The sequence below is a fragment of the Papaver somniferum genome, chromosome 7 (assembly GCF_003573695.1).
Source record: "Papaver somniferum cultivar HN1 chromosome 7, ASM357369v1, whole genome shotgun sequence".
NCBI classification, from domain to species: Eukaryota; Viridiplantae; Streptophyta; class Magnoliopsida; order Ranunculales; family Papaveraceae; genus Papaver; species Papaver somniferum.
This window is the reverse complement of record NC_039364.1, coordinates 221,140,426-221,212,514: the sequence shown is the minus strand read 5'-3', so window position 1 is coordinate 221,212,514 and position 72,089 is coordinate 221,140,426. Positions and strand designations below refer to the sequence as shown.

The 72,089-nt window shown below is 37.1% G+C and overlaps 4 protein-coding genes across 5 annotated transcripts; 3 read left to right on the top strand and 1 right to left on the bottom strand.

Moving 5' to 3' along the window:
• Window positions 1–51,355: 51,355 nt before the first annotated feature.
• LOC113299636 (protein N-lysine methyltransferase METTL21A-like) lies at window positions 51,356–53,565 on the top strand. Of its 2 annotated transcripts, XM_026548698.1 has the most exons (5): window positions 51,356–51,889; window positions 52,302–52,334; window positions 52,414–52,598; window positions 52,967–53,080; window positions 53,223–53,565. In XM_026548698.1, the coding sequence occupies exons 1-5, from the start codon at window positions 51,507–51,509 to the stop codon at window positions 53,351–53,353; spliced, it is 846 nt and encodes a 281-aa protein (XP_026404483.1). In that variant the 5' UTR covers window positions 51,356–51,506; the 3' UTR covers window positions 53,354–53,565. The 2 variants fall into 2 exon arrangements, with proteins under 2 accessions (XP_026404483.1, XP_026404484.1); XM_026548699.1 differs by lacking the exon at window positions 52,302–52,334 and having other exon boundaries at window positions 51,362–51,889.
• A 735-nt stretch (window positions 53,566–54,300) lies between these two features.
• Window positions 54,301–56,823, top strand: LOC113299635 (GPN-loop GTPase 3-like). Its single transcript, XM_026548697.1, has 9 exons — window positions 54,301–54,638; window positions 54,752–54,860; window positions 54,967–55,048; window positions 55,196–55,281; window positions 55,637–55,740; window positions 55,843–55,973; window positions 56,082–56,175; window positions 56,285–56,340; window positions 56,430–56,823. Exons 1-9 carry the CDS (start codon window positions 54,594–54,596, stop codon window positions 56,524–56,526), a joined length of 804 nt encoding a protein of 267 aa, XP_026404482.1. The 5' UTR covers window positions 54,301–54,593; the 3' UTR covers window positions 56,527–56,823.
• Window positions 56,824–57,289: 466 nt separating this feature from the next.
• LOC113299633 (alcohol dehydrogenase-like 6) lies at window positions 57,290–62,114 on the top strand. Its single transcript, XM_026548695.1, has 11 exons — window positions 57,290–57,406; window positions 57,568–57,704; window positions 58,465–58,511; window positions 58,923–59,245; window positions 59,411–59,493; window positions 60,148–60,223; window positions 60,314–60,375; window positions 60,613–60,708; window positions 60,835–60,996; window positions 61,288–61,415; window positions 61,875–62,114. Exons 1-10 carry the CDS (start codon window positions 57,385–57,387, stop codon window positions 61,405–61,407), a joined length of 1,128 nt encoding a protein of 375 aa, XP_026404480.1. The 5' UTR covers window positions 57,290–57,384; the 3' UTR covers window positions 61,408–61,415; window positions 61,875–62,114.
• Window positions 62,115–62,157: 43 nt separating this feature from the next.
• On the bottom strand, window positions 62,158–64,965 carry LOC113299634 (DNA repair RAD52-like protein 1, mitochondrial). Its single transcript, XM_026548696.1, has 4 exons — window positions 64,576–64,965; window positions 63,486–63,523; window positions 63,282–63,376; window positions 62,158–62,706 (listed from the first exon to the last, which is right to left on the bottom strand). The coding sequence occupies exons 1-4, from the start codon at window positions 64,878–64,880 to the stop codon at window positions 62,563–62,565; spliced, it is 582 nt and encodes a 193-aa protein (XP_026404481.1). The 5' UTR covers window positions 64,881–64,965; the 3' UTR covers window positions 62,158–62,562.
• Window positions 64,966–72,089: the final 7,124 nt, after the last annotated feature.

Genomic DNA, 72,089 nt, shown 5'->3' with positions numbered 1-72,089 from the left:
TAGGATTCGGCCAAATTCATTTCTTAAATGGTTCAGAAATTAATTCTAGGCAATTATAATTCAAAACAAAATGAATATTAACTCTATTCTTTGCCAAAGTAGATATTATAAAATATTATTTGTATTTCTTAAGCTTATCTTTGGTTTGAATATATTCATATACATTCTCAACAACCAAAGATAATTACGAAGGATGCCCTTGGCTCGTACATATCTAAGTACGAGCATCTGGGGGAAAAAGCGGAGCTTATCTTTGGATTGAGTATATTCGTATGGAAATCAAGGGATATCAACAGGATGTAAGGATATGCAACCTAACGGAGGTAAGGCTGAATGAAGAAAGAGCCGCCGAACAACAACATGAAAGGAAAAGAAGAACGAAGAATACCAACGAAGTGAAGAACAAAGACTTCAAGGTTCCCGGATCCCCCTCGCCTAAGGATACAAGCACTAACAACGCTCCGGAGGGTGATAGCTCCACCAAATGACAACTACAGAAACGGAAGGTTATGAAATATTGTCCTTAGATTATACGTATCTAAGTGTGAGCAATTAAGGACAAAGATGAAGCATAAGAACGAAGGTTCAAAATAAAACTCGCATGGAAGGACAAAGCTTCGTTTGTCTAAAATTCTTAATCTTATCGCTTTGCGAATTTCTGGGGGAAAAGGAAGGTATGTAGTATCAACATCATCAACGAAGGTCAATTCCCCCAAACCGGATCTACAAACGAAGGTGGAGGTCATAATTATTGGAGACAAATACATCAACAATGGTTGTATTTTACAACCTAAATATGAATCTGAAGGTATGCATAGGAGCGAATCCCCTTAAAGGCAGACTCACAACTGTCAGGCATACATGTGACCGAAGCCTGTTAAAGGCAGACTCACCATTGCAAAGAATGGGTTATTCAATCCAAAGCTGCGAAGGTACAAATAACGTGTGCTTAGGTGTATGCATACTCAACGAGGATACAACTCATACTCAGCTATGATGGGTCACACGATGACGCATAAGCATGACGCAACCTGTCAACCACCACTATTGCGATACTCCTAGTCTAGAAATGTGCGAAGCCTATACGTTTGTATACACACAAGTGCACAACTCAAATGCAACGAAAAACGAAGTCTGTATACATATGTATAAACAAAATCTCCAACCTGAGGAACATACGAAGTGCTGAACACTAATGCAAGCGGCAGTTCGTTGCAAGAAAAAAATTCTTCAATACTAATAAGAAGCAACAATTCAATCCTAGATGGTACCCTTCGAATACACAAGGTGCCAAAGGAATTTGTGTTTTTATGCAGGAACGAAGCCTACATGAGAAACTCATTGCAACCATAAAGAATCCTACAAGGGGCATCTCACTACAAGCAAAGTACCATGTGGCACCCAGGATGAACATATAGATGACAAAGACGAGGAGGAAACCTAAAATTACACGGACGAATGCTCCATAAATGCGAATACTTTTCATTTCAAAAGCAAAAGGGGGCAAACATACGTCACTCATGGCGCCTCTACAACATCAATTAAAAACAATAAATACATGGTGAAGGTAATACAATTGTAAGGTATGCTTATATACATAGCAATCAATATAAATCCTGGATTTGGAATATAGCTTTTAATGTGTGTGAAATGAAACAAACATACAAAAAAAAGGGTTAAAACTAACACACACTGTCAGAATTGACGACAAAAACGAAGGGTTAGAAATGACACCCACCGTCAAGAGGGACGATGACGCAAGGCAAGGCAAGGCATAACTGCGCATATGTCAATCTCGGATCCTCGGGGCGATGGCTCCTTTTATGAGGCATAAGAAAAAATAAGATATCTCCTATAGAGATACCCCGTCGAACTAAAGCAGTCTTACAGGAAAATTATTTCTCACGTAGGGACCCTTTCCACCACGGTAAATTCTGCCCAAAGGATACTCTGGTAGGACGTTGAATGTTCCACCACGGTTAATCATACCTTATCACCGAGCGATGGCTTGATTGAGCAACAAACTAGACATACTATGTCATAAATATTGTGCAACAAAGAAAGCAAAATGTTATAACACACATTACAAAAAGGTTAAAAATACCAAATGGCGTATGTACGTATTTTATTTACGCAGGTACAACAATACGCGAAAAGCTTAACCAACGACAAAGGTTCCAAAAGGTATACTTCCATTGCAAAGGAGCGAAGCTATAACAATGAAGGTGCACCAGGAGACAACTCCATACCATGCAAGTAAAGAGACTTCTTAGAGTCACCTTAGCCGAAAGAAAAACTAAAAGGTAAATAATATACGCCCAAGCAATAAGCTCAAACTCGGCTAAAACTTAGTTGCATGCTATGAGGTGCCGACTGGTTCAAAATGATAGCAAAGATACCTAAGCAGCGAGCTCCGCTTTTAAAAGGGGTGAAAACTACTATCCCAGTCTCGCTTTCATTAATGAAGACGTGGACTTCGTAAATAAATACATACATGCATACATACATACATACACATATGCATACATATATACACACACATATACATACATACTTGCATACATACAAAAATACATATATTTTTGTGATAGTATTAGCACCAAAGCCTTGTTCGATACTTCGAAGGTACCTCAGTAAACTACTTCAGTACTTCGAGGGTACCTCAGTAAACTACTTTGATACTTCTCTACATCGAAAAAATACTTCAATACTTCAAAGGTACCTCAGTAATATACTTCGATACTTCTATATTTCGAAGGTACCTCAGTAATATACTTCGATACTTCTATACTTCGAGGGTACCTCAGCAAATTACTTCGATACATCTATACTTTCAGGGTACCTCAGCAATTTACTTCATACCTCAATGGTACCTCGGCGAATTTACTTCAAGGATACCCCAGCAAGCTGCTTCGAAGGTATCTCAGCAAACTTATTTGATACTTTGATGAAAATCTTCAGCGAAATAAATCAAGATTTTTTCTTAAGGGTCATTCTTCGAATAACCCTCAAGAAAAGGGGAAAACTGTGAGTACCAAAAATCTGTTGTGCCACGTGGCACAACATTAAAGATGGAGTAACTTATTATGTTACAACAACGCACACTACATCTCTCCTTAGGATGCTAAGTTATGAAGTTATCTCTATCAACGTGTGGCGCAATGTTAAAGGTTGGAGTATCATAATACGCTACAACGGAGTACATCAAATCACTACCAAGATTGCTTAATTACTAAGCAATAGGTTGTAGTATAGGCACATGGGTGTGTCTGTCTGTCAGAGGTAGCTGAGCAGTCTGCACAACTTTTAGTACGAAGGCGCAGTCGTCAACCACGTGGGCTCAGAGTATGTGGCATCCTCTAACTGGCGAAGGTACAACTTGTACGGAGGATTCACAATTCACGATGGCACGTGGAGGACGCTAAGGTGGCATCCTATGATTGGTGAAGGTACGCGGCCAATGAAGGTATAACTTGTACGGAGGGTTCAGAGTTCACGATGGCACATGGAGGATGCTAAGGTGGCATTGTCTGATTGGAGATGGTGGGCGGCCAACGAAGGTACTAGATTGACCAAGGACCATCAGATCTCGATGGAACATAAGACATCAAAGATATCCATGATGCATGTGGAGATATAAATACCCATCCTCATCTCAAGAGAATGGGAGGATTTGGGTTGGTTAGGAATTTGGGAAAATGCTCTCTCTCTACTCTTTACTTATAAAGCTGCATACTTTATTTAATGGAGTTCTTCCACCCAAATATAACAAGATCAATAATAAACTTATCATCTTTACCCGTGGAAGTAGGTTAATATTAACTGATGTTTTTTCAAAAGTTGTTGTAGATTGTGGTAAAAGGGGTTCTTTTCGAACTTGTGAAGGTAACTCTTTTTTTTTAGATTTAATAAAAATAAAGCAAATTAATTTTCAAAGAGTGATGTCAAGATTTAAAATGGACTAAGGCTCCGGATTCACTATTACTTCAAGTTGATTGGTTACAAAAATATTTCATAATTATTATCTAGCTCTTTTTCCATTAAATCACTTATTAATCTATAAGGTGTCCAAATATTAAATTGTAATCCTTAAGCATGATTTATCAAAGAATTAATTCTAAGCATAAAACATCAAACTGATTCACAACTAATTAAGAAAACCATTTTTATCTCTTTTTTTTGTTGATCCAAGTGAATTAAATAAAATAAATAATTAAGAAATTATAAAAAGAATTTACCAATCAAACATGAGTGAATAGCTCCTCCGTCGCCTTAGTCACCAGGTATTTTAGCCGCTCATCATGTTGGAAAACCTCTCAAAATATTTCATTGATGCTCAAAAGTGTTTTTTACAATGAAGAAAAAGACAAGAAAATGATATAAAACAGAATTCTGCGACCCACAGAAGGCGTCCAGAATGAACGACAAAGCTGAAGTGCTGTTGTCGTTGGGAAACTACGACCCACAGAAGACAGTCGATGTCACTGTTGATAAACGACTGTCCCTGTTGGTATTATGTTCTTCGTGTTCTTCCTTGCACCAGCAGCAAGATTCTCTTCTCTGCGTGATTTTCTTTTGATTCTCTCGACTCCTAAACTTTCCCCAAGACTCTCCAAACCTTCCCAATGACCGATACTTGTATTTATAGTGTTTTGGAGCAAGAAATTCCGACCATTTATTGCGTATATTTTCTCTTTAATTCGATTATTCTTTGCTGCCCAAAAATGAGAATATTTACCATTTATAGAATTTCCACACGTTAACTCGCTCCCAAAACGCTCCAAATTAGTTTCTTCATGCTTCAGAAGCTTTCCCGCACCTCCACATCACTCCATGCACAGCACAAACACACTTGAGCTCGTGTTCAGTGTGTGTTGCTCTGTTTTGAGTTTGGTGAATCGAAACGAGAATTTCAGCCTAAATTGATCGATTCTGACACCCATACTGTGTTCCTTAAGCTATATCACATCTTCCTACAAAGTTTGAGCCATTGAATCGCACCACAACACCTTCATTTTGTCGATTGAAATTCTGCCAGTTGATGAACCAATTTTCCCGCCAATTTTATTTTTTCAAATCGTGAAGAAGGTGTCCCCTTAGCAAACAGTAGTGTCCCCTTAGTAATTAGGTTACCCCTTATCCAAAAGCGAGAGTCCGAATAACACTTGTCCTTTGGGTGCCAAAATCAACTTTTCGAGCCGAATTTTCCAAAAATGTTTATTTCCTAAAAATACATAAAAACACAATATTAGTACAAAAATAGAGTTCCAACAATACGGACATTGAGGACAAATTAGACACAAAAATGTGTCTATCATTAACCGAACCACATAATCTCTTGTGTGATTTATTAACTTAGTTGCACTTACATTATCTTCTCACTTAATTATTTACTTACTGAGTTTCTTTGTTCTCAGAGTTATTTCTGTTCTCAGAGTTATCTATGTTCTCTGGGTTATCTCTGTTCATCTGAGATATCTCTTTATTTAGCTCATTTGCTTACTCGTTTCTGTTTTACAGGGATATCATTGTTTTCTTAGCATCTGCTCTATCGAAGTATCTTTACTTACTTAGTATATGATCTTCTGAGCAGATCTCATTACGAACGTACCTTTTAATGTATCAGTTCAACTGAGGTATCCATACTACTTAGTATTGGATTCTCTGAGTTGTTCATATTACATAGACTATGGGAAAATTAGTAGTCACACCAGCTCAGGCCCTTCTGTCTGGATAATCGTGAGTTCCTTGGACACTTCTGCAGTGTCACCAATAACAGTACCATTATCAAGGTACCAAGCCTGTAGGGATAGTGTGCACTATTCATTTATCTTTGTTATAAGATGATGAAGCACCAAAGAAAACAATAATGGCGCCAAAGGGTCCCCCTGTTGTACTCCTGTAGACGAATAAATATAATAGTCTCCCACATACAATCTTGCAGGTTGTCCATATAAGTATTCAACCCACGATGATACTGATGGACAAAGCTTACGCACCTCAAGAAGCATGGATATCCGTACGACTAAATTAAAAGCATCGGTGAAGTCCACAGTCAATATGGTAAGGTTAGCATTTGTATGATGTTTACTGACATACATGTTCACAGCGTGTAGGATTGCCTCAGCGCCTCCCGAGACACCCACCCCAAACTGAAAGTCATGTAAGTAAGTTGTTATGTCTTTTCCAACCCCCTTCATTGCTACCTTATACACAAGACGATGCCAAATCGTCCCAACAATAATAGGATGGATGTTTTTGTACAGTTTAAGGAGAGGTGTTAAGGGTGATAATGCAATGAAATTCGCAAGGTTAAGTGGGCATATACCACTCAACCACAAATTGACCACCCTTGTTATTGTCGTGACTAAGTCAGTAGCAATAGTGGAACCTTCACCACAAAACGCATCCAGCAAATGTTGAGCCCGAAGGCCATCCTTTCTACACGAGTTTCCTTTGGGAAACGACTTAATACAACTTAAAACATTCCCTTCTTCAGCTAGAAAAGGTGTCTCATGCAACGGAATGGTTGGTTTACGCGGAGGAGGCATGGTTGGATGTTTATCTTCAAGCGCTTTGTGAGGGTAAATTACCCGATGACCACGTGTCAACATCTCAAGGGATGAACTCATGATAAAACGATGAGATAGAAGTATTGAATCACATTCTAAAAGGTGATTTCGTCTGAATCGAGATGCCTGCCACCAACGCTACATACATGACGCGTGTGAGGAGTCACTACAAGAAACTTAATATATTGCAACACCTAATGGTTATGGCATAAACCCCTATTAGTATCGCGATAACCTATGTATCAAGAAGTCTATTGCTGCACCCAATATTTATTGCTGCAGCAAGAGATTATACTTTTTTTTGCCACACTCTTTTCATATTGTTTCTACAGTTGTGTGGCAAAAGTTTCATTTTGCAGCAGTAAATTATAGCTTTTAGTTGCAGCTGAAAAGTATTGCGACTAGAAATTTTCTTTTGAAACACCTATATTAAAGATGTGGCAATATACGGTGTAGCAATAGCTAGATTTTCTTGTAGTGAGTGGTCTAATCCTCTCAGACGGTCAAGTCTAAAAAGGAGAAACACATTTAATGAAGGATCAGAAGAGGCGTGGGAGAGGTCACATCACATCAGAAGAGTCGGATGGTATAACACGATGCCCTCCATGGAGGAATAGTGTGACAAGACACGGAGCGATACAACTCGGAAGGAGAACCGAGCGAGACATCACGAGAAAGAGTATAAGGATCGTACGAATCCATAAGAAGATATGTGATAGCCTCAACAGCTTGCCGAGGTCAAGCCACATGTTCACAAGTATAGATTATCTGTAAATACCAGTCCATGTAGAAGGAGATGGACAAGTTATGTAATGCTAGATGGTCTTTCTACATAGAATTCCTAAGAGAGATCAAGAGAGAGTAAAAAATTTAAGTGATATTTGTAACTCTTTCAAGGGTAAGACCTTAATCAATAAAGAAAGTATCTTCTTTCCCGTGGACGTAGGTCTTCATGGCCGAACCACGTTATATGCTTGTGTCAATCTTTACTTTGCATGTTCTTTACATCTTGTTTATCTTGAATCTTGAATGTTAGTAGTTGTATAGCCTTTAGATCTACTTGGGTGTAGCCATCAGAAAAGATGCAGCTACATTTTTGCGCTAGAAACAGGGAGGTATGAAAATATAATCTACCTCCCCAGTAACAGCTCTATAGTTTTTTCATAATATCTCTAAGAGAAGTGGATTTCACACCACTGTGTAGAAATCTGTCAAGATTCAGGAGTAGATCTCGGACTCAACACGATCCACACAATCAGTGAAGTTCTGAAGAGCCTCAGAATCATCATATCCACATCTTTTTCACTGATTTTCTTTAAGATTTTTGTTCTGTTAAGATTTATTGTACCTTCGTCAAGATGCTCAGGAGAGTTGAAGATCGGAGTGAAAATGAAGCTTTAAACACTTCAGCACTCAAGTGATCTCCTCCATGAAAGATCTGGGAAGAAGTCTAAGTCTGTAAGCTTCATAAGAGAAAGATATCATCCTATGAAAGTTGAAAAGACAAGTTATTCATGATGTTCTTCATCTACTAAGAAACTCAAGATAATCCATAATCTTATTCTTAGAAATCTAACTCTAAGTCAATGGGAAAGGATAATGAGTACATAATCACTCTTCAAACTCAAAAGTTTAAAGTTGATGCGAAATATTTCCTAAAATGGGAAAACGTGCTCAATCGTCATAATTTGATTTTTTTTTTCCCAGTAAAGGTATGACGTGTATAAGGAGGTATTTTTCTAGAAAAACAGGCAAACAAAACACCTTTTTCCATCACTAAAACTTTATGCAAGTAGGGAATTTTTTAACATCTTCACATATCTCCAAAATTTACTGAAAAGTCTTCATGTACTAAACTGTCCAGTCTGAACAATGGATTAGTAATTGCACATGACCTGCAAATTTAGAGTCCCATCTTTTCATAAGAAAAAAACAAATTAAGCATTATTGCATATATCGGAGGTAAGGCGATGGTGAAGATACGATCTGCTCGTGCGAGCTAAGGTGAAACTGGTGGAGCCCAACAAGAAGGATTAGACGAAATGGAGCTAGGTGAGACTATACACAACGGTGTACTCCCAGGAGAGGGACAACCCGATAATCAATATCGGAAGGGGTTAACAGATAACTCCAGCTCTGACGAAAATGGAAACCCCTTTGAAGGACAGGGCGATGTCCTTCTAACTCAACCAGGAGGGTTGAATGGTTTTCCAAGGCAAACAATAAACAATGGGGTGAAGAATGATGATCCTTTTAACCTCGGTGACACCACGACGACTATCGCAGCCATCCTGAAAGCACAAAAAGCGCAGGATGATAGAATGGAAAAGTTAGAAAGATGTAACGGGAGGCTAGAACGGAAAAAAACGTAAGATAAAACGCAAAACGAAGAAAAATAGCTACTCGCTACCATAGTGGAGATCCCCGAAGAGGAGAATCCTTTCGAGAACCTGCAACACGACGAGCGAGCTGAGTCAATATCCTTGACACCTCGAATGAGAAAATAGCGGATCGCTTTCCCAAGGGAAGTAAAGGAGTTCTAAACCAGGAGGATAGTCCGTCCAAAGGATCGTTCGATGTCGATCCCAAACATAGGCGAGAAAAGAATAAAGAAGACGAAGCTAAAACAAACTACGCGGTCGAGAAATTCGCAGACACAAACCCTAAGCGAGGGGAGACTTCAAAGTCAACACGTTTTAAGAAAGTTTCGTATGCCTAACAATCGGACGAGGACTCAGGGCGATCAAGATATCATCGTCCATAAATTTCTTTCTCGCCCGAAAGAGCGCAAGGAATAAAGAAGAAGGCTGAAACAAGGCACATTGATGATCAATTGCAAGTCCGACTCTGCCAACTCGAAGGATATGCAGAGAGGCTACAGGAAGACAAGAAGGCAAAAAGTTGGCGGAAGTGATGCAAGAGGCTGGACAGTCTCCCTTATCGGAGAGTGTGTCGGCCTAACCATTTCCAAGGAAATATTCACTCTCATCGTTCGCAACTCCATTCACTAAGATCGGTGATGCAATCTGTTAGATCATTGCTCGGTCACACTCGCATGCGTTTCTATATCAAGCATGTTTGTCAATGTTAGTGATCAAAACTATAAGTCTTGATTTCTAGCCTATTATAGCCAAGGTCTCGGACTAGCATAGAAAGTGTAGTTGAGCTCAAGAACTCCATGGCAATCATCATGTAATACGAAGGACTACTCGAGGAATTGGTGGAACTTCATCGACTAAAAGGTATGTGGAGACTTAAGCTTATCTATCACTCAAAAGTCTATTTACTCTATCTCCTATTCTTGAGACAAAAGTCGTTTAACTATATAGACTTTGATTATACACATTTGCTATTTCGAGCCGAGTTTATCTCGCCTATCTATTTATCGAAATATGTGTTGGTAAGCTTTCGTTTTATCCAAATTCATCTTTACCTAGTGACGAAGGTCATGTTATGTTTCAATCACTTTGAAAATTGCTCTGACGAAAAATGGTTTGTGAATAATGACTATATAACGTCCTCTGAGAATGTTTCAATGATTGAAATGAGAGTTTAGATTATATAACCATTAGTGGATATAAGCATTATTGTGGAAACACATAAATGTATAAGTCCTTATTCCTTGAACCGAAGTTTGCGAACTTTGTTGATCAAGAGAACCGGAATAGTGGAGTGAGCTAAGTCCGCGAACTCAGTCCGCGAACTGGCGGAAGTTCTCGACCCGAGAAAATCTGTTAGCGTTTGTGAACTCCTTCCGGGAACTTAAATCCGCGAACCCAGTCCGCGAACTTGAGTTGGTTATATCTAAAAATGGTTGTTCTTGAACTCATGTTTATATAAACTAAGGAATGCTTTTGCAAACCGTGTCTATAAAGTTCATGAACCGATTCGAGTGAATCAAACCGTTTTTGCTTCGATTGTGTCTTGTGTAGTTACATAAGATCTAAGCAATTGAACAACTCCCTAACTAGTTCATTTGAGTCATTTGAACTATTTATGGTGAAGAAGAATATGGTTTATATGAAATTGCTCATATGGCTAACCATTTGGTTAACTATTGTTGAAACAACAAATGTTCATGTTTGGGTACGGTTACATAAACCCAAAATAGTACATTTCATTTGTGTGTAACAAGCTAAGTTTTCGATCTAACGGTTGATAAATATTAGCTTGAATCTAATAAGGTTTTCATCTAACGGTGAATATTGAATGCTTTGTTACCAAGCTAACATTGATTGCAAACCCTGATTTGAAAGACTATATTAGGGAGAACTCTAACAACTGGGAAACCTGATCCCCGCACCTTACGTGTGATACTAGTTGCATAAGCTAGATTCGATTCTCCTTTAACCTTTGGTTTTCTTCTCTAAACCAGGTTAACGACTTAAACACTCGCATATTTCTATTTGCTTAAGTATATATCAAATCAAGAGATTGAGATATAAACTCTTTGATATACTTTTTATCTAGATTGAGTCTAACTGTCTAGTTGATTCTCTAGAAAGTATATTGGAGCTTTCCATACAGATTGCTAAGCAAAATATTGGGTGTGGTTGTTGTACCCCAGCTTTTCAATTGGTATTAGAGCAAGAAAACACGTTTTAGACCTTACAAGTCTGTGTTTGTAGCGATCTGACTCTATGGACAGAAAAGTCTCTAGAAACGCTTCACCAGGATTAAAAACCAATCGTAAAAGAAGTTCTAATAAACTGGTTATTCTCCAGAAAAAGTTGGATGAACAAATCCGGATCCACTCTGATCTCATAGCAGAAATTGCAATGCTTAAGGATTTGAAATCTGTCAAAATGCCTTTAATGAATCTGAATAACTCCAGTTGTTCCTCTCTGAAGAACAGTCATAAGTCAGGTAATAAACAACGTTCGCATGTTGTCAAAACTGATATGACTCAGAACTTTTCTGACGAACTTAAAGGTGTTGGACCATGTTTGTTTTGTGATTCCTCTAATCACTGTAAACATACTTGTATGTCTTTCCAAAAGAGCCTGAAAGTTTCAAGTAATCTTCACATGAAAACTAAACAGGTTAGTGCTTCTCTAAAAGGACGTACAAAACTATTAGGAAACCCTAAACAGGAAAGTACTAATAGTATGGGAGCTTTTGCTTTGAAATCAACATCACCCTTTCAATGGTTTGTTGACAGTCGATGTAGCAGACATATGACAGGTGATCTCACATGGTTTGTTTCTTATGACGACTATGAAGGAGGACCAGTAACTTTCGGAGATGGGAGTTGTTGCTACATAATAAAGAAAGGGACGATCAAACTACCCGGCATACCTGAAATCCATGATGTAGTATATGTAAAAGGTATGACTGCAAATATTCTTTCTATTAGTCAAATTTGTGACAAAGGCCATCGAGTTGTCTTCAATGCAAATGGATATGACATTGTAGACAAAACTGGGAAAGTAATTTTTCAAGGAACTTGTGGTAAAAACAACTGTTATCTTCTTGATGCTCAGTTTAGCAATTGTTGCAATTTGACTAAGGTGGAATCTACATATCTTTGGCATGAGCGTTTTGGTCACATTAACTATCGTCTTCTAACTAAAATCATTAACAAAGAACTTGTTAGAGGCGTCCCCAAAATCAATGCAAAGATTGAAGATGTATGTAGTGCCTGTCAAAAGGGTAAACAAACGAAAGTTCACCATAAATCATCTTGAGATATTCTCACTAAAGCTCCACTTGATTTAATTCATATGGATCTCTTCGGACCAATTCAACAACCCACGGTTGCTGGTAAGAAGTAAGCTTTATTTATGGTGGATGATTACACCAGATTCACTTGGGTTGCATTTCTGTCTCATAAGAATGAAACCCTTGATGAATTCAAGATTATTGTTAAAAGAATCCAAAACGAACACGGTCGCAAACTAAAGAAAATTAGGACCGATCGTGGAACTGAATTCAAGGACACTAAGGTGTTTGAATTTTGTGACGAACTGGGGATTATTCAACAATACTCACCACCCATTACTCCTCAAGATAATGGAGTTGCAGAAAGAAAGAATAGGAACATTCAGGAAATAGCCAGGGTAATGCTCCATAACAAAAACTTACCTCTAAGATTTCAGGGAGAAGTTGTCTTTGTTGCATGTTATTTGATCAACCGTGTTTCCTTACGGTCTAAAACCCTAAACACTCCTTATGAGTTGTTGTATGATAGAAAACCCAACCTACACTATCTAAGAGTGTTCGGAAGTAAGTGTTACATTCTAAAAGATCTATAACATAGAGGGAAATTCGATATCAAAAGTGATGAAGGTATCTTTCTTGGCTATGCGTCTGATAGCCGTGGTTTTCGAGTATTTAATCTCAGAACCCAGGTCATGATGGAATCTGCTAACGTTATCATTGATGATATTAGTGATTTTCATCATGATAATCCTTATGCTGAATTGCTTCCAACCGAGACAATTGAGAAAGTCAAAGAAATACCAGAATCAGTTGAAGTTATCCCAATTTTTTTTGATCCTGATATTTTTAGTGACGAGGAGAAGAGCACTGATCAGGCTACTCCTGACGAACAAGAACGTGTCCCTTCACGACACCTCTGGGTTAAAAGGAACCATGATCCCAACAGTATTATTAAGGGAAGAGATTCTACAGCTAAAATTAGAGGGCAACTTCAAAACATGTGCAATTTTGGTTGTTATCTGTCACAAGTAGAACCAAGAAATATTGATGAAGCTCTGAACAATCCCTTTTGGGTAAATGCAATGCATGAAGAGTTAAATCAATTTCAAAGACAAGACGTATGGGAACTCGTACCTTGTCCCTCCAATGTTAATATTGTTGGAACGAAACGGATATTCAAGAACAAGTCTGATGAATTTGGCACAATTATCAGAAGGGATAATTGGAGTTTAGTACTCAGGTTTTGCCCAACACTAGGCTTTGGTCTAACATTTGTCCAACGTTAGTGCTTGGTACCTGGACTGGATGTTGACCCAAATTGACCAGTTAAGTATAGACTTCTGTTTAGTAATTATTAAAAATAATAATAATAATAATTACTTAACACCGTTTACATGTCCGTTAGTCCAATGTTCTTCCCTAAATGGAAGAACCCTAGCTAGTTTCAGAAATTACCAATCTGATCTCAATTCAATCAATTTATCAAAACAATAAAATTGTGGAATTTGTCAAATTTCTGCCTTACTTCTCTCGTATCAACAATAGATCGATCCCCTTATCAAATGGGAGCATCATCATCAACTGACCTTGATTTCTCTCACTTTCTCCAAATCGAATCTCGGATAAATTTTGAAAATCACCGGCACCTACCACTCTTTCTTTGATTGATTTATTGCTCAAGTACTCTACCTCAACTCCAACAGATCGTATACCACCTGTATTTAGCTATTTGATTCAATCCCTAATTCAATCTTCAAATCAATACTTGAAAGATAACCTGCTCCTAACCTGTCATTCTAGAAGAAAAAAATCACCCTAATTACAGCAAATCACCTTCTCTTATTCTTCATCACAATCAAAATCACAAACCCATTTCTTCAAATCAAAAATCAAACACACCTATATTAAGATCTAATCAAAAGATGTTAAAAAAAAAACTTCTTGTTTAATTGGTAAACACTCTGACCCTCATCCCTTAATCACATTAATCACTACCAAACCAGGAGAATGAAAACATATAAATCTTTGAATTTACGGATTAAAATGAAAAGAAGAAGTAGCAAGAGCATTGTATGATATTTCAGAAGAAAACAGAGAAAACGAGAGAAGTTGGAGAAGCTTAATTGTTGCTCGTGAAACAACGAGGAAAGCTTTGGATTTTAGTAAAGTTAGGGACATGTCCGTCATTGTTAGCGAATTTATATATATTCTAGTAATTAACAATTCACTTAACATAAAATAATACACATCACCACATAGACGGGTCAACGTGAGGTCCAGGTACCAAGCCCTAACGTTGGACAAATGTTAGACCAAAGCCTAATGTTGGTCATAACCTGAGCAGTAAACTCTAATTATCCCTTATCAGAAATAAAGCCAGACTTGTCGCTCAAGGATACTCACAAATTGAAGGTATCGACTTTGACGAAACCTTTGCTCTTGTGGCACGCCTTGAGTCCATTAGAATTTTATTGGCTCATGCTTGTTTTCTCAAGGTTAAGCTTTTCCAAATGGATATAAAATCCGCATTCCTAAACAGAATTCTAAAGGAGGAAGTCTATATTTCTCAACCTAAAGGATTTGAAAACCTTGATTTCCCAGATCATGTTCTTAAGCTCAAAAAGGCATTATATGGATTAAAACAAGCACCTAGAGTCTGTTTTAAAAAAATACCACTTCTCTTATTAGAAAAGGTTTTTCAAGAGGTGGAGCTGATAAAACTTTGTTTACCAAATGGAGTGGGAAAGATGTTGTCATTAATCAAGTTTATGTAGATGATATCATCTATGGTTCAACTTCTGAGAAGCTTGCAAAGGATTTTCAAGTTTCACTTGCTAAATAATTTGAAATGAGCAATGTTGGTGAATTGAAGTTCTTTTTAGGATTACAAATTCAACAACATAAGGATGGAATCTACTTATCTCAAGAAAAATATGCAAAGGATCTTGTTACAAGATTCGGTCTAGATAAGTCAAGTCTGAAACTGACACATATGCCCACTACTGGTAAACATCACAGAGATGAGAAAGGAGTAAAAGTATATCAAAAATTCTATCGATCTATTATTGGTAGCCTTTTATATCTTACAGCTACTAGACCTGATATTTCTTTTAGTGTTGGTTGTTGTGCTAGATTTCAGGCTAATCCAAAGGAATCTCATCTTGCTTCTGCAAAAAGGATCATACGATATGTCAATCACACTGTCGGGTATGGTCTATCTTACACTTTTGATACTAACACTGATCTTTATGCTTATTCAGATGCTGATTGGGCAGGATGTGTAGAAGACAGAAAAAGTACATCAAGGGTTTCTACTATGTGGGACTGAATCTTGTGGCTTGGCATATGAAAAAACGGGGGTCTAACAACACCACCCAATATTTCGCTTAGCACTCTGTATGGACTGACTTTGAAATACTTTGCTAGAGAATCAACTAGACAGTCAGACTCAATCTAGGTAAAAGTATCTCAAGGAGTTAATATCTCTCTCTTGTTTTTGATATTACTCAAGCTAATAGAAATCAGCGAGTCCTAATCAAACACAAGGAATACTTGGACGATACCAAAGACCAATGTCCAAGGATCAATCAATATCAATCAACAACCAAAGGTAGGATTTCCAATTGATGATCACGCACAACCTGTATTATTTTATTTATATAAAATATAATGCAGAAAAGAAATAACACAGACACCAGAAATTTTGTTAACGAGGAAACCGCAAATACAGAAAAACCACGGGACCTAGTCCAGATTGAATATACACTGTATTAAGCCGCTACAGACACTAGCCTACTCCAATCCAACTTCGGACTTGACTATAGTTGAACCCCAATTAGTCTCCCACTGATCCAAGGTATAGTTTTACTCCTACGCCTTTGATCCCAGCAGGATACTGCACACTTGATTCCCTTAGCTGATCTCACCCACAACCAAGAGTTGATGCAATCCAAAATCACAGATTTGATAATAAACAGATCTGTCTCACACAGAAAAGTCTACCAAAGGATAAATCCATCTCCCACAGATAAATCCTAGGTTTTGTTCCGTCTTAAGATATAAAATCAAGGTGAACAGGAACCAATTGATAATCCGGTCTTATATTCCCGAAGAACAGCCTAGATTAATCAATCACCTCTTTACAATCCTTCCTGACTACACAGGCGGTTTGTCGAGGAATCACAAACAGTGAGATGAAGATGTTTGTAACTTCTTTATCTTGCCTATCGGAGAACTCTCACGATCTCAATCCAATCAATCGATTGTACTCGTACGGTAGAAGATACAAGATCAGATCACACAACTACGATAAAAGTAGTATCGGTCTGGCTTCACAATCCCAATGAAGTCGTTAAGTCGTTAACCTGGTTTTAGAGAAGAAAACCAAAGGTTAAAGGAGAATCGACTCTAGCGAGCGCACTAGTATCACACGGACGTGTGGAGATTAGTTTTGCTCAAATCTAGATGTCTCCTTTATATAGCCTTCAAATCAGGGTTTTGCCTTAGTTACAAAGCAATCCTTATTCACCGTTAGATGAAAACGTGATTTAGATTCAAGCTAATATTTCTCAACCGTTAGATCGAAAACTTAGCTTGTCACACACACTTGGGTAAACGTTTACTGGGTTTGCGAAAACCATTCACAAACGTGTACGTGTATGTTGGTTCAACATAGTAACCCAAAAGGTTAACCATATGAGAATTTCATATTAACCTTGTTCTTCTTCACCATAACTAGTTCAATTGACTCAAATGAACTAGTTAAAGAGTTGTTCAATTGCTATGAGATCTTATGTAAATACACAAGACACAATTGAAACTAAGATGATTCGACTCGGTTGAATCGGCTCATGAACTTTATAGCCATGGTTTGCATAAAACATTCCTTAGTAATTTAAGTTTCATGTTCAGAACGCATCTTTAGATCATAACCTCTTAAGTTCACAAACAAGTTCGCGGACTTAAGTTAATCGGTTGAGTTTTCCAAACTCAGCAGAAATTCTCGGAAAGAGAACTTCTGCAGGTTCGCGGACTTAGCACACAAACGAGTTTTGGAAAATCCAGCATAAACTCTCGGTCGAGAACTTCCGACAGTTCGCGTACTTGGCAAGCCAATTCCACAATCCTTCCTATTTCTCTTGATCAACAAAGTTGGAAAACTTCGGTTCAAGGAATACATGGTTATGTAATCTAAACTCTCATTTCAATCATTGAGACATTCTCAGAGGACGCTATGTATCCGTTATTCACAGACCGATTCACGTCAGAGCAATTCTCAAAGTGATTGAAACTTTTCATGACTTTCGTCACTAGGTGAAGATAAACTTGATCAAAGCGAAACTCTTTACCAACACACGATTTCGAGAAAAATATAAGCAATGAATGCTTAGCTCGAAATGTAAAATGTGTATGATCTAGTCTATATAGCATACGACTTTTGTCTCATAAGAAGTAGGAGATAGAATAGATAGACTTTTGAGTGATAGATAAGTTCAAGTCTCCACATACCTTTTTGTTGATGAATTTCCATGGTTCCTTGTATAGATCTTCGTCGTTGTATGATGAATCGCCATGAAGTCCTTGAGCTCAACTACACTTTTCTATCCTAGTCCGAGACTTAGCTATGTAGGCTAGAAATCAAGACTCATAGTTTTGATCACTAACATTGACAAACATGCTTGAGATAGCAACGCATGCGAGGTCGACCGAGAAATGCTCTAACAATCTCCCCCTTTGTCAATTTTACTGACACAACTATTAATACATATGGAATACAAAAAAGATAAACTTTAGTGGCTCCTATTCCATAGTCTAATCTTCAACGTCCCCTGAAATCTTCGTCCTTCCAAGTTCTCCAATGTTCCCAAAGGTTGTAAGTTTAGCATCACCGTTGTTGAAGATCCGTATCTATAACAATGAGAGAAATCGAGATTCTCGATCATCATTATACAGTGTCATAGTATTATTATGTAACATCAAAGTCCAATTGTATCACGACTTTAACAATAATACTACGGTGATATGTATCACTCCCCCTTAGTCAATACTCCATCTCGATCATGGAAACCACTCTCCCTTATACAATGATCCGAAAACCATATGTATATGTAGTGTGAACTACATTATTTCTCCCCCTTTTTGTCAATAAAATTGGCAAAGGTACAAGAAAGGGATCATAATGAAATTTCCACAAGAGACATTTCATAGACTAAAAGAAAAATACATACCAACTTAATTTAGATGCAATCATAAATCCGAAGCTAAATGCATTCATCAAGGAGTTTTAAGATACAAGATAACCCCTATAAAATTCCACAACCGCACACCCCGCAAGATATTACCATTAAGCACAATTTCAAAAGAACTCTCCCCCATTTGATGTCATTCCCGAAAGAACAACAAGAGCGACCTTAATTTCGAAAGAAAAGAAGGATTTTTAAATTGGACACCAAAAACCATGGGAATGTTTTTCTATATCCAAAACTCAACCAAATTAATCACAAGTAAACCCATGATTAATTCAATTGGAATATGCAACTAAATCAAACCACAAAAGTGATCAATTTAATTGAAAGTGCTCAACATAAGTAAACTTACGGAGCTACGACTAAGGTAATCATACGGAGATGACTAACTTAATCGTCACATACTCAACATAAGGATAACCTTACGGAATATACGACTACATTAACCAATAGAACATGATTAGTATAGCCGTTCATATACTCAAAAGAAGAATTTGTGGAATATATGAAAACTCAACTAGATTAATTACAAGAGAACCTATAATTAATCTAATTGGAATACAAACAACCAAACTAATCACCGAAGTAATCAATTTAATTATTTTGGGCTCAACATAAGAGAATTTATGGAACCCCGACTAACTTCATCATAGAATATGACAACCTTAACCGTACATGTACTCGACATAAGAAAGAAAACTTATGGAGTACAAATTAAATAACCAAACTGGTTGATTAATTTAGTTCCTAATGCTCGACATATAGCATATTATGGAACAACCAACAAGCCAATAAGAAAAATCGACTTAGTTGTATCGTGCTCAACATAAGACACACAATGGAGCCTTCAAGGTAAAACATAGCAAGATTGGATCAATGAAGATCACTACCGTGGATAACATACAAGAATCTATTCTATTTTCCATCATAACGACATAATAGATTTTATCCTTGTCAAACAAAAGATTTTATCCTATTTTCCATCAAATACATGACTGCATAGGCATAACTTTTGTATTTGTCAAAAGTCTGTTCGTCCTTTCACCAATACGAATACTAATTCATGAACGAATTTACTTTTGACCGCATATGGGACCTTCAAGTTCATGGACGCAAACAATACATATCCCATAAACAAATTGCAATATCACAAAATCATAAAGATCAATACTGCAATAACATCATCCTCCAAATATTTTTAGAATTTAAAACCAATAAACCTAAAAAATAACATAAGAAGATGAAAGCAAAAATAGCTATGTGTAGTCACAATCATCGCTATTCAAAGTACTAGTTATTCTTCCAACTAATCCAAAAAGAAAACATACTAAGCATCTAAGATAGATGACAAGCTTAAACGGATTCCGGTGTATCCTCAACAGCGAACAGGAACACGGGAGGTTCAGGATCCTCACGAGATAAGAAATCAATGAGCTTGTGATCTACAGCCTTCTCAGCAACAACGGAGAGATGATTCTCTTTTCGAAGATCCTTGATTTGAGATTTTATGAGACCAAGGTCAGACACAACCTTTTCCAACTCAGTTTTCACCTTATCGAGACCTTTAAGAGTATCAACAAGCTGTAGTTTTGCTTCCCCAAAGTACTTAAGAAAGTCATGAAAAACTTCAGCAGAGATCATATCATCCTTTTCATCATCTTCATGAGTATATGCAAAGAAGCATGAGGCATTGGGATGATCTTCATCTACAAGAGTTCTCTTCTTCTTGGAATCAATCTCAACACCTTTGTCAAGGAATCCTTTTCCAAAACCACCATAGAAAGAAGAGAAGGAAGACATTATCAAAAATCCAAAACTACCCGGAGTACACGTACGTGAATTGTAACCCTAAGAGGTTGGATATTTATCCTTGGGGACAACAATTTAGGGTTTCAAATAAACTGTTGACTCGGGCCAGAACGAAATCCGTTCGAGTACAACGAATACCCAAGAAATAAAGTCCTTCAAACACTTTGAAAACGGGACCTAAAAACAAGTTTTAAGACAGTATGCAACATCTTCTTTTGAGTTAACCAATACTTGATCTTAGCGGATCTGTCAACACAAGTTTAGCTATGGACGATAAGAAAACAACTTAACTTAACAGATGAAAGCAACAAGTATACATGTTTTTAACACAACTTACTCAGCAGGATTTTATATGAGTAAGCTCTCGAACCTTGTGATTAATTAGTACAAGTACGAGCCACAGGCTCATTACGAGGTTTATGTCTTTGGTTAAGTTTGTCTTTCCTCTTAGTCTTAGAGAGGGATCCTGTTTGACATGAGAAATTATCATAAAATTTACTGTCATAAAAATAAGAGACATAGTTAGAGTTCTCACCAGAAGTGTCTTGACATGAGGAAGAAGATAATCTGTTGAAAAGCTCTTTGTACCTTACAATTATTTCTTTAATATCTTTTCTTATCTTATCAATCTTCCTATCTTCTGGAATGGCTTTCTCAACATGAACAATGTTGCATTTAGAGACAAGGCATTGAACTTCCTTTGGAAGATATTTATTAAGACGTCTATTCTGCCATTGAACATTGGAGGAAATCACTGTACTGACTTTCCTGATTGCATACACAGGATAGGTAGGAAAACCAATTGGTTCAATCATACGAATGTCAGTCACACCTTTGAGAATCAAATATAGGGTGTGTTGAAGTTGAACTAAGGAGTCTTTATTCAACTTGGAGTTTCTCTTTTGTCTAACAGAACACTTGGTCTCACAAACAATACATACCTTTTGATCATAAGAATGATTGGAGGATGTGGTCTTAATGTCATCGTCATAGGAGTTTTTTCTTTTACAGGATGTCCGAAATTCATGATTGGAGGAAACATTAGGAACATCTGTATTGACTTCTGAGTATAAAGCATCAGAAGTTCTTGGTATATTAGACTGCTTTGAAAATCCTTGAATGGAGAGTTTATTCAAGCGGCGTTCAATATCCAAGGCATCCTTTTCGAGGCTGGCCTCAAGAGTCAATCATGAAGACTGATCTTCAGCGTTGTCATGGACTTTGCAATCTTTAACAATACCAAGAAGAACATTGACATGGTGTTTCATTCTAACAGCTTGAATTCTAACAAGATTTAGAATCAATTTACTCTCTTCAGCTGTATCCCATTCATTAGAGGAGAAGGTCTCTTTCGAAGGGTGATCATGAACACTCATGCCATTGTTTGTCTGTCTCGTCGAACCACAAGGTTTCTCTATATTCGAGATTGAACTATTTTCTTCAATAGATTTAGACGAGAGAGAATCTTTATTACTGGTGACGCGTTTATCAGAGATAATACTCTTGTCCATAGAGTCAGATCGCTACAAACACGGACTTGTTAGGTCTTAAACGTGTTTGCCTGCTCTGATACCAATTGAAAAAGCGGGGGTCTAACAACACCACCCAATATTTCGCTTAGCAATCTGTATGGACTAACTCCGAAATACTTTGATATAGAATCAACTAGACAGTCAGACTCAATCTAGGTAAAAGTATCTCAAGGAGTTAATATCTCTCTCTTGTTTTTGATATTACTCAAGCTAACAGAAATCAGCGAGTCCTAATCAAACACAAGGAATACTTGAACGGTACCAAAGACCAATGTCCGAGGATCAATCAATATCAATCAACAACCAAAGGTTGGATTACCAATTGATGATCACGAACGCACAACCTGTATTATTTCAATTATATAAAATATAATGCGGAAAAGAAATAACACAGACACCAGAAATTTTGTTAACGAGGAAACCGCAAATGCAGAAAAACCCCGGGACCTAGTCCAGATTGAATACACATTGTATTAAGCCGCTATAGACACTAGCCTACTCCAAGCTAACTTCGGACTGGAATATAGTTGAACCCCAATTAGTCTCCCACCGATCCAAGGTACAGTTGTACTCCTACGCCTCTGATCCCAGCAGGATACTGCGCACTTGATTCCCTTAGCTGATCTCACCCACAACCAAGAGTTGTTGCAACCCAAAATCACAGACTTGATAATAAACAGATCTGTCTCACACAGAAAAGTCTACCAAAGGATAAATATGTCTCCCACAGATAAACCCTAGGCTTTGTTCCGTCTTAAGATATAAAATCAAGGTGAACAGGAACCAATTGATAATCCGATCTTATATTCCCGAAGAACATCCTAGATTAATCAATCACCTCTCTACAATCCTTCCTGACTACACAGGCGGCTTGTCGAGGAATCACAAACAGTGAGACGAAGATGTTTGTGACTTCTTTATCTTGCCTATCGGAGAACTCTCACGATCTCAAGCCAATCAATCGATTGTACTCGTATGATAGAAGATGCAAGATCAGATCACACAACTACGATAATAGTAGTATCGGTCTGGCTTCACAATCCCAATGAAGTCTTTAAGTCGTTAACCTTGTTTTAGAGAAGAAAACCAAAGGTTAAAGGAGAATCGACTCTAGCGAGCACACTAGTATCACACGTACGTGTGGGGATTAGTTTTGCTCAAAGCTAGATGTCTCCTTTATATAGCCTTCAAATCAGGGGTTTTCCTTAGTTACAAAGCAATCCTTATTCACCGTTAGATGAAAACCTGATTTAGATTCAAGCTAATATTTCTCAACCGTTATATAGAAAACTTAGCTTGTCACACACACTTGGGTAATGTTTACTGTGTTTGCAAAAACCATGCCCAAACGTGTACGTGTATGTTGGTTCAACATAGTAACCCAAAAGGTTAACCATATGAGCATTATATATTAACCTTGTTCTTCTTCACCATAACTAGTTCAATTGACTCAAATGAACTAGTTAAAGAGTTGTTCAATTGCTATGAGATCTTCATTATTGGTTTTTCGTGGTTGTAGTAGTGAGGTTCAAACTCTCGGACTTGTGAAGGATGATTTTTTTTAGACTTAATAAAAAAAGATAAATATATACAATAAAAATATTAACAATGGTGAGAGGTACTGGGACTAATGATTCGGCCAATTTTCATAACATAGGGCTCAATGATTTATTCTCAACAATAATCGCTCAAAACATAAATTATATGGACTCTTATTTTGCCAAAGTAGATTCTCAAAACATTGATTGTAAATGTTAAGCATGGAACATCAAATCACCTAAGCTAAGCATGACCCATCTAATCAAATAACAACCAATTTAATTAAATCATATTTCAATTAATTTTTAATGCAAAAGTCTTAAAAAGAATTAACAAAATTACCCATGTATGAAGCTCGGCCTCCTCCGTCGTCCCAGTGATGGGTTATAACTCCGCATATTGGAAACACGCTCAAAGGAATTTTCATTGCTCAAAATAGGTGTACAAATGATGAAATGGGGATAGACCCTCAAGAGACAGTCGTTGTTACTGTAGTATGAACGACTGTCTCTGGTTGTCTAATGTTCTTCGTGTTCTTGAGTTGCAGCAGCAGAAATGGTGGCTCTGCAACTCGATTTTTCTTCATTCTGTAGCCTCCAAAGCTTCCCCAAACTCTCGACCCCCTTTCTTTACCAACCCAAGATGCTATTTGTACACAACAGGAGGAAGAAATCATTCACAATAACTCGAGAATCATCCTCTTTTCTATAGAAAATATTTTCAATATTTTCTTCTCCTGCCAGTTCACGAGAATCATTTTTACGCTGGAAAGTGCTTCAAATATCTCCCCATCAATAATGTATAATCCACAATCAATATCTTGCCTTTACTGCATATATATTTCCCGGAATACAACCAAAAAAATCCCTGTATCTCTTCCTCTGTTTTATGAAAATATTATTTCCTGTTTTGAATCAAACAGCGTGTACAGCCCATTTTGATTCATTCCAACATGCATGTTAACTCTGTTAATATCAATCAAATCTTTCCAAAATATTCCAGCCATTGAATCGATCTCCAGCACGCCCAAAAATCAATTGGTAAATCTGCCAAAGAGAAAAGATATTTTCCCGCCAAAAATCTAAATTCAAATGAAGAAGATGACTTCCCCCTAACCAAACTGGGGGTGCGAATAGCAGTTGCTGTCATGGGGTGTAAATAGTAAAGAAGGTGCCCCTTAGTAAATGAGGTGCTCCTTAACCAATGATGAGAGTCTGAATAACAAATGACCTTCAAGGATGCCCCTGGCAACTTTTCGAGCTGATTTTTCCAAAAATGTTTATTTCCAAAATATACCTAAAAAACACACAAAACACCAAAATTAGTACAAAATCGAGTGCCAACAATATATAGTATTGAGATCAAATTAGACACAAAAATGTGTCTATCAAATACCCCCAAACTTATTATTTGCTAGTCCTCGAGCAAATTTATTCTTGAAAGGAAAATCATTTGAACCCCTAGGTAGCCCTAGTGGCGGAGTGTTGTCTCCAGAGGATTTACCAGAGGTGTACCCACAAAACCTTTACTCCAGACCCTAGCTATCTACGCAGAACCTTGGAAAGCACTAAAGAACCTCCTTGGTTGGCATACAATTATTGACTCTAAGAGGAAGAACCCTGATGCGAAATTCAAATTGTTGTACACGAGTTTGCACTCAAGCATACTAAAATTCATATAAGTGACAGAGCTCTACTAATATAGTTTCATGATGGACATCATACTCGGAGTCAGACTAATCACATGAAAAGATTAAGAAGATGGAAAAAGAAAAATGTAGATGGTTGAAAAGCGAACGGTGTTTCCCATATCTGTCTGAAGGCCTCTGCCAAGATGAACCTAACCTAAATGACTGAGATACCGGTCTGACTAATATTAACACACTGGCATATACAAGGGAACCAGTGGTTAATAATCCTAACTCTAGGTCAACACAACTGGCATATACAAGGGTACCAGTGGTCGACTTTATTAAACACACATTTATTTAAGAACTAACAACATGATTGGACCTTGTGGACCGAAGCGCATGTTTCTTGTCAGCAGATTACATGGTGATTCCCGTGGATCCTGCATTCCACGCTTGTTTAGGCGACGGAGACAGGGAGAACACACACATATTGCTATCCAAGTGTTAGTATTTATTCCGATTGGTCTACTGGTCTGGTCTAATTCTTTTCTTTCTTTTTTTTTTTTGGAAAGGTAACTCAGTCACTCTATTTCACCCTAGCAAAGGTAACAACTTGAATCGTGTGCCCCACCAAATCACTTGAAATAAAAGAAAACTAAAAATAGAAAGTGAAAAGGACTCGACGAGATATGGCGAAACTATCATGTTAATTCTAATACCTGAGCTCTGTGCTTTTATGAATAGACTCTATAGATGTTTCCATCTAGTCAGATTGGTTCCTAAACTCCTAAAACAAAAATGTTTCCATCCACTTAGATTGGTTAGTGTTATCCTTAATAGGCGTAAATTTCTAGGCTCTGGAGTTTATTTATTGCAACTAAAAAGTTTCTCCCATACCCCCAAACTTAAATCTAACATTGTCCTCAATGTTCTAAAGATGAAATTAAAAGCATTAACAAGGAGAAACGGTTACTATTTGAAGCAAAAGAGTTAAGGAAGGATATTACCGTGTTGCATGAGATTGGGTTACCTCCCAAGAAGTGGTAAGTTTAAAGTCTTCAGCCAGACTTAGAAAAGGATTGGTCAACTCTAACCATAAAGTAACAGTCGAAATAACTGTGGGTCTTCAAAACCAAAAAGAGCTGACAATAGGAAACTGCAGTGAACCAAGAAAATGGACAAGAAAAGCATGCCCTTACCTAGTTTCCTGAAAACTATCGCTAATTGCGGTTCAGGTTCAGGTTCTATGAAAGGGTCTAAATAGAATATTTTCATTGGCTGCGTTTCTTCATAGATGGGATCCGAATCACTAGGTCTTAGAGTCTGTAAAAACTCAAATACGAACTTAGAATCACGAAGTAATAACCTAAATAATTGTGGATCCTCTAAGTCAATCAGATATGACTTACATAGTTGACCACAGTGAAAGAGGTGGTCTTCCTTAAGAAAATGTGTCGACCCTAATATCCTAAAGTGATTAGGTTTAGTCTCAAAACTTAATAACCGACACATCTTAAAATCAAAAGTTCCCACAATTGGTTGAAAATTTTTTGGTGGGAAAACAAAGTCAATCTTGGTATCATATCATGGGTTAACCACATCAACCAGAGGATGGGTTTCTAACAACTAAGCTTCTTTCTGTACATCATTAGGTTCGGAAAAACGTGTATGAAGATAATCTTGTAAGATGGTTGAGGCACAAATTTCAAGTCCTACAGGAGGGTACTTAAGAGTTAAAGCACACGGAGAATGATAATCACCCCCAAACTTAGAGTTTTCTATGTCTCTAGAAAGACTAGTAACAACTTCCCTAATTTCTAGGTCATCAGATTCCTGGAAATGGTCAATAGATTCTTCTAAGTTGGGTTCATCCTCACTCATTTCTACGAGTTTATCATCTTCTAAGACTAGTGTTTCTAAATCGCTAGATTCTAAAACAGTATTCTCAGGGTAGACTCTTTCCTCTAAACCATCATCGGTTTCGTAATCATCGTCTAAAACGGGGGTATTTCTAGTCAAATCCTCGTCCTTTTGAATAGGTAAATAATTATTAAAATTATTTGGATTTGAACTAGAAATATCATTATAATCATCATCACCATCCTCCTCCTCATCATCATCACAATATAATTTTTGATATTCACGAATTCTCAAGCTTTGTTCCCAACTACATGGTCTATGTTTATAATATTTCTCATAGATCGTTAGAGGTGATTCCTCAATAAAAGTTGGAGTATCCATATATCGCTGCCCACGCATATATTCACCAAGAGTCATTTCCGAAGACGTCTCTTGATAACGAGAATTTCTAGACATATATTCTCGTAACGTCATCTCAGGTGGCGTCTCCTGAAAAGGATTCATCACCGAGGAAACACAAACTACATAGGAATTCTACACAATCACAAACAAGGATGACTCGACCAAATCAAACCTATAAATTCTAGCAAACAAAAAGCATGATGGCTCCACTTAGATTGTTTCTAGACCAGCTTCTATCTTTCGAAAGGGAATTCGTCGCAATTTGAGCAAACCCCTCTGGAATCAATCCGAGTCAAAGTAAGTTGAATAGAGACGAGGGAAGCTTAGTAGAGCTTTGATACCCAAGGCCTCACCGCATTAGAAGGCGGCGCAGTCACGCATTCAACTCACAAAAACCATCATGAACTTTGAAGTGTGCTTAAAGAGCAACCAATATTTTTCGAACGAGTTTCCTGTTAAGCTCATTACCCTATAGGTCTCGTTCTAGTCAAAATTTTAGGCTTAGGATCGCGTTTGGTTTCGTTTTCCTAAGGCGGGCAAGAAGAGAACGGTGATGAAATCCGAACCCTTATCTTGTATTGGCCAGACCTTGCCCTTTACTAGGAATTTAAAACAGCCGTATTCAAGTCCTCAGCATATATTCACCTTAAGGAAAAAAGTAAACCCGCTTGCAAGAGATTCGCGGGTGTTTAGAAGTTTACCTCCCGTACCAGACGGGCGAAGAACCGCTGTAGTCGACTCGGGCCACTGACTCCGGTGTCAGTGCGCGAACCCGAGGGGCCGAGACGATATAGTAATCGTCGTCCTTCCCTGCAAACAGTTTGTATTTAATTTTTTTTTTAATTTATAACCCTTTCGTAGGGTTTTCAAAATAATGTCCAATGTTCAATGTCCGAAAAAAAATAATGTCCAAAAATAAAAGATTACAAAAATAAAAAATTTAATTACAGTTTCTAAAAAAAAAAATTAATAAAAAAAAATATCTAAAAAATAATAATAAAAAAAAATTTAATTACAGTTTCTCAAAACATTGATCGTAAATGTTAAGCATGGAACATCAAATCACCTAAGCTAAGCATGACTCATCTAATCAAATAACAACCAATTTAATTTAATCATATTTCAATTAATTTTTAATGCAAAAGTCTTAAAAAGAATTAACAAAATTACCCATGTATGAAGCTCGGCCTCCTCCGTCGTCCCAGTGATGGGTTCTAACTCCGCATATTGGAAACACGCTCAAAGGAATTTTTCGTTGCTCAAAAGAGGTGTACAAATGATGAAATGGAGATAGACCCTCAAGTGACAGTCGTTGTTACTGTAGTATGAACGACTGTCTCTGGTTGTCTAATGTTCTTCGTGTTCTTGAGTTGCAGCAGCAGAAATGGTGGCTCTGCAACTCGATTTTTCTTCACTTTGTAGCCTCCAAAGCTTCCCCAAACTCTCGACCCCCCTTCTTTACCAACCCAAGATGTTATTTATACACAACAGGAGGAAGAAATCATTCACAATAACTCAGAATCATCCTCTTTACTATAGAAAAAATTTCAATATTTTCTTCTCCTGCCAGTTCACGAGAATCATTTTTATGCTGGAAAGTGCTTCAAAATATCTCCCCATCAATAATGTATAATCCACAATCAATATCTTGCCTTTACTGTATATATATTTCCTGGAATACAACCAAAAAAATCCTTGTATCTCTTCCTCTGTTTTATGAAAATATTATTTCCTGTTTTGAATCAAACAGCGTGTACATCCTATTTTGATTCATTCCAACATGCATGTTAACTCTGTTAATATCAATCAAATCTTTCCAAAAGATTCCAGCCATTGAATCGATCTCCAGCACGCCCAAAAATCAATTGGTAAATCTGCCAAAGAGAAAAGATATTTTCCCGCCAAAAATCTAAATTCAAATGAAGAAGATGACTGCCCCCTAACCAAACTGGGGGTGCGAATAGCAGTTGCTATTCTGGGGTGTAAATAGTAAAGAAGGTGCCCCTTAGTAAATGAGGTGCCCCTTAACCAATGATGAGAGTCTGAATAACAAATGACCTTCAAGGGTGCCCCTGGCAACTTTTCGAGCTGATTTTTCCAAAAATGTTTATTTCCAAAATATACCTAAAAAACACACAAAACACCAAAATTAGTACAAAATCGAGTGCCAACAATGTATAGTATTGAGATCAAATTAGACACAAAAATGTGTCTATCAGATCTTATGTAACTACACAAGACACAATTGAAACAAAGATGATTCGATTCGATTGAATCGGCTCATGAACTTTATAGCTACAGTTTGCATAAAGCATTCCTTAGTAATTTAAGTTTCATGTTCAGAGCGCATCTTTAGATCATAACCTCTTAAGTTCACAAACAAGTTCGCGGACTTAAGTGAATCGGTTGAGTTTTCCAAACTCAGCAGAAATTCTCAGAAAGAAAACTTCCGCCAGTTCGCGGATTGAGTTCGCGGACTTAGCACACAAACGAGTTTTGGAAAATCCAGCAGAAATTCTCGGCCGAGAACTTCCAACAGTTCGCGGACTTGGCAAGCCAATTCCACAATCCTCACGATTTCTATTGATCAACAAAGTTCGAAAACTTCGGTTCAAGGAATACATGGTTATGTAATCTAAACTCTCATTTCAATCATTGAGACATTCTTAGAGGACGCTATGTAGCCGTTATTCACAGACCGATTCACGTCAGAGCAATTCTCAAAGTGATTGAAACTTTTCATGACTTTCGTCACTAGGTGAAGATAAACTTGATCAAAGCGAAACGCTTTACCAACACACGATTTCGAGAAAAAGATAAGCAATGAATGCTCAGCTCGAAATGTCAAATGTGTATGATCTAGTCTATATAGCATACGACTTTTGTCTCATAATAAGTAGGAGATATAATAGATAGACTTTTGAGTGATAGATAAGTTCAAGTCTCCACATACCTTTTTGTTGATGAAGTTCCACGGTTCCTTGTATAGATCTTCATCGTTGTATGATGAATCGCCATGAAGTCCTTGAGCTCAACTACACTTTTCTATCCTAGTCCAAGACTTAGCTATGTAGGCTAGAAATCAATACTCATAGTTTTGATCACTAACATTGACAAACATGCTTGAGATAGAAACGCATGCGAGGTCGACCGAGCAATGCTCTAACAATCTCCCCCTTTGTCAATTTTACTGACACAACTATTAATACATATGGAATACAAAAAAGATAAACTTTAGTGGCTCCTGTTCCATAGTCCAATATTCAACGTCCCCTGAAATCTTCGTCCTTCCAAGTACTCCAATGATCCCAAAGGTTGTAAGTTTAGCATCACCGTTGTTGAAGATCCGTAGCTATAACAATGAGAGAAATCGAGATTCTCGATCATCATTATACAGTGTCATAGTATTATTATGTAACATCAAAGTCCAATTGTATCACGACTTTAACAATAATAATACGGTGATATGTATCACTCCCCCTTAGTCAATACTCCATCTCGATCATAAGAACCACTCTCCCTTATACAATGATCCGAAAACCATATGTATATGTAGTGTGAACTACATTATTTCTCCCCCTTTTTGTCAATAAAATTGGCAAAGGTACAAGAACGGGATCATAATGAAATTTCCACAAGAGACATTTCATAGACTAAAAGAAAAATACATACCAACTTAATTTAGATGCAATCATAAATCCGAAGCTAAATGCATTCATCAAGGAGTTTTAATATACAAGATAACCCCTATAAAATTCCACAACCGCACACCCCGCAAGATATTACCATTAAGCACAATTTCAAAAGAACTCTCCCCCATTTGATGTCATTCCCGAAAGAACAACAAGAGCGACCTTAATTTCGAAAGAAAAGAAGGATTTTTAAATTGGACACCAAAAACCATGGGAATGTTTTTCTATATCCAAAACTCAACCAAATTAATCACAAGTAAACCCATGATTAATTCAATTGGAATATGCAACTAAATCAAACCAAAAAAGTGATCAATTTAATTGAAAGTGCTCAACATAAGTAAACTTACGGAGCTACGACTAAGGTAATCATACGGAGATGACTAACTTAATCGTCACATACTCAACATAAGGATAACCTTACGGAATATACGACTACATTAACCAATAGAACATGATTAGTATAGCCGTTCATATACTCAACAGAAGAATTTGTGGAATATATGAAAACTCAACTAGATTAATTACAAGAGAACCTATAATTAATCTAATTGGAATACAAACAACCAAACTAATCACCGAAGTAATCAATTTAATTATTTTGGGCTCAACATAAGAGAATTTATGGAACCCCGACTAACTTCATCATAGAATATGACAACCTTAACCGTACATGTACTCGACATAAGAAAGAAAACTTATGGAGTACAAATTAAATAACCAAACTGGTTGATTAATTTAGTTCCTAATGCTCGACATATAGCATATTATGGAACAACCAACAAGCCAATAAGAAAAATTGACTTAGTTGTATCGTGCTCAACATAAGACACACAATGGAGCCTTCAAGGTAAAACATAGCAAGATGGATCAATGAAGATCACTACCGTGGATAACATACAAGGATCTATTCTATTTTCCATCATAACGACATAATAGATTTTATCCTTGTCAAACAAAAGATTTTATCCTATTTTCCATCAAATACATGACTGCATAGGCATAAATTTTGTATTTGTCAAAAGTTTGTTCGTCCTTTCATCAATACGAATACTAATTCATGAATGAATTTACTTTTGACCACATATGGGACCTTCAAGTTCATGGACACAAACAATACATATCCCATAAACAAATTGCAATATCACAAAATCATAAAGATCAATACTGCAATAACATCATCCTCCAAATATTTTTAGAATTTAAAACCAATAAACCAAGAAAATAACATAAGAAGATGAAAGCAAAAATAGCTATGTGTAGTCACAATCATCGTTATTCAAAGCACTAGTTATTCTTCCAACTAATCCAAAAAGAAGACATACTAGGCATATAAGATAGATGACAAGCTTAAACGGATTCCGGTGTATCCTCAACAGCGAACAGGAACACGTGAGGTTCAGGATCCTCACGAGACAAGAAATCAATGAGCTTGTGATCTACAACCTTCTCAGCAACAACGGAGAGATGATTCTCTTTTCGAAGATCCTTGATTTGAGATTTTATGAGACCAAGGTCAGACACAACCTTTTCCAACTCAGTTTTCACCTTATCAAGACCTTTAGGAGTATCAATAAGTTGTAGTTTTGCTTCCCCAAAGTACTTAAGAAAGTCATGAACAACTTCAACAGAGATCATATCATCCTTTTCAGCATCTTCATGAGTATATGCAAAGAAGCATGAGGCACTGTGATGATCTTCATATACAAGAGTTCTCTTCTTCTTGGAATCAACCTCAACACCTTTGTCAAGGAATCCTTTTCCAAAACCACCATAGAAATAAGAGGAGGAAGACATTCTCAAAAATCCGAAACTACCGGGAGTACACGTGCGTGACTTGTAACCCTAAGAGGTTGGATATTTATCCTTGGGGACATCAATTTAGGGTTTCAAATAAACTGTTGACTCGGGCCAGAACGAAATCCGTTCGAGTACAACGAATACCCAAGAAATAAAGTCCTTCAAACACTTTGAAAACAGGACCTAAAAACAAGTTTTAAAACAGTATGCAACATCTTCTTTTGAGTTAACCATTACTTGATCTTAGCGGATCTGTCAACACAAGTTTAGCTATGGACGATAAGAAAACAACTTAACTTAACAGATGAAAGCAACAAGTATACATGTATTTAACACAAATTACTCAGCATGATTTTATATGAGTAAGCTCTCGAACCTTGTGATTAATTAGTACAAGTACGAGCCACAGGCTCATTACGAGGTTTATGTCTTTGGTTAAGTTTGTATTTCCTCTTAGTCTTAGAGAGGGATCTTCTTTGACATGAGAAATTATCATAAAATTTACTGTCATCAAAATAAGAGACATAGTTAGAGTTCTTACCAGAAGTGTCTTGACATGAGGAATAAGATAATATGTTGACAAGCTCTTTGTACCTTACAATTATCTCTTTAATATCTTTTCGTATCAATCTTCCTATCTTCTGGAATGGCTTTCTCAACATGAACAATGTTGCATTTAGAGACAAGGCATTGAACTTCCTTTGGACGATGTTTATTAAGACGTCTATTCTGCCATTTAACATTGGAGGAAATCATTGTACTGACTTTCCTGCTTGCATACGCAGGATAGGTACGAAAACCAATTGGTTCAATCATACGAATGTCAGTCACACCTTTGAGAATCAAATCTAGGGTGTGTTGAAGTTGAACTAAGGAGTCTTTATTCAAATTGGAGTTTCTCTTTTGTCTAACAGAACACTTGGTCTCACAAACAAGACATACCTTTTGATCATAAGAATGATTGGAGGATGTAGTCTTAATGTCATCGTCATAGGAGTCGTCTCTTTTACAGGATGTCCCAAATTCATGATTGGAGGAAACATTAGGAACATCTATATTGACTTCTGAGTATAAAGCATCAGAAGTTCTTGGTATATTAGACTGCTTTAAAAATCCTTGAATGGAGAGTTTATTCAAGCGGCGTTCAATATACAAGGCATCCTTTTCGAGGCTGGCCTCAAGAGTCAAGCATGAAGACTGATCTTCATCGTTGTCATGGACTTTGCAATCTTTAACAATACCAAGAAGAACATTGACATGGTGTTTCATTCTAACAGCTTGAAATTCTAACAATATTTAGAATCAATTTACTCTCTTCAGTTGTATCCCATTCATTAGAGGAGAAGGTCTCTTTCGAAGGGTGATCATGAACACTCATGCCATTGTTTGTCTGTCTCGTAGAACCACAAGGTTTCTCTATATTCGAGATTGAACTATTTTCTTCAATATATTTAGACGAGAGAGAATCTTTATTACTGGTGACGCGTTTATCAGAGATAATACTCTTGTCCATAGAGTCAGATCGCTACAAACACGGACTTGTTAGGTCTTAAACGTGTTTGCCTGCTCTGATACCAATTGAAAAAGCGAGGGTCTAACAACACCACCCAATATTTCGCTTAGCAATTTGTATGGACTAACTCCGAAATACTTTGCTATAGAATCAACTAGACAGTCAGACTCAATCTAGGTAAAAAGTATCTCAAGGAGTTAATATCTCTCTCTTGTTATTGATATCACTCAAGCTAACAGAAATCAGCGAGTCTTAATCAAACACAAGGAATACTTGGACGGTACCAAAGACCAATGTCCGAGGATCAATCAATATCAATCAACAACCAAAGGTTGGATTACCAAATGATGATCACGAACGCACAACCTGTATTATTTCAATTATATAAAATATAATGCGGAAAAGAAATAACGCAGACACCAGAAATTTTGTTAACGAGGAAACCGCAAATGCAGAAAACCCCCGGGACCTAGTCCAGATTGAATACACACTGTATTAAGCCGCTACAGACACTAGCCTACTCCAAGCTAACTTCGGACTGGACTATAGTTGAACCCCAATCAGTCTTCCACCGATCCAAGGTACAGTTGTACTCCTACGCCTCTGATCCCAGCAGGATACTGCGCACTTGATTCCCTTAGCTGATCTCACCCACAACCAAGAGTTGCTGCAACCCAAAATCACAAACTTGATAATAAACAGATCTGTCTCACACAGAAAAGTCTACGAAAGGATAAATCTGTCTCCCACAGATAAACCCTAGGTTTTGTTCCGTCTTAAGATATAAAATCAAGGTGAACAGGAACCAATTGATAATTCGGTCTTATATTCCCGAATAACAGCCTAGATTAATCAATCACCTCTCTACAATCCTTCCTGACTACACAGGCGGTTTGTCGAGGAATCACAAACAGTGAGATGAAGATGTTTGTGACTTCGTTATCTTGCCTATCGGAGAACTCTCACGATCTCAAGCCAATCAATCGATTGTACTCGTACGATAGAAGATTCAAGATCAGATCACATAACTACGATAAAAGTAGTATCGGTCTGGCTTCACAATCCCAATGAAGTCTTTAAGTCGTTAACTTGGTTTTAGAGAAGAAAACCAAAGGTTAAAGGAGAATCGACTCTAGCGAGCGCACTAGTATCACATGGACGTGTGGGGATTAGTTTTGCTCAAAGCTAGATGTCTCCTTTATATATCCTTCAAATCAGGATTTTTCCTTAGTTACAAAGCAATCCTTATTCACCGTTAGATGAAAACCTGATTTAGATTCAAGCTAATATTTCTCAACCGTTAGATCGAAAACTTAGCTTGTCACACACACTTGGGTAAACGTTTATTGGGTTTGCGAAAACCATGCCCAAACATGTACGTGTATGTTGGTTCAACATAGTAACCCAAAAGGTTAACCATATGAGCATTTCATATTAACCTTGTTCTTCTTCACCATAACTAGTTCAATTAACTCAAATGAACTAGTTAAAGAGTTGTTCAATTGCTATGAGATCTTATGTAACTACACAAGACACAATTGAAACAAAGATGATTCGATTCGATTGAATCGGCTCATGAAATTTATAGCCACGGTTTGCATAAAGCATTCCTTAGTAATTTAAGTTTCATGTTCAGAACACATCTTTAGATCATAACCTCTTAAGTTCACAAACAAGTTCGCGTACGTAAGTTAATCGGTTGAGTTTTCCGAACTCAGCAGAAATTCTCGGAAAGAAAACTTCCGCCAGTTCGCGGACTTAGCACACAAACGAGTTTTGGAAAATCCAGCAGAAATTCTCGGTCGAGAACTTCTGACAGTTCGCGGACTTGGCAAGCCAATTCCACAATCTTCCCGATTTCTCTTGATCAACAAAGTTCGAAAACTTCGGTTCAAGGAATACATGGTTATGTAATTGTAATTGCAGGAAATCCTATAACACACCCCTTGTATTATCATGACTATGATTTCTAGATCTAAACTTATTTGATATGAAAATAAAAATAAAGATAATGAAAATAGAAAATAAGACACAAGGTTTAAGTGTTTCGATCAATATGATCTACATCCACGGGGTTAGGAATCTTCACTATAATTATTGAAATTACATTTGGTTTACATTGAGAATCTCCACTAATGAGTATTTGGAGCTCTAGGTTGGTAGAGGAAGAAGAACGAAATAATAATAATACCAATTCTACACCTTTTTTTTCTCTCTCTCTGACTTTCCCTTTATATAGGTGTTTACATAGTGGATGACAGCTCATATGTAGTGGAGTACAGCTCATATTATCTCGCACCAAAACTACATTCTCGCAAGCTTCGCTACCTTCTCGCAAACTCTCTCTATAACTTCGCAGGCTCTATCTATAATATCGCAAACTCTTACCTTTGTGCGATATTTGGATCCTACATCTTGCCTCTTTTTCCTTGAATATTGCTTGAAGAGCGATCTTTAAGGAAAAATCCACTTTGTAGTAGTAGTTGTTGGAGGAACGAGCGAAAGAATATTGGACTTGAAAAGTACGTACTTGCCTCTATTATTTTGTGAAGTTCCGGAGCGTTGCGAAGTAAATAAGAAGTATCATCTCTTGAAGTATGCGAAGTATTAAGTATCCTTGAAGAAATATAAGAAGTACTCAATCCTCGAAATATATAAGAAGTATGAAGTATCCTTTGAGAAGTATAAAAAGTACTTAATCCTTGAAATATATAAGAAGAATTTTATGAAGTAAATAAGAAGTATTAACCCTTGAACAAGTATTGCCTCTATTCATGCGAAATTATTATTCCATTTTTGGTGAGGATTCTTGTTGTTCATTAACGAACGTCCATTTTGGAAATGATTCTTGCCGAGGAAATAAAGAACATAAAACGCTTTCTTGGTAATCCATAGTTGCCTCTATTCTTTATCTATGAGGGTAGAATCTTTGAGAAAATGTTGAATGTTCGAGTTGTTTCTTCATTCTTATCTTGCCTCTGTCTCATGTTTTGTGCTCATGCGATAGTATAATCTCTTCAAGTTGCTTATAATTGTGCGAAATAATTGAGCGAAATAATCATATCGTTCGGAATAATCACATTCTGCGAAATAATCACATTCTGCAAAATTCGGACACACTCTGCGAAATTTTGAATACTCCTGCGAAATTCTGAATACTCCTGCAAAATTCTGAATAGTTCTGCGAAATTCTGAATAGTTCTGCGAAATTCTGAATAGTTCTGCGAAATTCTGAATAGTACTGCGAAATTCTGAATAACTCTGCGAAATTCTGAATAGTTTTGAATAATTCTGAATAGTTCTGAATAATTCTGCTAAATTCTGCGATATTATTGCGAAATTCTGCAATATTATTCCATTCAGTTTTGTAAAGTATTTATGCGAACATAATGCTCATGTGATGATTATGTTATGAAATGTGTATGCGATGTTTATGCCATGAAATGCTTATGCAATGCTTTTATGATGCGAGCATGATGCTTGTATGATGAGAATGCTTATCTATTGCAATGTATAGTTAAGGTTTGTGTTACTTAGCTCATTTTGCCGTCTAAAATTGATGTAGCTTTAAATTGCTTCCATTCTTCATTTCTCTGGCTTTTTCTTTAGTGTATGCATTCATCTTCGTGTAGTTATTGTTCTTCATAAGTTCTTACTTGTGTTTCATCTTTCCTTTTTCCTGCACTATTAGTATCTCATAACAGTATGATCATAATATCAAGTCTGCGGCATTTTCACTGCCTCAGTTTCATTTCCATGTACATATTCGCAAGCTTATTTGCTTACTCATTTTCTTATGTGGTCTTATTTTGCCTTCCTAGTTAAAGGTCTTATTTTGCCACCTCTTGTCATTGCGACAAAATCGCAGGACGTCTTTGCACTTTCATGCAAAAACCCATTGATCTTGCCTTAACTTTTTCTTTTGTATTATTGCCTCTTCAGGATTGTTGCGACAATATGACAGGCCTAAATATTCTTGCGAAAATAAATCCCCATGACATTGCCGTCTTGCGACGAAATCGCAGGACGTCTTCACACTTTCATGTAATGAACCATTGATCTCGTCTTATCTTTTTCTCTAATATTATTGCCTCTTCAGGATTGTCGCACAAATATGACAAGCCTTAATACCCTTGCGAGTAAAAAGCCTCATGACATTTGCGTCTTAAGACACTTATCATCTCCCTAATGGATGGTGTCGCCCTTATCTCCCCCCTGGTTGCCCCTTCAAGGAGGCGTACTTCTACCATACAAGGTTAGCTCCTCCCATCCAGTCTTAACAACAACCAGTTGTTTTCGCATCCTCTTATCCCTTTTACCTATAGGGCTTATGGTTACGAGACTGCACCCTAAGTGGGGTTTTCTTCGGGCCGAGTGCAGTATAAGCCAAGACTTGTCAAGAATGGCAAGGACGCTTCAAACGCCCCTGGCACTCTTGACTCAACCATGTACCTCGGCGCCTTGATCAGATTCTGCACTCCTTGGGAGAGTCCTTATTACCTTAGTCGCCCAACCTAAGTCATATGCTTAGGCTGAGAACCCAAGGTGCCTCTCCCGGATGGGCTTTATTGACCCCAAATCTCCATGACTCAGGTTCCAGGGGCGGTGTAACCTTTTCCCTGAGTCATGCTACAGGTACCCCCTTCTATGACGTACTTTAGGTCTTACATTTTCCTCTTGCAAAATTTTATTCGCGAACTAGGGTGTACACCATAAAGGTTCGCCCCATTTTAATCTTAGATTTTTATGGATCTTAGATTGTCTCTTGCGAAATTTTCGCGTTTCTTTGTTCTTTTATTATTTCATTCATTCTTTCATTCTCATAATATCATATCATTTGAAGCAAAGTAAATATTCAAGAGAAATTCTAATACATTATAATTCTGAAATCTTTGTAATTGTGAAATCTTTGTAATTCTACGATTGTTTCGCATTTTGAAAATCAAATCAAAAATCTTTTTATTCTCTGTAAAAGAAATATTCTAGAGAAACATATAAATTAAATTTTCTCAGTTTTCTGTAATTTTGAAATCTCGAAATCTTTGTAATTTTGAAGTCTTTGTAATCTTGAAATCTTAGTAATCTTTATAATCTTTGAAATCATGAAATATTTGTAATCGTGCGATTGATTCGCCTTTTTATAAATCAAATCAAAAATCTTTTTATTCGTTCTTAATATAAAGTAAAATGTTCAAGGAAGTGGTACTTATCTTTCATGTGAGTCGCTATTGTTATCAAAGAAGTGAATAAATGCCTTGAAATGTATGAATTTCGCGTAGCAAAAAGAAGTGTGAGAAGTGAGACTTGAACCCTTGATATGTTTCTTGGATTTTCTCGCACCATACCAACTGTGCTAAGCCTCTTTTGCGAAATAATCAAAGTTCTTGCGAGGTAATCAAATTCCAACTGTGTAAGAGGAAATTCTGTATAAATTTCGCATAATAAAAATAAACATGTGAGAAGCAAGAATTGATCCCGCGACCTGCTGCTTGCATTCATGCCTCCTGACCAACTGTGCTAACCCTCTCTTGCGAAATAATCAAAGACTGTGCGAAGTAATCAAATATCAACTCTGCGAAATGAATATTTGCGAAGCAAAAATTATTTGGTCGAGGGAGAATCGAACCCATGTCCTCTAGTTTGCATACTCCTTCTCTGACCATCTGCGCTACTTGTTGCTTGCGAAAGAAACACACAATGTTGTACTTTGTTCCATTTCTTCGCCTTTAGGATTTCAAAAATGTGCGAAAAATTAAGCTTGATGAGGGATTCGAACTCGAGTCTTACAACTCACTCTAGCGAAGATTGACCAACTGTGCTACCTCTTGTTTGCGAACTAATGAAATAATATTGCGAAATTATTCATTTTTTCGCTATTTGTAAAAAGAAGAAAACTATGCTCGCGGGGAAGTTCGAACTTGCGACCACGAACGTACATATTGTTCTCTTGACCAACTTTTCAAGAATCTCTTTTCAAAATAAACGCACAATGTTTTTCTCTTATTCTTTTATTCTCCCATGCAAATGAGAAGAAAATGAAAAATATGTGTCTCTGCGAAATTCGAACCCGTGACCTATCGCTTACTCGCTCCATCTCAAACCATCTGTGCAAATTTCTGTTTATGATAGAAATTGCAGCATCTGCCTCTTATCTTTTCTTTGTCCTTTCTTAACTTCTTTCACATTTGCCTTCTTCTCCTGAACATGAAAATCTTCCACTGAAACTTCCATTTTCTCCTTAAATTTCACCACAACAACTAATTTTTTCTCTCACTCTTTTCATGTGTTTGAATTGTTGATGATGTTTACTCCCTGAAAGTGTGATATCTTCCATAAAATTTCCATTTTTCAACCTAAATTTTGTAGATCTAGAAAAATATGAACAGTAGCTAATCTTCATGAAAATTTCTTGAATCAACAAGTTACGGGAAGGATAAATCCTTTACTCGTTCCCTGTTTCTAGCGCCATTATGTAATTGCAGGAAATCCTACAACACACCCCTTGTATTATCATGACTATGATTTCTAGATCTAAACTTATTTGATATGAAAATAAAAATAAAGATAATGAAAATAGAAAATAAGACACAAGATTTACGTGGTTCGATCAATATGATCTACATCCACAGGGTTAGGAATCTTCACTATAATTATTGAAATTACATTTGGTTTACATTGAGAATCTCCATTAATGAGTATTTGGAGCTCTAGGTTGGTAGAGGAAGAAGAACGAAATAATAATAATACCAATACTAACCTTTTTTTCTCTCTCTCTGACTTTCCCTTTATATAGGTGTTTACATAGTGGATGACAGCTCATATGTAGTGGAGTACAACTCATATTATCTCGCGCCAAAACTACATTCTCGCAAGCTTCGCTACCTTCTCGCAAACTCTCTCTATAATATCGAAAACTCTTACTGTTGTGCGATATTTGGATCCTACAGTAATCCAAACTCTCATTTCAATCATTGAGACATTCTCAGAGGACGCTATGTAGCCGTTATTCACAGACCGATTCACGTCAGAGCAATTCTCAAAGTGATTGAAACTTTTCATGACTTTCGTCACTAGGTGAAGATAAACTTGATCAAAGCGAAACGCTTTACCAACACACGATTTCGAGAAAAAGATAAGCAATGAATGCTCAGCTCGAAATGTCAAATGTGTATGATGTAGTCTATATAACATACGACTTTTATCTCATAAGAAGTAGGAGATAGAATAGATAGACTTTTGAGTGATAGATAAGTTCAAGTCTCCACATACCTTTTTGTTGATGAAGTTCCACGGTTCCTTGTATAGATCTTCGTCGTTGTATGATGAATCACCATGAAGTCCTTGAGCTCAACTACACTTTTCTATCCTAGTACGAGACTTAGCTATGTAGGCTAGAAATCAAGACTCATAGTTTTGATCACTAACATTGACAAACATGCTTGAGATAGCAAGGCATGCGAGGTCGACCGAGCAATGCTCTAACAGAATAGCAAGAAACAGAATTCACAATCCATGTCTACGTGTGAAGCAGAATATATCGCTGCTGGCTCATGTTGCACTCAACTCCTATGGATGAAACAAATGCTAGCTTATTATGGAATTGATACTGGAATAATGAAGATATTTTGTGATAACTCTAGTGAGATTCGAATCACTGAGAATCCCGTTGAGCACTCAAGAACAAAGCACATTGATATAAGGTACCATTTTATTCGAGATCTCTATGAAAATGGTATCATAAGTATGGAATTTGTGCCTTCCGAACAACAATTGGCTGATATTATTCTCACTAAACCATTAGACCCTGCTACTTTTCAACACTTACGGCAGTCTATTGGTGTTGTTTTGGTTCATTAAATGTTTCTATGACTCTTGCCCCTGTGTTTATCTCGATCTTTTGGAAAATTGAATTTGAAACTCCAGTAAGTGTTTACTTCAATTCTGTATTTGTTTCCGTAGGATTGATTTTTCTGTCAGAGTTCTTTGTGTGTTGTGTCAAAATAAATCCTTCTTTTCTTTTGAAATTAAGGTCGCTCTTGTTGTTCTTTCGGGAATGACATATTATGGGGGAGAGTTATTAATTGAACTTGTGCTTAATTGCTAAATATTTGTGGGGAGTGCGGCTGTGGAATATTATAGGGGTTATCTTATATTTTTAAACTCCTCGATGAATGTACTTAGATTCGGATTTATGATTGCATCTAAATAAGTTGATATTTGCTTTCTTTTGGTCATGAAATATCTCTTTCGGAAATGTCATTAGGATCCCGTTCTGGTACCTTTGCCAATTTTATTGACAAAAAGGGGTAGAATTAATATGTAGTTCACACTACAAATACATATGGTTTTCGGATCATTATGTAAGGGGGAGTGGTTTCCATGTGAGATGGAGTATTGACTAAGGGGGAGTGATACATATCACCATAGTATTGTTGTTGAAGTTGTGATACAATTGAACTTTGACGCTGTATAATGATACTATGACATTGTGTAATAATGATTGAGAACTCTTGTTTTCTCGTTGTTATAGCTACGGATTTTCAACAAAGATGATGCTGAACTTACAACCTTTGGGATCATTGGAGTACTTGGAACTGACGAAAATTTCGAGTAATGTTGAAGATTAGACATGTGGAATAGGATCTACAAAAGTTTATTTATTTATTTTTTGTATTCCATATGTATTAATAATTTTGTCACTAAAATTGACAAATGGGGAGATTGTTAGAGCATTGCTCGGTCAAACTCGCATGTGTTGCTATCTCAAGCATGTTTGTCAATGTTACTGATCAAAACTATAAGTCTTGATTTCTAGCCTATTATAGCTAAGGTCTCAGACTAGGATAGAAAGTGTAGTTGAGCTCAAGAACTCCATGGCAATCATCATACAAGACGAAGGACTACTCAAGGAACTGGTGGAACTTCATCGACTAAAAGGTATGTGGAGACTTGAACTTATATACCACTCAAAAGTATATTTACTTTATCTCCTATTCTTGAGACAAAAATCGCTTAGCTATATAGACTTCGATTATACACATTTGCTATTTCGAGCCGAGTTTATCTCGCCTATCTATTTCTCGAAATATGTGTTGGTAAGCTTTCGATTTAGCCAAATTCATCTTGATCTAGTGACGAAAGTCATGTTATGTTTCAATCACTTTGAAAATTGCTCTGGCGAAAAGTGGTTTATGAATAACGACTATATAACGTCCTCTAAGAATGTTTCAATGATTGAAATGAGAGTTTAGATTATATAACCATTGGTGGATATAAGCATTGTTGTGGAAACACATAAATGTATAAGTCCTTATTCCTTGAACCGAAGTTTGCGAACTTTGTTGATCAAGAGAACCGGAATAGTGGCGTGAGCTAAGTCCTGCGAACTGGAGGAAGTTCTCGACCCGAGAAAATCTGCTGGAGTTTGTGAACTCCTTCCGGGAACTTAAGTCCGCGAACTTGAGTTGGTTATATCTAAAAATGGTTGTTCTTGAACTCATGTTTATATAAACTAAGGAATGCTTTTGCAAACCGTGGCTATAAAGTTCTTGAACCGATTCGAGTGAATCAAGTCGTTTTTGCTTCGATTGTGTCTTGTGTAGATACATAAGATCTAAGCAATTGAACAACTCTCTAACTAGTTCATTTGAGTCATTTGAACTAGTTATGGTGAAGAAGAATATGGTTGATATGAAATTGCTCATATGGCTAACCATTTGGTTAACTATTGTTGAACCAACAAATGTTCATATTTGGTACGGTTACATAAACCCAAAATAGTACATTCCATTTGTGTGTAACAAGCTAAGTTTTCGATCTAACGGTTGAGAAATATTAGCTTGAATCTAATCAGGTTTTCATCTAACGATGAATATTGAATGTTTTGTTACCAAGCTAACATTGATTGCAAACCCTGATTTGAAAGACTATATAAGGGAGAACTCTAGCAAGTGGGAAACCTAATCCCCACACCTTACGTGTGATACTAGTTGCATAGGCTAGAGTCGATTCTCCTTCAACCTTTGGTTTTCTTCTCTAAACCAGGTTAACGACTTAAAGACTCGCAGATTTCTATTTGCTTGAGTATATATCAAATCAAGAGATTGAGATATTAACTCTTTGATATACTTTTTATATAGATTGAGTCTGACTGTCTAGTTGATTCTCTAGAAAGTATGTTGGAGTTTGTCCATACAGATTGCTAAGCGAAATATTGGGTGTGGTTGTTGTACCCCCGCTTTTTCACAATCGAACATCTCAGATCTTACCGCATGACACTAACTCAGTGGAATCATTACGATGTAGTGATATGTAGGTTTTTCCAGTCAGTCTAAAAGATGAGGCCCTAATGTGTTCAATAATTTTCCGAAAGGATCGGTTAAATCATTCGCTTACCTATCCGAGCTGTTCTTAGAAACATACATTCACAACAGCCGAGTCAAGCCAGAAATCAACATGTTGTTCCAGTTAAATCGGGGACCAAATGAGTCGCTCTGCTCTCCGGTAACTCGCTGAATAAAATTATGCACCGAGGTCGGAAGAGTCCCAGAGGATTATGTGATCTTGGGCTCCAAAAACAGTCTGAGAAAAACAGTCCCCATATTCGTCTGCATGTACGAAACCATGCCACCATGTCTAGGAAAATTGAGAGAGATTTAGGAGGACTACATAGCCCTTTAAGAACTCCAAGACGGGACTTATGACAAATTGGTCAAAAGAACCAATAGAGGAGAAAATGTGGTAGAACCACAGAACCCTCAGGCGCCAGCCCAAGGAGCAAGGCGACCCAACAACGTGTCCACTCAGTTCGATAAACATCAAAGTGGAGGATGAAAAGGGTGAGACCAAGCCCAGCAAAAGAAGGGAAAATTCGTAGATACAGTCTACACGAAGCAAAACGCCCCCATATCCGAGATCTTCAAGAAGATCGATGGAAAATGTAAGATTACCTACCCATGGAATAGAGGACAGCAGCCCGAGCGCGCTAATAACAGTCGATCCGGAAGGGAGTAAGCGACAGCTGAATGGAGATGATGTCTTGAGAACCCTTTTCCTTTTAAGAGTGCGAAATTACAGGGCAGGTAGTAGGGCTTTTTGCTCTGCCTTAGCAGCGGGAAAGGAGTCTATCTATCTCCTTAGCTTTGGTAGATTTCCCCCAACGCAATCCACAATTCTGCGAGTTCCACCAGTTCTATAGCCACACGACAAACTCGTGCAGAGATCTAAAGAAAATGGTGCAAGACATGATTGACGACGGCAAACTCCAGGAGTACATCGCGCAACCAGCGATCCATCCATCTGTAGGGGAACCCGTATATCATGTGGAAATCCCTCGCGAGGCACAATATTTGGGATGCAACACGATATCGCACTCCGTTATCACTACTCCCACACCTAAAGGAAATATCACAGGACGAATCCACAAGCGAAATTTCGAAGGTGACGAAGTTTTCAGCGTAGCAAAAGAACCCCCCATGGAGGAGTGGATGAAAATGCCTATCAGTTTCTCAGCCTCGGAGGCACCTGATGGAGGACGAAACCACAACGATCCGCTAGTGATCACGATGTCTATCGCACTCCCTGAACACGAGGGTGAAAAAGAAAAGCCTAAGGTATTGCCATTGGCCATGCCTAAGATATTGATCGACGGAGGAAGTTCCGTTGAAATCTTAAATTACAAGACTTTCAAACAAATGGGTCTAAGAGATGAATACCTAATACCATCTACCTATAACATATTTGGCTTCAATGACTCATCTACCCGCCCAAGGGGTAAAGTAACTCTAGAAATCCGTGTAGGAAAAATCCTCACCTTGACCACATTATATGTAGTGTACGTATTTTCACCCTACACAACCATTCTCGGACGATCCTGGGTCCATGGGATCAAAGAGTCGCCTCGACTTATCATCAGAGACTAAGATTTCCAACACTCGATGGGATCGAAGAGATCATGGGAGACTCGGGCGAAGCTAAATACTGTTACAACATGGACGTACAAAATGGCGAGAACAAGGTAAATTCCCCAAAAGAAAAGAAGAAAAGGGCCAAGAACGCTAAGAGCCAGGCTGAAATCGATACTTATATAGAAGTAAAAAACGAAGCGAGGCGCTCGGATGGTATACCAGCCTCGGACAATGTCCCAATCTCGGACTCACCTATGGATCCCATACAGAACCTCTCTGACGTTGGAGAGCTTAAGTCAAATTTCTCGACCTCGGAACCTACAAAGGAAGTAAACATCAGAACACCCGAAAACCAGGGTATGGTTAAGATTGGAACTCTCATCGACAAAGAGGAAGAAGAGAAATTAGTACGAGTGCTAAAAGAATATTCTAATGTCTTTGTATGGCGCATGGAAGATATGCCTAGGATAGATCCAGAAGTCTGTTGTCACCACTTGAAAATCGATTCAAAGCACAAGCCCATGAGGCAAAAGATGCGAAAGGTGGCACCGGAGTATCACGAAGCGATTCAAAAAGACCTAAATAAGATTGAGGTATCAAGAATCATCCGAGAAATACAGTATCCAATATGGATATCTAACATGGTGATTGTACCAAAGAAAAATGGAGGAGTGCGAATCTGCATTGATTTTAGCGATCTTAATAAAGCTTGTCCTAAGGACAGCTTTCCGCTCCCCAATATTGATCAGCTCGTAGAAGCCACATATATGGATTTCTATCCCTCATGGACAGATATTCGGGCTATAAGCAAATCCCCCTCGTCGAGGAATATCAAGAGCACATCGCCTTCTTCACTCCCCGAGGTCTATATTGTTATATTAAGATGCCATTTGGACTAAAAAACGCAGGCGCGACTTACCAAAGAATGGTGGAAACAATGTTTGGCAGTTGGATACATAAAACCCTAGAGGTATACCTGGATGATATGCTCATCAAGAGCAAACTTCCAAAAGATCATGCAAATGATCTCAAAGAAATTTTTGAACAGATGAGGAAGTTTAACATGAAAATCAACCCAGCAGAATGTGCTTTTGGGGTAACCTCAGGAAAATTCTTGGGATACTTGGTCACTAAGAAAGGCATCGAGGTCGATCTAGCTAAGGTGCAAGCCATATTGGAGATGCCCTCGCCTTCCACAGTCAAAGAAGTGAAAAGATTTAACGGATGGCTAGCAGCCCTGGGAAGGTTTATAGCTAGATCGTCCGACAAATGTAAGGATTTCTTCAGTACTTTGAAGAAAGGCGAAAAATTATCATGGAGCGTCGAATGTGAAGAATCCTTCCAAAAGGTCAAAGAACATCTGGCCATTTTTTCGATGCTACAAAAACCCGATCCAGGAGAGAACCTTTATATCTACCTATCAGCGACTAGCACTTCGATCAATGCGGTACTAACTCGCATATACAAAGAGGTGGAAAAACCTATTTACTTCATAAGTAAGACTCTGACATCTGTAGAGAAGAATTACTCCAAAATCGAGAAAATCGTGTTGTCCTTGGTTTACGCGACGCAAAAAATGCGAACGTACTTCCATGATCACACTGTGACAGTCATCACGAAAGCTCCAATTGAATCATTTCTAGACCATGCCGACAAAGCAGGGAGAATCTCCAAATGGGGAGATCAAATAAAACAATTTGGGGTGAAGTATCAAGCCCAAACTGCCATAAAAACCCAATTCGTTGCGGACTTCTTAGCGACTTTCCTCTAGATGATACAGATGAGATAGAAGAGATCCCAGGAATGGAGGAGGAGCTAGAAGATCCACCCCAGCTGCTTCGCTCAAAAAAACCCAGGCGATGGGAAGTTTTTGTAGACGGGTCATGTAATTCATAAGGATATGGCATCGGAATGGTCTTTACAACCTCGACAGGCCGCAGGACCGTTTATAGTCTAAGACTAGAATTCCTCGCCACTAATAACATAACTGAGTATGAGGTAGTTATACACGTTCTCCGAGTGATAATCGCGCTAGGAATTAGTGAAGTGAGACTCACGAGTGACTCACATCTCATCGTCCGACAGATAGATCAGATATATGAAGCCTCCAATGCATGTTTGCATCGATATCTCCAACTCGCCAAACACTATATCGTGCAGATACCAAACATCACGTTACGATACCTGAACAGGAACAACAACAGTCACGCAGATGCCTTAACATTCATAGCCTCCATGATAACAGATCCGGAGGCTACAAATGTCAGAATCGAGAGGGTAATGTTTCCCTCCATACCCATAGAAGGAGATATGGGAATTCTTAATGTATACTCAACAAGCCAAGAAAAGGACCTACCCGATGACGATTGGAGAACCCCAATCATGATGTATCTAGCCAATAGAGATCTCCCAAGCAACCAGAAGCTCGCAGACAAAGTGATCTCACGATCAGGAAACTACCAGCTTAGGGACGACATACTGTACAAGCAGTTGTACCTGGGACCCTTATTTAGGTGTCTTTCCTTTGTTGAAGGCCAAGAAATATTAAAAGAAATACACTATGGTTACGCATGGAATCATAGTGGGGGAAGATCCCTGTTAGAGCACTTCTCGGTCGAACTTGCATGCATTGCTATCTCAAGCATGTTTTTCAGTATTAGCGATCAAAACTATATGTCTTGATTTCTAGTTTACTTATGACTAAGTCTCGGTCTAGGATAGTTAAGTGTAGTTGAGCTCCAAAATCCATGGCAATCATCTCACGAAGACGAAGAACTACTCGAGCAACAAGTGGAACTTCATCCGATAAAAAGGTATGTGGAGACTTGAACTTATCTATCACTCAAAAGTCTACTCTATCTCCTACTCTTGAGACAAACGTCGTATAAGTATGATAGTTTTCATACATACACATTTGTTATTTCGAGCCGAGTTTACTCGCCTATCTTTTTCTCGAGATATGTGTTGGTAAGCTTTCTCTTTAACCAATTTCATCTTTACCCGTGACGAAGGTCATGATGACATTTCAATCTTGAAAATAACTTTGATGACGATAGTCGTGAATAATGAGTGTTATAACATTATATAAGAATATTTCAATGATTGAAATGTAGAGTTGAGATTACCAACTATGGATATAAGCATATATATAGTGTGTTTGCACATTAGTGTATAAATCCATGTGTCGGAAACCAAGTATGTGCATATGTGTGCATACGGTATTGGTGAATGAGACAGGTTGGGTACGCTTACCAGCAGAAGTTTTCCAACCGAAAATTCCTGCTGAGTTTGTAGTTTGCAAACTAGTAAACCAGTCACCTTAGGTAAGCGTACCCGTACGCGTACCCACAGAAGTTTTCAAACCGAAAATTTCTGCTGAGTTTGTAAACTCAAATCCGGTAGCTAAGGTACGCATACCCGTACGCGTACCCAAGCTGGTTATTTCTCAAATCGGTAGTTCATGAACTTAAAACAATAAATTATAAGGAATGCAATCTTTGCGAACCGTGGGTATATTATTCATGAATTGGTTCAAATGGATCAAACCGATTTTGTTTCAATTGTGTCTATGAATAAAAACCTAAGCAATTGAACAACTCTTCAACTAGTTCTTATGAGTCATTTGAACTAGTTATGAGAAAGATGAATACGGTTAATATGAAAGTCCTCATATGGCTAACCATTGGTTAACTATTTGTGAACCAACTAAGTGTACACGTTTAGGTATGGTTACTCAAACCTTAATGAATATATTTCATTTGTGTGTGACAAGCTAAGTTTCGATCTAACGGTTGAAAGATATTAGCTTGGTTGAATCAGGTTTTTCATCTAACGATGAATATTGAATGCTTTCTTACCAAGGTAACTTAGATTGCAAACCCTGATTTGAAAACTATATAAGGGGAACTCTAGCAACTGGAAAAACTAATCCCCACACCTCATGTGTGATACTAGTTGGTTTTGCTAGAGTCGATACTCCTTTAACCTTAGGTTTCTTCTCGAGAACCTGTAGGTTAACGACTGAAAGACTTCATTGGGATTGTGAAGCCAGCCGAAACTACTTCTCTTGTAGTTGAGCGATCTAATCTTTCCATTTTCTATCGTACGAGTTCAATTCAATAATTGACTTGAGATTATATCTCCGATAGGGCAAGATAAAAAGAAATCACAAACATATTCGTCCCATCGTTTGTGATTCTACAATATCTTGTTTCGCTACCATACGATTAAGATTATTGTGAGGTGATTGATAATACTAGGCTATTCTTGGGGTATATAAGTCTGGGTTATCAATTAGTTCATGTTCACCTTGATTTATCAAAAGACGGAACAAAACTCATAGGTTTATCTGTGGGAGACAGATTTATCTATTATCGTAGACTTTTCCGTGTGATACAGATTTGTTTATTAAAGTCTTCGACTTTGGGTCGTAGCAACTCTTAGTTGTGGGTGAGATCAGCTAAGGGAGTCAAGTGCGTAGTATCTTGATGGGATCAGAGACGTAAGGAGCGCAACTGTACCTTGAATCAGTGTGAGATTGATTAGGGTTCAACTACAGTCCAAACCGAAGTTAGTTTGTAGTAGGCTAGTGTCTGCAGCGGCTTAATACAGTGTGGTGTTCAATCTGGACTAGGTCCCGAGGTTTTTCTGCATTTGCGGTTTCCTCGTTAACAAAACTTCTGGTATCTGTGTTATTTCTATTCCAGCATTATATTTTGTTATATAATTGAAATATCACAGGTTGTGCGTTGTATCGATCAATTGTGAAATCCAACCTTTGGTTGTTGATTGGAAATTGATTGATCCTTGGATATTGGTCTTTGGTACCATCCTTTATATCTCTAGTATTTGATAAAGACTCGCATATTTCCATTTTCTTGAGTAAAGATCAAATCGAGAGATAGAGATATTAACTCCTTGATATACTTTTTATTAAGATTGAGTCTGACTGTCTAGTTGATTCTCTTAAAAGTATATTAGAGTTAGTCCATACAGATTGCTAATCGAAATATTGGGTGAGGTTGTTATACCCCGCATCTTTTGTATATATTACTTTAATACATCTAGTGTTGTTGTTCACTAGTGCAAGATTCCAACAATCACCCATCAGGTTGGCGCTGCTGGTCTGGTGCTTTGACCCTGGCCAAGAGATTGGAAATTGGGTCGCCTTATACGAAGAGAGAGGCATTTTTTATATCTGCAATGGTATCAACCCAGAGGAATCTGGTATCCCCTTTATCAATTGTGATTTTTTAGATCCTATGCCGCTCTGCCTACTTCTCACCCCTCTCTGAAGAACGTAACCACAAGTTTTCCCACCATCACGCAGAACTAAAAAAAAACTCATGGAAGTAAATTCAGTTTTGAACGAGGAAGACGAAGAAGAAGAAGAGCTGATAGAAATTGGATCATATAAGGTACCGATTCGAATCGTTCGTGACCCAGCAGAAGAGATATTATTATTATGGGCGATTCAACAACCAACTCTTTATAAACAGAATGCTTTAGTTCAACAATCTTCACTTAACCTTGATCTTGAATCTTGTGGTCATCGTATCTCCATCATTCAATCACCTTCTTCCATGTCTACACCTGGTGTCACTGGAGCTGTTATGTGGGATAGTGGTGTTGTTTTGGGCAAATTCTTAGAACACTCTGTTGATTCTTCTTCTCTGATCCTGCAGTCTAAGAAGATTGTCGAAATCGGCTCTGGTTGCGGTTTAGTTGGGTAATCTCTCTCTAACACCCTCTTCACTTGAAAGCTAATTAGGTTAATTGTATAGAGAATCGGACGAGTCGGTTCGGAATAGCCATTATTGAAATGGGTTAATGAGTTCAGCTTTCTTCTCTTTTGCATTGTTTTTGAATTTTTGAAAGTGGGTTTTCTATAATGATTTGTATGCTGGTTGAGTGATGAATCTCACGATTTGACTCGGTGTGATCATGGTTGAAACGGGATTTTATTGTTGCTTAGAAGAAGAAAGATTGTGGCTTATTGGTGCCACAATCGCTGACACTTTACAACTTTGAACTTAGTAAGCTTAATGTGGCATTCTCCGAATTTCTTAAAAGAAATGTTAATTTACCCTATAGATATCAAAGTGTATATTTTCTTCTGATTAATGTTGCATTTTTCGCAGAAGATTGTTTCCAGCTAACTTGTTTGCTAAGCTGTAAGGCAAGAGAGGTGTCTGGTAATGTAGTCTTCAAGTATTTTGTTGCTTGACATTGTGCTTACTGTGTTTGAATCAGTTGCGTTGCAGCTCTTTTGGGCGGTCAAGTTATTCTCACTGATCTTTTTGATCGGTTGAAACTTCTAAAGAAGAATGTCGAAGCCAATGTGAGTACTTGGGATACACGTGGTTCTGCAACTGTAACTGAGCTTACATGGGGTGAGGATCCTGATGCTGAGTTGATTGAACCTCCACCTGATTATGGTATTCTGAATTTCCAACCTCTCTTTGTAATCTATTTTCCGCGAATTAGTAGGAATGTCAACTGATAGTTCATTTCAAATTCGATGTATAAGAGCTATGTGGACCTTAAATTTCATGTAAACCAAAGTGCTTACGGTCCATAATTTATTTTGTGTTTATATAATATAGTGACTTGCATCTTTAATATTGAAGATTGATTAAGGTTAAGGGCGGCTTACACAATAAACACTTCGTTTTGTGGATTTAGCTTCTTCACGACGAGTAGATTATTCTGAATGGATCAGTTTTATAATATCGAATGTCAAGTTTTAAGCTATTGGTGTAGATCGTATGGGTACCTTAGCTATGAAAAACTTTTTGTGTTTCAGTACTTGCATCAGACGTAATTTACAGTGAAGGGGCAGTGACAGATCTGTTGGTTACTCTACGACAACTTTGCGGATCACAAACAACAATATTTTTGACCGGAGAGCTTCGTAATGGTAAGAATTTTAGGGCATTTTTTTCTCTCGTGGTATACTCAAAGTTGTACTATGTTATCATCTCTCTCTTTGGTTTCATCTGCAATCCTAACCAAAATGAAAGTCTTGTAGTTTCTATGTTCTGATCGAATACTTACTGCAGATGCTGTTATTGAGTACTTCCTAGAACTGGCAATGGAGGAGTTTGTAATTGGTCGTGTCGACCAGACAAATTGGCATCCTGATTATCGCAGTAGCCGTGTCATGATGCTTGTATTAGTGAAAAAATCATGAACATAGCGCTTCAAGATTAGTTATGCACTCTAGAAAAAAGAAAAGCTGATTACATCTTTTCCTGCCAAAGTTCCTGAGCAAAGTTGGAGTTCCATTTTCTACATGTATTCATTTTGCCTTGCCAAACTTAATGAAATATTTTTGCTATATGTATTCATTTGGGTGTAATTTTTCTTTGTGGTTTAACTAGGGATTCACCGGCGCCTCCCACACTGACTAGTTCAACCAATTTAGCATTACTTGAATAGAATCCCCTGAGCTGCCATGTTACATGACTGTTAAGGAATTGTTTTATAGCGTTTAAGTGCACTGTGAAACCTGCAGTGCTACTATGACCCAAAATTTGCCCAATCCATCACCCAAAATTTGCCATGACGAGAAAAACGGACCCATGTGTACTAAATTAGCTCCCATGTCTCTAGATTTGCTAATTGCCTGTTTGGGTAAAGAATTTCAGAATGACTTTTAGAAACAAAAAAAGTTCACTTTTTGGAAGCAAAATAGTTTTGTTTAGAACTTGTGTTCATGGTAAGAACTTGTTTGGATACACATTGGAAGTATCATTTCGATTTCTATTAAGTCATAAAAAAAAAAAGTTAGTTTGGGTATAAAATTTCAAAACGATTTCTAAAAGATTTTTTTCTTTTTTTTTTGTGAAGCAAAATATTTCTAAATATGGTATTCAAACGCGCTATAAAATTTACGACTTCTGTTTCCGATATCCCGACCGCGTTACAAGGGGCTCGAAATCTATGGCGTTATCAATCTCGGCATGTAAGTTGCTGTAACCTGCAGGGACGGAGGGCCGAAGAGATGGGCAACCTGAACCTGTCACGGTGTCACCTAATCAATCAATGATTCAATGTAGGGCATTGTAGGGCCGCGGAGCCCGTGTAGTTATCAATTCGTCCCTTTAGTCAAAGTACAGGAGTATTTTAGTGTGAGTCATGCAAAACCGGTCTTAATCAACTAGTAGACTGCGGTTCTCTTTTCTTCTCCTCTCCGAAACTGTTGCAGAGGTTTTAGGGTTCGGAGGTTGATGAAAGAGGCGATTGAGAAAGGATTATGAACTTTTCAAACGTTCTCAACTTCTTATTTGCTGCTGCTATTTGGTGTGCTGCTTACGCTGCTGTTGCAGTTACTAGGGTTTTTAGATTCTTCAGTTTCTTTCGTTCTTCATTCGTCAATTAGTTATAGAAAAAATCTAGGGTTTTGGAAATACACATAGTTTATTTTTATCATGGGTTACGCACAGCTAGTCATCGGTCCTGCTGGTAGTGGAAAGGTAATTTTTAGTTTCTGTATTGAATTTTAGTTTTTCATTTACTGTAAAATTCATTGATACGCTGAAATTTGTCGAGCTGATTTTGTGTTTATTCTTATGTTTGATTCAATCAGTCGACATACTGTTCTGGTTTGTACCAACACTGTGAAACAGTTGGGCGAAGGATCAATATTGTGAACCTTGATCCGGCAGCAGAGAATTTCGACTATCCTGTAGCTATGGGTAATTGAACTGAGAATCCTTTTTCTGTTGTTGTTATTTTTTGGATATGTTTTCTATGGGTTCTTTTTTTCATTTGTATATAATCTGGGGGTTTATTTGTTTTCAGATATAAGAGAACTCATATCTTTGGAGGATGTTATGGAGGAACTTGGACTAGGTCCTAATGGAGGACTTATCTATTGCATGGAGTATCCTCCCAACTAAATTGATTCTTGTCTATTTTATACTAGTTTAGGCTGCATTTTTCCCCCATTTACTCCTGTCATGAAATAGATTCGTTAATCACTATCTAATTTTCCTTGTACAATTTGGATTCCCTTGACTGTCGCGTCCAGGCACCTTGAAGATAATTTGCATGATTGGTTGGACGAGGAGTTGGAAAACTACTTGGATGATGACTATCTTGTTTTTGATTGCCCAGGTATTTCCTGTTCCGCACTTTAGTTTCTATGTTATATTTCTGAGTGAACCTCATTATTATAGTTTTCTTTTTCTTTATATCTGTGATATATGTTTTTGGCATATTGTTGCTTCTAGTTGTGGATGTTGCTTGTGAACTTAGTAAGGATGATTATTCATTTGGCTTGTGGTTCAGAAATTCATGTCAGTTTATGTGATATTAGTCTTAATAAGCCTGTCTATGTTGATTCTTTCATGTATCATTCCTGATATACTATCACCAGTGTCTGAGTGAACCTCGGATGTACAAGGAGTTTTCTTCTCATGTTTTGCATTTTCTGGATCATAAGGACTTCTTACTCTTTTGTCCTGTACAGGTCAGATAGAACTCTTTTCTCATGTTCCTGTTCTTCGTAACTTTGTGGAGCATTTGAAGCGCAAGAATTACAACGTTTGTGTTGTCTACTTGCTTGACTCACAGGTTTGTCTTCGTCTTAGACTCTTAGTTAAACTTTTTTCTTCTATGAGAGTATAACATCAGACTTCTCTTAGCCTAAACATTTTAAAATTGTGCCTGTAACAGTTCATGACAGATGTGACCAAATTTATAAGTGGTTGTATGGCTTCGCTTTCCGCAATGGTTCAGCTTGAGCTACCCCATATCAACATTCTTTCCAAGATGGATCTTGTGAGAGATAAAAGGGGAATTAACGAGTGGGTGCCCTCTATACTATGGATTTCATTTCTTTTTGTATTATCTTCCTATCATATGTCGCCTCTTGATGTCATAATAATCTTTGTATATTTTTTTACTGCTTGCAGTTATCTAGATCCTGAACCAACTGTTCTATTAGCAGAATTAAATCAATGTATGGCACCTCAGTTTCAAAAGTTGAATAAAGCTTTGATTGAACTAGTATGTATCCCACCCCTGAACTGGTGTTGTATTTTCATTCTCTACTCTTGAATGTCTTATCATTTTGGGATCATTTTTACGGAATACTGACCCTTTTGGTGGAAACTAGGTTGATGAGTATAGCATGGTGAGCTTTATGCCTCTCGACTTGAGGAAGGAGAGCAGGTAATCTCTCTCTCTCGAACGAACCACCTAGATGTGGAATCTATGCACGGTGCAGTTATTGATTTGAATCTTTTTTTTGTCATTTGCAGTATTAGACATGTCCTAGCACAAATTGACAATTGCATTCAATTTGGAGAAGACGCTGACGTGAAGGTTAAGGATGTTGATCCAGACGACGATGAATGATGATGGCAAACATCTATTGACACTTTTTTTTGGTCGGAAACAAGCTTGCAGACCCATGTTTTGAAGCCAAAAATATATTAACATTGAAGTACTTGGTACACATTGATTTGTTACAATCCTACTTTAGTCTTGTCAAAGGAAGTGTATCAAAAAGTTCCTCTGAACTTCAATGGCATTGTTAACTAAAACTCAAATTCTCTTATTAACCTCTTAAGGTGAAAACAAGAACCACAGTTTGTTTGTCTTGAGATTGTGATGTACATTTTGTGAGTAGATTTATTATTCAGGTCTGAAACATCTCTAAATTTCAAGTTCATTGTCTGGTCCATCTCTCAGCGCATTTCTTCTTACCATAAAGGAAGAAACCTCACTTTTCAACTTCCTAGTGGTATTCTTCCTTTTTTTCAAAAGCAAGAGCTGAAGCAGAAGGGTTCTCCAAAATTTCTTCTTGCCCAGAAGGAAGAATGGCTGTTCTGTTGATTAGCCTCAGAATCTTCTTTACTTCGAATATTGTTTCTGACCGTGCTGTTATTAAGCCCAAGATTCTTCCAATAATGGAAAGATTTTTTATTTTTTTAAAAAAAGATCTACAGTGCCCTCTTTAAGTCTTGAGCTTAGCTGAATTACACTGGTGTTTTTTTTTTTCTAAATTAAACTGAGGTCAACTAACTTTCTGGAATTTACCCTTCTAATGTAATAGTGGCTGACCTCCATAGAGAGTGGAGGTTGGTAGTCCTAATTCCCTTACCTACCACCAGCTCCTCTATAAAAGCTCTCTCTCTCTCTCTCTCTCTCTCTCTCTCTCTCTCTCTCTCTCCTCATTTTCAGAATTCCAGTTTCATTCATTTGCTATTAGAAATGTCCACCATTACCTGCAAAGGTAACGGAATCTCATTTCATATATCTTCTTTGAATTTCTACAATTTTATTTATAGCTTCTGCTTAAAATTTTATAATTTCTTCATATTTTCCACTTCTAATTTGTGTCTCTTGGGTCTGTATTTATTTTTTGTTTGTGTATTTGTGCTCTGAATTTTACAGCTGCTGTTGCATGGGGAAGAGGAGAAGCAATGGTAATAGAGGAAGTTGAGGTTGATCCACCTCAACCCATGGAAATTCGTATTAAAGTTGTTTGCACATCCCTTTGCCGCAGCGATGTCACTCAATGGGAGTCAGAGGTATTTGTAATTACTTTTAATGTCTTTACACTTTTTTGGATGTCTAGTGAGAAAATAATTCTAACATACAAATATAATCTTTTCAATACGAAAATGTACTTCTTTTAACGGATTTGCTAGATAGGATTAGGCGATTAGCATTTTATCATACAAAACATACTTAATGCACATCTCAAAGAGATATGTGTGATAATGGTTTGTTAGTCTTGATTCATCGATTATGGGTGCTATGGCATCTTCAATTATGCACTTGAGTTTAGACCTGAGAACACTAGTTCAGTAAGCCTTGATTCGTTGAATGAGCTAATGTTACGAATTTCATATTCATTTCCGAATTAGTTACTAGTTCTGGAACACTGCAGCTTCAGGAAAGATCTAGGTATGAAACTTATATCAGCTCACACATCTAAGCTACTAATTCAGGAAAGATGTGTGCAATACCTGTTTTCCCATTAACATTCTCTTTTAATTTTAAATAGAGCATTTGTTATAGTCATCCTCCATTTGAACATTTAGATTCTTGGGTAGTTGAGTTCTAGGTATGAAACTTATATCAGCTCAGCATCATTCTCTCCAAGTTGAATAATAAAAAGACGAATAGTTCAGAATCATCGTAAAGAAACTGTACACTCATTTTTCAGTGTGGTAGAATTTTTGGTTTTCTAGGATAGGGTTCTAAAGGGAGGGGTATCTTTGGGTTAATTCAAGATTATAGTGTTATTCAACACAAACATTTCATAATTTCTGGTGATTTTGGCAGGCTTTCGCTCCCCTATTTCCTCGGATTTTTGGGCATGAGGCGTCAGGGTGTGTTCTTTATTTCTTTTCTTCTTTTCATTTGATTATTGTAATACATTTTTTAGCAAAGTTGGCATGGGGAAATCCCATACGACTCAAGTATCCAAATATTATTTTGTCAAAACTTTGTTGCAACTATCTTGCACTTCCTAATTCAAGCCATGGTACAATGCTCCTGGATTGACCATGAGTCCATGACCCCAAGTATAAAACTCAACTTAGATGACCCTAAACTCATATCAGTCAACTCAACCGTGACTCCTCTATCAATGACCTGATCAAGAAATTAGAGTAAGGACAAGAAATGTCCTTTCTATCAATGTCATGAGATAAAGTTTTGTAAAAAAGCTTTTTTGGCGCTTGTATATTTTCCAATAATGTACTGTGTGACCTCTAAGCTAAATCCCATCAACTTGACAGGATAGTTGAGAGCATTGGAGAAGGAGTCACTGAGTTCAAACAGGGTGATCATGTAATCACGGTATTCACTGGAGAATGCATGACATGCAAACACTGCACCTCCGGGAAGAGCAATATGTGCCAAGTATTGGGAATGGAAAGGAGAGGGCTAATGCATAGTGATCAAAAAACTCGCTTCTCAATAAAAGGAAAACCCGTTTATCATTACTGTGCTGTTTCAAGTTTTAGTGAATATACAGTGGTGCATTCGGGATGCGCAGTTAAAATTAGCTCAACTGTGCCATTAGAGAAAATTTGCTTGCTCAGTTGTGGAGTGGCTGCGGGTAAGTTTGTACCTTTCGAAGATAATCTTGTTAGCGGATCAAACACTTCAGTTCCCTTTTGTTCTTTTTTGTATTGCTTGAAATGCCAACATTCTTAGCTGCCACTTAGCTTATATAATTTGGTCAGCGATGAATACATTTGATAATTCGGTTTCGTTTTACTAGGTCTTGGTGCTGCTTGGAAGGTTGCTGACATATCCGAAGGATCAAATGTAGCTATTTTCGGCCTTGGAACTGTTGGCCTTTCTGTAAGTATTGGGTGTTAGTCTCTATGTTGGTTTAGCAACAAAACATGATTTGTATTCCTTTAAACTGGATTAGTACTAATCCTAATCAATGAGATTAAGGTTTGTTCATGTTAATCATGAATGTTTAAGAGTACATAATGATAAGTATCTCTTATACTATTTGGAATGGCATACTAGTTATAACAATGTTATGTGAGGCTGTTTTTTCAACCGTTGATGGAAGGTTGAATGACACATGTCTTTCATAGCATGAGGTGGACTCCATTCTAGCTCTTGTTTATAAAGAAATTTTTCCATCATTAAAGAATAAGAGAAGATAGAATTGGAAGTGTCTGCCTACAAGTTTTTCTTTCTACTGTTTAGCTAGATCCAAGGTATGCACTTATACTTCCGATCTACTTCATGTCAAGTGTTTTCAGTTGTAGAATATTCGATCCTAGAGCATGCATAGAACTACATATCAGCATAAGGTATTAAGCATGTTCACATAAAAATTGATTACAGCTAATAAGGAATTGCAGAGCATGATTATAGGCTGATATTCTATCATTGGGAACTTTATGACAACTCGTAGGAGCTCCAATTTTTGGAATAGTTTTTACTTCCATAATGAGAGACACACTACGGATTGGTTTTAAATTTTTGTATGAATAGGTTGCACAAGGTGCTAGACTAAGAGGCGCATCTAGAATAATTGGGATTGATACTAATCCTGAAAAGTACGAAAAAGGTAATCAAAAGCTCAGCTTCTAGCATCTTGTGCTGTCTGTTTCTGTTTACACAAAATTCTGATCTGTTGATATGGTGGTTCTTGATGCAGGAAAGGCATTTGGTGTGACGGACTTTATAAATCCAGCTGATTGTGGTGAACCCGTTCAACAGGTATTTTGTACATTCTCATTTCATTCCAAGAACGCATTTTGAAACTGCTAAGTCGCATTTTTTAAGTTCAATACTATCTTGGAAGCACGCTTCTCAGGCTACACTTGATCTTTCTTCTTTAATTATGCTGTTCATGTGTGGGTTATTCACTAGCCACTAGCTATTGTTGTGATGGGGAACCTTTTTGGGCAGTGATCTGTGAAAGGATAATAAAAAAATTTAACACTTCATTTCCAGGTTATCAAGCGTATCACTGATGGAGGGGCTGATTATTCTTTTGAATGCATTGGTGACACAGAAATGATAACTACTGCCCTGCAATCATGTTGCGACGTAAATTTTCTTTAAAACTGTGACCCAAATTGTATTTAGCTCATTAGCTGCTCTACTCAACTAGCTTTGTATGTCTTAAGGAAAAAAAAAACTAGTTTTGTTTTATTGTTTTTGTTGTTTCTTCAGGGTTGGGGTGTGACTATTACTCTTGGTGTGCCAAAAGTAAATCCAGAGACTAAGACCCATTATGGATTACTTTTATCTGGCAAGACTTTGAAGGGTACTTTATTTGGAGGATGGAAACCAAAATCGGATCTTCCATCATTGGTGGATATGTACATGAAAAAGGTTAGTATTGCGTAAATGTCAGGTAGTTGTAATGAATTATTTGGTTTGATACCCACGGAAGAAAAACACAGAGGAGACGAAGATGATACTATATACCTATAGTCTATAGATACAATCTTAGATCCACCAATTTTCTTTGAACTTGAATTCGATGAATCAGGCTTAAAAAGTGAACTTGTACTCTCGTAAATGTATCAACTGGTTAAGGAATGGATGCTGCAAGAAACTCAAATTTTAAAAAAATCTAGATGGGATGTGTCAACTGGTAATATTTGAGTTATTTATTTGCAGGAAATTCAAGTTGACGAGTTCATTACTCACAACTTGGCATTTGAGGATATCAATAACGCCTTCGAGCTGATGAGAGAAGGGAAATGTTTACGCTGTGTGATTCACATGCCAAAGAAATAATATGCAAGGTGAGACTCTGAAGTCATTACTACCGAATAAGACTTTATGTCATGATGTGCTTCATATATCAGAATGTTTTACCTGTTTCCTCACTATTTTTGTCTTTGTGGTATCTAACAACTGATGCTTGACAAGAATCCTTATTTTGATCGTGTCATCTATCTTGACGAGTGTCTGGGATAACTACCCTATCATTTGTTATATTGCTTCATTTTCCCTATAAATTAGGTGTTGTAGGCCTTGGGGTCTGCTACAGTAAAGAACTTAAGGAAAACAACTAGGTTTCCACGAGATCATCAGCTAGTTTGGGGTTCTCTGAAACTTTCTTATGTTTTACTGTAGTTCCGATTCTGTTTTCTAAGTATTTTGTGCTTTACTTGATACTTGAGTTGTGTTCTTGTTTGAAACCGCAGAAGTTTGAATATAAATAAAGATTTCTTAATTTTCTGTGTCGGATGTCCTTGCAGCTTGGAACTGCTACAGGTTTGCAGCGTTTCTCAAAATTTACCAATTTAACAGAGATTTGTCTATGAGAGCACTCAATTTAGTGTCTACTGCAATTTGTTTAAACTATGAAATGTTTTGGATGCTTGTTGTAATACTAGTTCATGGCTTTTGTGCCTGCAAATGTGAAAAAAATCTGTATTTAGTCATTGAGAAGTATCAGGGATACCTCTTCTATATTGTGCTCTTTACAGTATAAAAGGAAAAAAGAAAAAAAAAAATCTGATCTATCCTCTTCTGTTTTGTCCGTTAAAATTTCAATCTCTTAAAATCAAAAAGCAGTAAAAGACAGCGTAGCCTCTTGTGACCTCAGAAAGCATTCTTTGAAAACACCTTGTTTTTGAGCTCAAGGTCATTTCAAAATTCATGCAAAGTACATTTTAAGTTCTTTACATTCTCAACAGACAATTTGCAAGATATATTAGCCAAAATATACATGTAAAATTTGCAATTGTTGTCAACTAACACATCAACACTAAAAGACTAGTCTTGCCGATATAAACAAGAGAACACCGAGAACACATCCACATGCCCTCACCAACATCCGTCGGACTATGGTTTTGAATTCTTAAAAGTTGAACCAAAGTAAGTGATCCAGATAGGCGCAAAAAGTTAATCCTAGGAGAAAACTGTTGCATCTTCTCTTCATTTTTATGACAGATCATCATGATACAGATGAAGCCCCAGACCAAGGCGTGCACAAGCACGACGAAACGCCATTGATTCTGCCTTCTGAACTGGATCTCCAGAGATCTTGTCATCTACAGATACAGTTCCAGTCGATTCTCTATAAATCTGTTTCAAGTTTTCAAGTCATCAGCAACCAAGACACCCCACAAAGAAGCATGATTGCTAAACAAAATGGAAAACAAAAGAATCTGATGGCAGTTATGTAAATATGGTCAATTCCAAGAATGAAGAACCTCATAGATCACTGACAACACTCAAAACCAGAGAGGAAAGTTATTTGCTGCAAGTTGAAAGTGTAGATACTGCTAATCCTAATACTTGACCAAAGCATCTCTATAAAGCATATGTACCAGTAGTTCAGTTCAATGTAATTCTATAAATTGGTATGAAGCAACTCGACTGAAGATAGACAAGATAGCAAAAGACATCATAACTCATAAGCTAACGAGATTAAGAAGAGAAAGAGAACATGAACATAACGTGAGATATTTTCATCGTCTGTTTTATCAATTACATCATTAAATGTCTTCGCATCTCAAAATTTTACTCTGTCTTATCATGTTTCGGGATTTTCTGGCACAGTAGCAATTTCCATTCCAAAGGATTCCATTTCACTATGAATACACGGTTACACGCAAGTTGCAACACATGTATATCGAAATATAGTGTGAAAATTATACCTTGGCATCAGTTCCATATAGTGTAACACGATATATGACAGATACGTATTTACCATCAGCAGAATATTTGATGTCCCTAACCTCACCTGACCATTCTACAAACAATGAAGACATAAAACACTCAGAAACTTAAAAAGCTTGATACGTTACAGAACATGTTGTTGTGACTACCGAAGTGAGGCAAAAAAAAAATTTGAACTATACCTGGAGCGTGTACATTCAGAATTCTATTAACAATGTGCCTGCACGAAACAAACGAGTAACGCACTTGTCAGCAAGAATTTTTCTGATCATTTTTGTGTACAGTTGTGTCTAAGTCTACAACCGAAACCACAAAAACCAATATCGTACATTCTTAACCCAAAGCTATTGTTTTTTCAATTATGGGAGAAATTCAAAACTTAAACCTAATTGGCAAAACAGAAGCTAGGAGCCTATTCAGTCCTCTACATCTCAAATCTTCCAAACTAACTCAGTATTTACTTTCCTCCACTTCACTTTATACAATTCCGTTGCTTTCACATTTCTACTATAGTTCCACATACAAGGTTATCCAAATATTTTAACAAAGAGGCAAGAATGATTGAAACGACTAAGACATGGTGACACCAAGCCTTACTTGTTTCATCCATATCCCGGCTAGATAGTGGCGGTGGTTTATGATTACGTGATTCACATACAGGATCAACTTAGACATGAAAATGTGATAAAATACTAATACGGCACACATGTAACTACCATCTATAATTAAGATAAAAAGTAGAGCTGAAACCAAGGAGTATCGAGCATTGGTAGCATCATTGCTACATCCTGGGCATTACAAAGATAGTAGTTCCCTATCAATTCAAAGGTTAAGTGTGCAATATGAATGTATACATAAATAAGCTATTGGACACAAACATTCTTAATCATAAAGCAAATCACACAGAAATAAACATAACATGACTTAAATTTCTCATTGTTCTTATAATGATTCATTTACAAAAGAACATTAAACTCTCTTAGCAGATATTCAAGAATTTAAGCCTTGCTCACAAGAACATAACAGTTCAAATGTGTCTGGCACTTCTTATCTGCAATATAGTGAAGCACAGCTCCGAAGCTGACCTCAAGTATGAATGTCAGGCCCCAAGAATACAGTATTCAACTTCTAGAATCAGTCTACTAATACCATAAACCAATATTAAGCTTAAACATCAATCATGGCTTTAAAATGAATTTTATCTTCTTAGCTTCTAAACAAACAGTAAATACATAGGGGGGAAAAAAAAACGAACTTAAAAAATGTGATTACCAGGGAATATATCTCATGCTAAACCCCTTTTCAGAACGGGTTTTGATAAGTGCATTAGGAATTCTTTTGCTGAGTTCTTTAAGGATTTCTGATAAGGGTTTACTGATTCCAGAAGCTGGGGCATCAGAAACATCTGATTCAAATACTGGGACGACCTCTTCTTTTTCACTCTCTTTCTGATACTTCTCTTTTGCTGAAACCCTAGCGTATGAGCGAGAAGGTATAGAAATGACTGATCTAAGAGAAGAGCTTAAGGATGATGAAGAAGAGGTTTTAAGTAGGGATTTCATCAAAGACGACGCCATTGAGAGCACAGTAGCTAGGGTTTAAGTCTATTTTCTAGGGTTTATGAATGAATGTGGAAAATGGGAAGGTCCAGAGGGAAAACAAAGAAGACCAACAATTAATTGTCTTATTTCAAGGGTTTTGGTTGTTCATTGTGTCTTAATAAAATGCAATGTGATCCTTGATTTGTTGTTTAAATTGCATTTATGTCCTTTGACTGTGGTCTCTAAAACTATCACCTACCTAATTCCTAAGGGCAATTCCTATGGCAATCAAGGAACTTATTATTTTGTTGAGCCACGTGGATGAATAAACTGCATTTTTCATTATGAGAAACAAGACAAAATGAACAAATTTGATATTTTAGGGTCCCACTAGTGATTTTATTAATATAAACTAATGAGAGTTGGGTCCTATTAATGATTTTATTTATATAAACTAATAAGAGTTGGGTCCCACAGATTATTAACAAATAATAAAAAATAAACCCTAAATATAATAACCGGGTTTGGCAGAGAGAAAAGCAAGGGGCGGTTTTGCTTCAAACTCCAGCGATCTTCCTTCCAACTCCAGCGATCTTCCCTCCAACTCCAGTGATTGTGGCACAATCGCCCGCTCTTCATCAAGCGCGCGCTACATAATTCAACTTAGTGAACAAACCAACAAATTTGTTGGTTTGAACATCCATTTTTCATGTTTGTTGAGTCCATAGTGGGATCAAAATCAACAAACTTGATGGTTTGTTCATCCCATAGGAACTGCTCTAAGGGCATTGTCATTTTCGCCAATTTGCCTGACCAGGTGGATGTGCGAACGGGCTCGTTCACTATGGAAAAAGACACTAGAATATGAAAAAGCTTATGGTAGAATTGTACAAAATTCCTTTATAAATTTTCTTTAAAAAAAAGATTATCATAGTGAGTCAAAGGAAAAATAAGAAGTAAAGATGTTCAATCATCAGGCAACTTTTCAAGTGGACAAAGTTTCACTTGGAATCGAGCTTAAGAGTGTAATGTTAAACAAGTGAGCGGAGAAGGTGCATTGCGTGGTCATATATCTCAAAATGGAGAACAAAAACACTTTAAAAAAGTAAGAGGTGGGTAGTCATATACGCATGATGTGTACGGTATCATCATAATATTGTCACAAAAACGGGTCTGACGATATTCAGGCTTAGTCTGATGGTCTTCTAATCTAGCATCTACATTGGAAGTCTGCGTCAGTTAGGACAACCTCCTAAGTCCTATGGTAGTTCTAATGTAACATACTAGATGCGCCGAATCATCCAGCGAAAAGTAGATTTAGGAAGCTGCGGTGAATCATTCAGCGAAAAGTAAATTTAGGTTGCGCTGAACCAATCTCGGCCGTCAGATCAAAAATATATCTAGATACGCTGAACCCTTCCACGAAAAGATGATTTTGATCGCGCTGAACCATTCAACGCAACAATCTCGTTATTAGTTCACATACGAGCAATTGCTAGGAGAGAGAACTAATGTTAACAAATAAACAACTTTTTTTGTTTGAACTGCAACACTTTTTGGCTAATCTAGCAACCCAATCTAGCCTATAGGACTTAGTCTCATGGTGGCGTTTCTATTTAATACGTCATGAAGACCATATGACTCAAGGCGTTCAAGTAATACTAGAACGTTAGTGGGGCATTGCAAATTCTTTCTATTTTAAGGACTACGAATGCAGAAATCTCATTTTTCTCTAATTCGATTTTTGAACTTAATTATATATTTTATATGCATCTTAGAATGTGAAAAATTTAAATTATGAATGTTGCTTATATATAGGAGTTTCACCGTTATATTTTTACTTCCTAATATGAGGGAGATATTGTTTCATTCGACCAAGTGAAGTGACAGTCATGTGGGAAATATGAAGAGCTTCTTCAGTTGTACAGTTAAGATGAACAACTGTCACAACTTCATTGATTAAATTCCGGTGGAATATACGTCTTTGGGAGAAAAAAATTACGACTCTACAATGGAAAAAAACGAGAAAACCCATACTATTTTAACCAAATTATTTGGAGGAGCTCGAAAGAACGTTTGTGTTACGAGTACTCGGTCAATTGTGTTTTTCCAATGTTTACTAGGTAATAAAAATTGGTTGGCTCAAAGCTTTGGAAGATTTGGAAGAAGCACAACCAAAATATGCTTGGGAGGGTCTGCAATTTTATTCGAATTATACATAGCCCTCGATGATTATACTATTATGAATACAAACTTTCTCTGCCTATCTGATTCTCTGAGCAGGAGACAAGAACATAACCCATGAGATTTCTTTTGGATAAAAAGTTATAAATGTTGTTAGAGCACTGCTCTGTCGAACTCGCAAGCGTTGCTATCTCAAGCTTGTTTTTAAAGTTTAGTTTCCAAAACTATAAGTCTTGATTTCTGGTCTACTTATAGATAAGCCTCGAACTAGGATAAAAAGTGTAGTTGAGCACTAGACTCCACGGCGTTCCTCATGCAAAGACGAAGAACTATTCAAGGAACTGGTGGAACTTCATCGACTAAAAGGTATGTGGAGACTTAAACTTATCTATCACCCAAAAGTCAATCTACTCTATCTCCTATCTTGAGACAAAATTCATATTGCTATATAGACTTCGATTATACACATTTTCTATTTCGAGCAGAGTTGATCTCGCTTATCTATTTCTCGAAATATGTGTTGGTAAGCTTTCGATTTTGCCAAGTTCATCTTTACAAGTGACGAAAGTCATGTTGATTGTTTCAATCTCTTGAAAATCGCTTTGATGAAAAATAGTGTGTGAATAACCGCTATATAACATCCTCTAAGAATGTTTCAATGATTGAAATAAAGAGTTTAGAACATGTAACCATCTTTGGATGTAAGCATATAGTGTGTTCGCACATTAGTGTATAAATCCAAAACCGGGAACCAAATGTATGCATACTTATGTGTGTACTAAATGGTTGATGGAGACTAGATACTGGCGGAAGTTCACGACCGTGAATTTCTGCCGATTCTGGAAATCAAAACCAACTCAATCCGGTTACCTAAGTATGCAGACCCGTCCGTGAATTTCTGTTGAGTTTGAAAACCAAAACAAACTCAAATCCAGTTACTTAAGTACGCATACTTGTAGGCATACTTAAGTGTGCTACTTTCTAAAATTGGTTTGTTCATGAACTAAAATATTTATATAATAAGGAATACAATTTGCAAACCGTGGCTATAATGATCGTGAATCGATTCGAGTGAATCAAAACCAATTTTGCTTCTATTGTGTCTTGTATATATAATATCTAAGCAATTGAATAGCTCTCGAACTAGTTCATTTGAGTCATTTGGACTAGTTACGGTGAAGATGAATAAGGTTGATATGAAAGTGCTCATATGGCTAACCATTTGGTTAACTACTGCTGAACCAACTAGGTGTACACTTTTAGGTACGATTACACAAACCTAAATGAACATGCATTTCATTTGTGTATAACAAGCTAAGATTCGATCTAACGGTTGAAAGATATTAGCTTGAATCTAATCAAGTTTTCATCTAACGGTGAATATTGAATGCTTTGTTACCAAGGTAGCATTGATTGCAAACCCTGATTTGAAGACTATATAAAGGATAACTCTAGCAACTGGGAAACCTAATTCCCACACCTCCTGTGTGATACTAGTTGTATAAGCTAGGGTCGATTATCCTTTAACCTTAGGTTTCTACGGAGACCATGTAGGTGAACGACTTGAAGACTTCATTGGGATTGTGAAGCCAGACCCAACTATTTTCTCTGTAGTTGCGTGATCTGATCTTGTTGTTTCTATCGTATTGAGTACAGTTGTAAAATTGGCTCGAGATTAATTTCTCCGACAGGCAAGATAGAAAAGTAGTCACGAACATCTTCGTCTCATCATTTGTGAATCCATAATATCTTGTTTCGTTAGTCGATTAAGATTATTGTGAGGTGATTGATATTTCTAGGTTGTTCTTCGGGAATATAAGTCTGATATATCAATTGGTTCCTGTTCACCTTGATTTATCAAAAGACGGAACAAAACTCGTAGATATTTCTGTGGGAGACAAATTTATCTATTCCTGTGGACTTTTCTGTGTGATACAGATTTGTTTATTAAAGTCTACGACTTTGGGTCGTAGCAACTCTTAGTTGTGGATGAGATCATCTAAGGGAATCAAGTGCGTAGTATCCTGTTGGGATCAGAGACGTAAGGAGCGCAACTGTACCTTGGATCAGTGTGAGATTGATTGGGGTTCAACTACAATTCAGACCGAAGTTAGTTTGTAGTAGACTAGTGCCTGTAGTGGCTTAATACAATGTGTGTTCAATATGGACTAGTCCCGGGGTTTTTCTGCATTTGCGGTTTCCTCGTTAACAAAACTTCTGGTGTCTGTGTTATTTCTTTTCCGCATTATATTTTGTTATATAATTGAAATATCACAGGTTGTGCGTTGAATCGATCAATTGGTAAATCCAACCTTTGGTTGTTGATTGAAATTGATTGATCCTTGAACATTGGTTTTTGCTACCGTTCAAGTGATTTCTCTTGTATTCAATTAGACTCGCAGATTGCTATTTGCTTGAGTAAGTATTGAATCGAGAAATTGAGATATAACTCCTTGATATACTTTTCTTAAGATTGAGTCTGACTGTCTAGTTGATTCTCTTGAAAGTATATTGGAGTTAGTCCATATAGATTGCTAAGCGAAATATTGGGTAAGGATGTTAGACCCCCACTTTTTCAAATGCTCTGAAACTTTTCTATCATTCTGAAATTACGAGTGTACACACACAACTTTTTTTTCGTTTCAACCTATAAGTATGATACCAAGTGTGATCTTCTATGGACAAAGTCGAGATAATACAACAACAAGGTATTCACTTGACAATAGTTATGATACAAGACCGATTAACTATAGGATCAATGTCAAGTGATTAGGGTTTAACGTACAAGTGTTATTCACTTTATTATAATAAAATTATTATAATGCGGAAATGAAGTAAATGACACAACAAGATTTTTTTAACGAGGAAATCGCAAACGCAGAATAACCCCGGGACCTAGTCCAGTTTTGAATACTCTCAGAATTAAGCTGTTATACAATGAACAAAGCCAACTTCGTAAAGTTGAGACCAAGTAATCCACACCTAGTTACTTAGTTCCCTGCATTTACGACTGTCTGATCACGCACGTGAATCCCAAGACATAAAATTACTATCTTGAGTTGCTTTACCAATGTAAAATCTTAAGCACTCAGCTTCTTTTGATCGTCTTCGAAACAGTAAAGGAACAAAGTTGTTTCGTAACTACTCCAATAATATTTTAGAAAACGATTCGTTGAGTTTTGACTTTCGACAAAGGCTCTTCTGTTTAAACTAGTAAACTCCTTTGTCGGGCAAGATCAATCCAAATCAATAACTTAGATTCGGATTCACAACTTTCGGATTCGGTTATTGAAAAATACCACCAAATGATAGTTGCTGATCAACACGATTATATGATTAAATCTATCAAAGATAAATCTAATCTAACTCGCACCTCAGCCGATCAAGATGTGCAAAAATCACGAGATACGAAAACAAATAAGAAAAATCTTATTGTCTTCAAATCTTCAATTGTCTTCTTTTGTACATGCACACCACAAACTTGAATCCACTAATGATCGATTACACACAGAACGAAGTTTGTTAACAATGATGATCACAAGTTGTCTTAAGATCTAAAAACATCTTTAAAGATCTCTTCAATACTTTGATCTAGTTTGAGTGACCCTTATGTCGGAAGAGAAGGCTCTCAAGAATAATCAAACTAGGTGCAATCAAAGTTTCAACAACCGTTAGTCAATCAAATCAATAATCGAAAACTAAAACAACAATGCAATTATCTAGTTTCCCACCAATGTTACTCGCAGAGTTTCTTGATCCCACCGAAGTCTTTAAAAGAGCATTCATAAGAGATTTCTCCTAATTAGGTTACTTTCATCTTCGGATAGACGGCTCCATCAGGTACAACACGAATGAAGTTTGCTTTGCTCTTAGGAAAGTTTGCAAGAAATGCAAAATCAACTATTTATAGACCAAGGTTGTTTGGAAAATAAGGAAATTTCAAAATCGAAAATATTCTCAAGATATGCAATAAGTACCTAATTTCGGTTTTCATATTTCCAACTAATATCTAATAAATCTCTCATTAGAAAATATCTAATATTAGTTTAGCACTTAACTAATACAACTTTCCTAGAGATATGCTTTTTGATTTGCTAGAAACTCAAAAAAATATAATCAAAAATCTTAATTAAAAGATTCTCAATAAAAGATAAGAATTATATTCATGTTCAAATTATGTCGACATCCTGAACTTTCCTATTTAGAAAACCCTAATTCCAAACTAACACAAAACCGTAAAGTAATATGTTAATATAGAGGATCGGTTTTGCTCTTGGGACCGGTTTTACCATGAATCCTAATATAGATTAAGATCGATTCTAGCTACCAAGTCTCCAAATATAGGTAAGGATCGGTTCTACCAAGACTCCCAACATAAGATAGGATCGTTTCTGCTATTTATCCTAATATAGGTAAGGATCAGTTCTACCAAGACTCTCAACATAAGTAACGATCGGTTCTACCGTGTATCCAAAACTAGGTAAAGATTGGTTCTACCATAACTCTCAACATAAGTCAAGATACGGTTCTACCAAAGTTCTTACCTAGGTTCGAATTGGTCATCCAATATATCTTCAATAAAAACCGGACCAAAACGCCTATAGATTTCTTTTCGATTACGAAAAAAGTTTTGTATATGTACTTCCTTTAAACATATTTAATAAAACATAGTTTCCTAGGATGAAGTCATACTTATATCCAATACACAATCAAGTAACGAGTTACGTAGATTATGTTGATGTCACATTTACGAAGTTCAAAAGATAAACGTTATACTTCGTAATCAAATATTCATCCTTGACACTTTGATCATAATAAAATGACCAAGTCTAATACTAGAGTATTAAATATAACCTTGCATGTTATGTTTTCAATCTTAAACGACTTGAAAGCAACGATAGGAATGAAAACAAGTCAAGTTAGTATCACTAATCTCAAGTGGAAGGATGATGTCTCCATTATAGTCGATACGTCTCCATGATCTTCAAGGTAATACTTGTATGTCTCAACATTCGTAGTCTTTCTAGTCTAACCTAAACAAAGTTGACTCTAGTATATTTA

Excerpts from the sequence above, each read along its gene's own strand:
- LOC113299636 (XM_026548698.1), top strand. The coding sequence starts at position 51,507 with ATGGAAGTAAATTCAGTTTTGAACGAGGAAGACGAAGAAGAAGAAGAG. Across the intron at positions 51,890-52,301 it reads TCTGGTTGCGGTTTAGTTGG|AAGATTGTTTCCAGCTAACT; the intron begins GTAATCTCTCTC and ends CATTTTTCGCAG. Across the intron at positions 52,599-52,966 it reads TGAACCTCCACCTGATTATG|TACTTGCATCAGACGTAATT; the intron begins GTATTCTGAATT and ends TTTGTGTTTCAG.
- LOC113299635 (XM_026548697.1), top strand. The coding sequence starts at position 54,594 with ATGGGTTACGCACAGCTAGTCATCGGTCCTGCTGGTAGTGGAAAG. Across the intron at positions 55,049-55,195 it reads GGACTTATCTATTGCATGGA|GCACCTTGAAGATAATTTGC; the intron begins GTATCCTCCCAA and ends TGTCGCGTCCAG. Across the intron at positions 55,741-55,842 it reads TCTACTTGCTTGACTCACAG|TTCATGACAGATGTGACCAA; the intron begins GTTTGTCTTCGT and ends TGCCTGTAACAG.
- LOC113299633 (XM_026548695.1), top strand. The coding sequence starts at position 57,385 with ATGTCCACCATTACCTGCAAAG. Across the intron at positions 57,705-58,464 it reads TCACTCAATGGGAGTCAGAG|GCTTTCGCTCCCCTATTTCC; the intron begins GTATTTGTAATT and ends TGATTTTGGCAG. Across the intron at positions 60,709-60,834 it reads CCCTGCAATCATGTTGCGAC|GGTTGGGGTGTGACTATTAC; the intron begins GTAAATTTTCTT and ends TTGTTTCTTCAG.
- LOC113299634 (XM_026548696.1), bottom strand. The coding sequence starts at position 64,880 with ATGGCGTCGTCTTTGATGAAATCCCTACTTAAAACCTCTTCTTCATCA. Across the intron at positions 63,524-64,575 it reads AGCATGAGATATATTCCCTG|GCACATTGTTAATAGAATTC; the intron begins GTAATCACATTT and ends TGTTTCGTGCAG. Across the intron at positions 63,377-63,485 it reads TCTGAATGTACACGCTCCAG|AATGGTCAGGTGAGGTTAGG; the intron begins GTATAGTTCAAA and ends CATTGTTTGTAG.